Here is a 53,711-nt window from a genome sequence, read left to right as displayed (position 1 = left end):
GAGTAGAATAAACTGGCTTAGCATCGTTATCGGAGAAGCCAGTATTTGAATTTAGCATGTTTCCTAATTCTCTAATGACAAATTATGGTAATTCTATAATTTAGTACAGTAAAAATAATACATATAGCGCCTTTAAGTCGTAATATTTACAGTTATTTTAGGGTTTGTTGACATAACATCATCATGGCAACCAAGATGTAAAATTGGCTATATATTTTTACAGAAAAGTTTAGTAGGCCTATGCGGTTGTATCACACAAAAATCATGTTAACACGCATATTTTGTATTTCATGTGATGATATTTTTGAAACAGTGAGTATTTTAACGTTTACAGATCGGCCTCATTCACTTCCATTGTAGATGCCTTAGGGGGGTTCGGAGAGACAAAAGAGGGATGTCGAAATTCATTTTTGTGATTATCAATATGCCACAAATGCTGTGGATTGAGTTTAATTTGTATTGAACCCAGAATATTCCGTTAAAGGTGCTGTACATGGTTTTATTTGTATGGGTGTGTATGTTCCTTCTCCCTGAAAGACATTGGTTTATTTGTGTAGGGACAGTACAAAAACATATTTTCAGAACAAAAACTAAAAGAGATGCATTGTACATAGAGATTATAGCACATGCTAATTTGCATCTCGGGTCGCATATCGCTGGAATACAGTGTCTTGAGATATGTCTGTCCTGAGGTCTGTGACAGCACCAGACTGTGTTACCAGCAAACGAAAATGTGACTGCAGGCCTCAGACACATTCTTTGATCAGCCAATCAGAAGACTTTGATGTGCTTTCTTTCTGGCAATCATTTTGCACATTCTCATAGTGTAGTAGTTGAAGCAGTTGATTAATGATTTATGTCATATTCAGATTCATAACTGTTGTCAGCTGAGGGCTCTATTTTGCTACTGTTGTGTTTGACAACCATGAGAAGACCCACTTTCTACTATTCAGTGGCGGTCTTAATGCTAACTTTTGAAGTGTGGTGTTTTGGAAAAGAGGGGCGTGTCTTATTTAATTACTTGAAATAGTGGAAGTTTGAGAACGGCTAAAATCTCTTAATTTAAATAGTCATACTGAAATATGCTACAAAACACTAAACAGAATCATATATAGTTTAGGCATTCACACTTTCTCATTTAATATGGACAAAACCTTAGTGAAAAGTGACCTCCATTGCTGGAGAGCAAATATTTGAGCCAACGTGTTGTGCACAGCAGAAGTTGGATAGGAAAGAAAAGGACTCTGGGGTAAATAAAAGGGTTTGAAGGAATCTTTTGCTTATTTTGTTAGTTTGTAGAGAATATATGACATGTAGGCCATTAATGTAATGCCACATTAACCATATAGCATTTTTAGTTTTTACATTTTAGATTATTTTAGCTCTTAGCATGCATCTATGTTATCTATAGGATTGTTATCTATGATTTTGTAAAATTATTATAATTATACATAATAAATTAATCCATATTTCTGTACCATTAAAATTGTCATTATAATTGTTTTTGACTTTTTTGTAAAAACTTTTATTCTCAAATATACATTCATGCAAAATGAGATTATCAGAATCAGCACAAATACAAATACTGCTAAACCTTAATAATGTTTAAGATAATATATGAAGTAATAATATCTTTCAATCTTAAAAACATCCAAAAATGTTAAATGTATATACATAAATATATATATATATATATATATATATATATATATATATATATATATATATATATTATAAACCACTTCAATATGATGGAGATGTCTTCTCTGCACCCTCCAAGGTTGGATTTTATTTTTCAGATAAACTTCTGAAACAAATCTAACAATAAATCAGTCAGTCAGTGGATCCTTCAATTATTACATACCTGCATGTTTAAATATATACACATACATTTATGGAACTGCAGGGAAGTACAAACTGTGGTTTACATTCAGCTTCCAATGACAGCCCTGAAAATATGGAGGCTAAATGTATATATACACTGTGTACTCACAGACATATCAGATGACAACAGACTGTCTGAAAGCATGACAATCCTCATTTCAGCTGATTGGCTGACAATCACAAACAGCTTGTGTGGACACATCAACAGCTTGTTGTAGTAGAGACCATATTAAAATGTGTTAATGCAGCAAAGTTAAAAGCGGTGACTATTTTTAGCTGGTGTTGTTATCACACATCAGTGGGTCTGTATTAAACCCTCCGCCTTCACAGAACAACACGTTTACACTGTGCTTTGGATGGATCACACTTGCCTCTCACCAGCCCAGCTTTACTGAACATACTTAGAGGGATTGCTATGGCAACTGGTTGCTATGGGTGATGTGACACCACTACATGCTCATCTTGGTGAGGGAAAAGGGAGTTGGACCACAGAGGAGAGGAATGGATGCAGAGAGCAGCACATTTTATATTCAATTCCTGAACAAATCGACGAGCTGGGAAAAGTTGTGAGAAGCAGCCGTCTCTATGCGAACAATCGTGATGGAAGTCTCTCTCTCTCTGGTTATTATTCTCCATCACCCTCCCACTGATGAATCCTCTCCAGGAACAACAGGTGAGAAACTAATGCTTTCTTGGTATTTACAGCCCTGTGTATGTTCACAGACGTCACTGGTTAAACTCTCAGTGCTGTCAGAATGCAATTTAAGGATTTTAATTGGGGAATGATCTGATAAATACACACACACACACTGCTACAATGACATCTGATAAATACAATTTTTAATCAAGTCCATATAGGTACCGTATGCATGTGCTGTTGATTTTTTAGCAACACATTGCCAAAATGCATGTTTTGCATCCAACGTTTTATTTGAGAGAAATCTTCGCATCTGGTTCACACAAAATCCTTGTTACCAATACTGTTTTTGAGCCAGATTTCACAGGGAGTGTCTGGCAGATCGTGAAAGCTAGCATTAAATAAGTGAACCATTAAAGGGTCACCGACTACCACAGAAGCAGTTTCCAAGAATGAATCAGTGAGCATGAAAATGCCACATGTGATCAGAGTCGTGTTTTGATAATTGACATGGATTTAACCACATTTACCTACTGTATTGGCAGCTTAAGATGAGAAAGATAATTTACTCTAGATGAATCATATTAACTAATGTGCATCAGTAATGTGTGCTAGTGGATTCTGAGTGAATTTCTGCTTCACTGCTTGAAGATGGACACAGTGATAGTAATCTTATGTAACATGGATTAAACGTGAGGCCTGCGCTTGTTGTGAATCCTCAGTTGCCCCCTTAAATCATCGTCAATATCGTTTGCTGGGCTGTAACCACTATAGGCATTTAGAGGGACATGTATCCTCCCAATTTAGAAAATTGGTCGATCAATATGCACTTTTCAATGAGACATTGTTGTAATAGTAATGTTGTAATTATGACATTTTGTAATAATTACCTTTGATCCCCCAATACTATATTTAGTCACATTCTTGATTGTTAGGTAATCAAACTGAACGTGACATATGTGGAGACCTCCTTGTTAACATTTTGCTTTCTTTCCAAACATTTTTAAATGCATTAGTAAAGTATCTCATGTTTAAAAATGTATTTTCTTGTTGTTTTGTAGCGATCATTCTAATAATCTTGAGTGTTTTCAGAATGGCTCTTAACAGGAACCTGTTGATCGTGATTGTGACGAAAACGGCTATGTGCCCCTGACCTGAGCCGACAAACTGGAGAGGATAATGGCCGAGCATCTCCACAGTAGCACGCTGTCTGCATCTGGGGCCAACCAGCCCATCCCTTTCCTCACGCTGGAGCAGAAAGCTGCCTTCGTCTTTGTTCTCCTCCTCTTCATCTTTCTGGGGCTGCTGATCGTGCGCTGCTTTCGAATCCTCCTGGATCCCTACAGTAGCATGCCGAGTTCCACATGGACAGACTATATGGAAAAAGACACATTTGACTACCGCATTGCCTGAGCTGCAAGCCAGCAATGGTTACCTCACACACCCATACACGCACTACCACCACAACACACACCACCTCAGAGCTCACTGCATCCCTCAAGTCCTGTTGTTCCGTGACGGTGGTTTAGTGTCGTTGGTGGTCTGGTTTTTCCATTTTAAAACTGCACTTAAACATAATTGCATCTCTCATATGTTCTTACAGGGTTTTTTAATGGCAGATCATAAACTCACGGCTTGTCCACTGATGTCACATTCAGCACAGCTGAAAAGTCTTAGCGATGACTCATTTATGTTCAGAAACCATCCAAATACCTTTATAATGTATGGTTAATTCTTTTCTATGTCCAAGGAAGAATATTCGAAAAATTTGGTTAATCCATTTACGAATGAATCATTCCACACTTATCATAGAAGCACAGTGCATTGGTTCTTGGGTGATTAAATCCTCTAAGCTCTTTGGCTGGGGAATCTTTGAGGAGCTTTGCGCCTTATAAATTTGTGTGTTTACAGAACAGCCAGAGAAATGGGCCTTGATGTTATTCAGCTAAATGTCAATCAATGTACCGACCCACCAATCTCTGTGGGCAATCTGAACGTTTTTGGTTTGACAAGTCCTTCCTCTCCCACTTGTCTCTACTGTGGTGTTCTTAATAGGAAGAGTCTGTTTTTCTCTTTATTGTTCTCCAGTATTGTTGAAATGGACTGTTCTTTCAAATGTTTGCTGTTCTGCCTGGGTTATCGGCACAGTGTTTTTCTCAGAGTCTGGTTAACCTGTAATTTGCTTAACTTACATGTTCAAAAGAAACAAGGCTGAAACAAGCAGGTGCAATATATGTCTAGTGTTCAGAGGAGGTCAATATTGCAATTTCGTTGAAACTTAGTTATTGCTTTAAAGTCAGTAATTCTGATGCTGTGGTGTTTATCTGGGGGTTGTTTTTTCCCCAGGACACGGATCTTCTGTTCTCACAATGCACATTGTGTTTTAGCTGAGTGCTGTGTCCAATATTTTTGAGCCTTTAATTGCAGAGAGATCCTGATGACTTTATTCAAAGAGAAAACAAGTGGCTTTTGCATTTGAATGTGCTTTTATATTTGTTTCCAAATAAAAAAAAGACATGTTTACACCTCACCTTATTGAGTGTTGTAATTAATATAACTTTTTTTGAATTAGGATGATTATTAGTGAAACACAAAATCATTGTTGTTTATTAAAAAGGATTCTAGACAGGGTTATTAAAGTTTTATTGATCTATTTTTTTTTTTCAATTCATCCTTTAAGTTTATTCTAATTAAAATTTTCACTCTATGAATAGTTTCAGTTTAGTTTTGGTGTTTTCAGTGTTTGCTATTTTCAGTAACTAATTTATGTTTTAGTTGTAATAGTGTAGCTGCCAACATTAATGCATTACTTATATCATTTAAACATGTTTAATTATATTACATTTCTCAGGATCATCTAGTTTTATTGCTATCTAGTGGCATTTTAATGTTTATTGAAGGTGGGTTGTGAAGGTTTCAAAGTTATGGTACTTTCTATTTTTATTTAATTTTGGTTTTGGTTTTGTTTATGCTAATAACACTGATTCTGAAAGCCATGCGATTGTTTATTGATTCATGTAATTGTATTCTATTTTCCTTTAAATCTACTTCCTAAAACAACACAACCCGACAAGCCACAAATTAAACATAATTTAGAGACAATTAAAGCGCCTGATCAGATGGCAGGGGACACTCATCTCTTCACTCTGATTCTTTCTGGTCCAAAAACATCTCCTCCTGCTGAGAAAGACATCAGATTCTGCCTCCAGAGCAGCATGCAAACAGCTTTAACCCCTTCATTAGCATTACAGTACCAGCAGGCACGCATGCTGGCAGCAGCTTTCACAGGAGGGAGTGTGTGGCAAGAAAACATTTCAAAGTCATCTGTCTTCATCTTCTCATGCCACTGTATACAGATGTGCTTTCACTCAACCTCAGGACAGCACTGATGGCTCCATTTTATGGTGCCATGTCCCATGGAGGGGGTCTTTGAGCTCGCAACAGCACACTGTGGAGTAAAATGAATTAGGCCTGTTGTACAAGGAAAGGTAATGAGACATGTCATTTATAGAGGGGAATGCTACTTTTTTCAAACTACATGTTTTGCCATTTACAGTCAAGATTTAATTTGATATAATGCTATAGTAATATTGCATATTATTCAGCCTTTTTTGCAGTGTCATAATACATTTGTTTTCTTTGCAGATGCAGGATTATCAATGATACTAATGCCTTGCATGGAGAGTTGTGACATCCTGTAGATGGAGGCAAAAAAAAATAAACTTCAGATAGGCCTACTAAGACAACTGTATGAGGATTCCATCAGTAAAATCTGTATTATTTGCTTTGGGAAGAAATAATAGAAAATGTCATTAAAATGCATTACTTCACAGTCTCCATATCCTTCCAATATGAAGGATATTATTATATATATATATTATGGAAAATCAAAAAGCCTTACAATAAAATCTATCTATTACAAAAAACATCTAGAATTATAAGCAATTGCATATTTGAGAAATTGTTGCAATTGTACTGAACTTACCAAAAAAACTATTTACAAGTAGTGTAGTATGCTGCTATAGCATAAATATTACAATAACACCAAAACACATGCATGCCAAAACCTCTTGGCAGCCTATTTTTCACATTAAATTACCTATGATCTATATTTTATCTATTAAAATTGTATCTTTGAAATTAGTAAATCTTACTAATAACATTAGTAACATTCTCTGTGTACCCATTATGTTAGACTATCTTAACCTTCAGAAACCCAAGCATTGATATTGATTGCATTTTCCTCCCTAAAAGTGTTTTTGGAAGCCAATAATTACAAAAAAGTGTCACTTGTGTGACAAGCTGTGACATTCTAATTGTTTAGTTTTTGTGTTTTGTTTTTTCACCAAAAATAGTTTCTTAAACTATTCATTGTTGTAACAGCATGTTTGTCCTACATTACAAAAAAAAAAATGACTTGGCTTAGGTGGTTGGGAAAAATAAGAAATTATATTTTATTTTCACACAAATGAGTGAGGTACAAAATTATTGATCAAACTAGATACGTAAAGTTTGTCGAGACATTATAATGTTGGCAGGGTTGGGGAGTAACAGAATACATGTAACAGGATTACGTATTTAAAAGACAAAATATAAGTAACTGTATTCCATTGCAGTTACAATTTAAATAGTTGGTAATCAGAATACAGTTAAATTCTAAAAGTATTCTGATTACTGAATAGATTACTTTAAATATTAAATGTAACCAATAATAAGCTTTAGAGTTTTAAAAATGCTACATAAATAATTACTACATTCTAGTAAATAGAATGATAATGGCCCTGGGGGCACTTGCTAGTCATAATCAGCCACTACTGAGGGGTAGCGACCTTATGCATGGAAAGTGGCACAAGTGCAAAGGCGCCATGATGTCATGAGACCGAACTATTCACCAACCTCCCCTTTAAGAGTCTGTCCCTTTAACAAACTTCACCTGTCTTGGACACACCTGAAGTTCCACCACTGGAGTTTCACTTCAGAAAACTGGGAAAACAATCGTGAAAATTCAACACCCTGCGCTGATATCTGGGTAATAACATTGGAAAGTTTTACTTTTATACTTATCGTCTTAAACGTTCCATAATACGTGTCGTTCACACGTGTTTTGGTGTTTTTGACGTAACACATTATTTAGATAATTTCGGCCTGGTTAGGGAATCTCCATTAACTCTAAAGTAAGGACACAGTGAATATCAGATGTATCACGCAGAGCTGTAATAGAATAAAACTAAGTGTTGTATAGTAGCTATTATTCGCTTCTTTCTTTTTTTTTTTTTGCTGTCGGTCTGTTTATGTGATCTCGTGCTGATGTTGTTTTGCGGTCTCGCGGAGTCAATTCTGCGTCAACGCACGTATTTTTAAGTCCACCATTATGAAAATGTACCATAATTGTACTAAAGTAACAACTTTTATATGTTGTTGTTCCAGGCTTAATAACCAATTCCCTGATGGATTATTGGGGGAATCTGTTTTTATTACAGTCAGGGGGTTGTAGTTTGTTTAGTTTGTGTTGTTTTAAAAGTTTAGGCTTCTATTTTTCCAGGCAAATACAACTTTTGTTTTATAGAAACCAAAGTTAATTTAATCTGACCGTGTAAATGTTCTTTGATTTTACCTGTGGTGTCTATTGTGAACCACAGTGAGCACAGTTAAACTGTACTGAAATATAACTGCAGGTAAATATAAATTAGATTAAATTCTTGTTCTGTTTCCTTCCAACATAGTGAGACTGATGAAACATAAGAAAATATTAGAATACATAAAATGTGGGTTCGAGTGAGAAATTACCTTTCACAAAATGTAAACCTCTTAAAGCAATACTCAGACATACTGTTGCCAGCTTCTCCACTTCTTTCATTGCCAAAATGTCTGTCTCCAGGGACAATGGATAACACCCCTCTTGGACCATCAGCAGAGCCCCAAACCTCTAAATGGGTATCAGATGGAGCCATGGTAACAAAAGACATGAACAGCACTGAGCGGTTGGATGAGGACATGAGCAGGTCTGCATATATGGAATCCAGTACCCTACAGTGGCCTGAGAATAAACCTGAACCACAGATTCTGGCAGGCAATGATGGAGAGAGCACAAGCATAAGATCTGATTGCACCTCACTCCGATGTGGATTGAGCCGGACGGAGAGTGAGAGGGAGGAGTTTGGAATGAATGAGAAAAGAAAGATGGGTGAGGGATGGATGGATAAAAGGAAAGGGAGGCTTTCGGAGATTGAGTTGGAGGAGTTAAATGTTATGCCAGAGAAGGCTGCCAGAGTTTTTAGTCCCAGCATCACCATTCTGCGCTCCACCAGCCAGACAGAGTTTCCTCGGGAGATTGGAGACGACTGGAGAGATGGCGAAGAAGAGAAAAGCCCCTTTCTGGGGTCACACGAGACTCATGGAACCCCGCATGAAGACTATGACCATGACTGGCCCATTGAAAACAAATTTAGCTGCTGTGAGTAGAGAATGAGCACTAGCTCTTTTTGTTTTTTCTTTTTTTGTGATTAACTTTTTACATTCAAGCCAACTCATACAACTAAATCAGACGATATATTATTCAGAAATAAATAATACCAGTATAAGATATATACTGTACCTTAATTTATCCATCGTACCCTCACATATACCATTGAAGAAATCGTGTTTTTATCTTATTCAGGCAAAAAAAAAAAAAAATACAAATTTTATTTTATTTTAATAAAATTTATTAAAATGAACAATAACATATATCATTTGTTATACACACAAACTTGCCTGGTTGGTGCAAGGAAGGTGCATTGGCCTGAGGAAGGTTGTAAGACAGAAGATTTGTTGTTTAAATAATTGAGACATTTTACTATGACAGTATCAGCTTAATCCCATGGGTTATATTTCAAGTTTCCTAATCTCACTACCAATCAATCTCATTCCCTGATGTGAGATACCTTTTCTTAAGGCCCTTTAACTTCTTAAAGGGAGAGTTCACCCCCAAAAATAAAAATGATCTCATTGTTACCCTCATAAAAATGAAAGCATGCAGTGACCTGGGGCCCTCAACTGAGAATTTATGAAGTATGTTGCTTTCATTAGGCTACTTTTGAAAATTGCTAATACTTCATAATTACTAAATATTTCAATTAAATTAATAAACCAATACATATATAATCTACAACACTTATCAATGTATTGCGTCTTATGTGAGTGTAGTAATGTTCACCTTAACACGTTATCTTGTATAACCATATACAGCCTACATACAAATTAATTATTTTTTTGTTTTATGTGTGTACTATAATGTGATTTTCTGTGTATAGTTAAATTGTTTTCCTACTTAGAAATATAAATTGAAATGATTTGATATCATGAGAAAAATAAATTTACAGCACAAATTATGGTTACTTCAGGGATGCTTGTGCATCGGCATTAAACACTGGAAATGTCCTGTCCCTTACTGAAACTGAAAATGTGATTGGTTAGCAAATATCCAGTTGTGTCTAAATTGAATGTTCTGATTTGTCGATCAGATTTTTCGTTCTGTCTGTCTTGCCTGTGCCATCACTTAAGCTCCCGCCTCCCACTGCTCGTGCGCATTTCGAGACAATTACCATACACTTTTTAAAAAAATAATAAATGCATTTAAAAAAAACACATTTCACTTAACGGTGCTGCTGCAATGCGTTAGTAGAAGTTCTTGGTCAAAACCCTAGTTGTTCTGGTACCATACATATCATAACTTATTTTAGGTGGGAATATGCAAAATCCTAAGAAAGATAGGTGGCCATATGGCATAGGCCCTGGGCTACATTACTATTCTTAAGCTTCAAAAGGACAGAAAAACACTCAAATTACAATAAAAGTAATATACATTGTGCACTGTTCAAAGTACTCTGAAGCCATACAGTAGCCTTGTGTGAGGAACAGCATGAAATTTAAGTTATTGACTGAAAATCATCCTTTCTGCTGTAGCTCTCATATGTAATTCGTACATATTCAAACTTGCTGTGGGTGAATTGGCAGTATTTTAATTGTTGGGTTAACTATTCCTTTAAAAGTCATACTAGAAGGCAGATAATTTATTTTCTGGATCCTGCACCTAACAGCTTAAAATGACTACATTTATAAGAGTATAAAAGGTCTGACCTCTCTTTTTTTCTTCTTCCAGGTTGCTGTGGTGAAACTAATCGTGATGCCCTTAAATTAGGTGCATCCATGTTCACTTCTGCCTTGATCTTCCCCCTGTTGGTGTGGGGTGGATATGTCTTCCTGCCCTTTGATGCCCCTTTGCTTGATAGCACCCCCTTAAGGCTGGTCTACACATTGCGCTGCTCTGTTTTTGCAGTTATACCCATTGTGCTTGGTAAGGAGGAGGTTCCTAGTTGAATTGGTGGGGGGTTTGTTCTATATACTCTAAAAAGACAAGTGTCTTTGTGTTCATTCAATCCTGATCTTGAATACCACATTTAAAAGAATAAATTTTAGGACATCACAAATTTGTTTTTAAACTTTCATGCTGTTCTTTTTCTCTCTTTTAGGTATGTTGGTACTGGGTGTATCCCGCCTGAGGTATCGTTCACTGAGGCCACGATTTGAGGGGGAGAGGGAGGTTAAGCAGGTAGCCGTCCACCAACGCTATGTGGAGGATTCCATCTCTCTCTTTATCCTTTTCTTCCTTCAGCTGGCTGTGATGGCTGCTTACCTGAGTCAGGATTGGCTTAAACTAGTCCCTCTTCTCACCATCATTTTTGCCCTTGGCAGGTATGGAATCCCTGCATGAGGAATAACTTCGGCTGAGCTAAACTAATCAATCTGTTAATTGGCAAGGACCAATTCTTTCATTTTTCCTATTATAGGGATATTTCGCAAACAATTAAATTTCTGTCATTATTTACTCTATTGTCGTTCCAAACCCAAATTACTTTCTTTCATTCAAAAAAAATAAATAAAAATCTCCACATCTTTTCACCATATTATGAATGTGAATGGGGATCCATAAAGGACAAAAAAAAAAAAGAAATACCATAATTCCACAGTTTAATTAGCCGATGTGACTCATGCACTATTTCCCAATCCTTTTGAAGCTATACGGTCACTTTGTATGATTAACAGATCAAAATTTAAGTTATTCACTCAAATTAATTAATTTGATCATCTGCCATAAACATGGCAAATATGGTGATACATCACACCTTAGCAAGCACTAATGAGGTTTATATTTTAGATGCTGTCAAATTTAAAAGAACTATTAAAGCATTTGGTATGCATTGTTTCATTCATTGCTTTGCATGTAGCTTTTTTTAATGCAAGAACGTGTTCAGTCTCAATGGCCCCTAACACCTAAACAGATGCAATGCGATACAACTACAATCAGTAAAATAATCCCTCAAATCAATATTATCTTGAAAAATGTCTGGTTGAATGTGATTTTCACATTGTGTAGTTTGGATGTACAAATAACTTGTGTTGTGCCTGGTTAGGACACTGTGCTATTATATGTTTGTGTATTTGGCAGACAGGTACAGTATATTATTATTATTAAAACTGTGTTTTTGTATTGTGTTTCATAGACTGTTGTACTGGATCGCAGCAGCCTGTGACAGCAGTGTGAGAGGTGTTGGCTTTGGATTCTCATTTCTGCCAATGCTGGTTATGCTGGTGGCCAACATCTACTTCCTCTTCATCTCCGATTCTGCAGGTTCTATCTTTGCCCCGGACATCCCAGATTCAGAAATGCATGTTCCTTCAGTCAAGCAGAGGTTCTGGGGCTAGACAGGCCACATCTGATGACTCTTCAACTGCCAAATGTAGATCCGATTTTTTTAGGCTCTGAGCAATCTTAAATTTGCACTGGACTGTAAGACTTTTGTCCAATTAGGTTTAATCCAACTGTGATGTATTTTCCTTTCTGAGTATTTCTGTGTCATGACCAGAAGTTACAATTGCCAGAACTCCGGTCAAACTGCCGAAGAGATGAATCAAGAGATGGGGTTTAAATAAGGGCAGGGAGGGGAGACCTCTTTTTCAGAGCAAACTTGTGAACTAAAGTTGTGTAGTGAAACATTAAACATTGTAAATTAACTACATTAAATGTACCCTGTAGTGAGACAATCATGAACACACTAAGCAGATGCAGTAAAAGCTTCTAAATCACTCAAAAGAGAAATTTCAGCTATTTAAATATGTACTTAGAATGTCATCAACAAGAAAGCAAAATTCCAAGTATTTATATATTAATTTGATTATTAAGCATTGTTTACTAATTCAAGAATTCTATAGTATTGTGTGAATTGTAAAGATTGTGGCCTGTCTGAGCTTTTTCAAGGCCACTCCTTCATGGCTTGTACTTTAAGGCAATGTGCTGTTTACAGAGTGCAAAATGTAGACTTTAGAACTTTTAATAGATTTATAAAAGGTTTGCAAATGTAGAACTATATCTCCAAGAGGAGCTTGTAAACTAAAATATTTATATAAAATGCAAATCTAAGAGATGATACAAATCTGATTGGGCACTTGAATATATAAAGCTGGAAACAATTCCTGTTGTGTTAAATTGTCATAAACATATTTTTAATAGCTTAACTTGAAACTGTCTTTTGTTTTAAATCCTTATTTCCTTAAAATACATTTACAAACGCATCTTGTCACACGGGACAGACGGTGGTCTGTTCGCATATAAACCTGTTCAACGAGTTACCGAATAAATTTTTGTCGGAGGGCAAAAAGTATTTCCTGCTGTAATTTGACTGCAGAAATCCATGGAAAATCGACGGCAGATCTTAAAAGACTTTGATTATACTTTGAAAATATTAGTTACTTTATAAATCTGAGGCAGGATGACATCTCAAGGTAGAAGGAAACACAGAGCTTGTCTGTTTCGGTTGAGTGAGAACTGCCCTTTTCGAAAACTGAGAAGAAACATGTGCAATGGTAAGAAGCAGGACGATGTCATGTTTAACTGATGGTTTATAGACCTTATAACCATTTAATGGGTGCAAACAATTCCAAAACGCAAAGTTTCGCTTAAGTATCCATATCTTCCAAATAAATTAGATATGTAAAACGTGTTGCTCAGCATTCTTGAACAAAACGTGTTTAAAAAGGTTTTTTTTTTTTTTTGACATACACATCTTAATTCAATGCATTTTCACGAAGATACGATACGTTTGAGTGTTTAGTTGTTTTGTGCTGAAATGCCTACGTGTAGTTTAATCGGTTTACTATTGCCAGCCGGAAATGGTTATGTAATACTGCTTTTTATCAATCACATTGTTCAGACTCAAAGAGCTCACTTGTGCCCGCTGGAGGACAGTGGGAAACATCTCAAACTCAGCAGGTGGCAGGAGCTTCTGTGTCAAACCGCAACATTAACAGAGTTGTCAGCATCGAGACGTTCTCGAGACTCCTGCCGAGCCTTCATTCTGCTTCTCACGTACAGGAGGAATTTTCAGGTGAGCCTGAATGTCAAATAAAGCCCAAAACTGGCCATTTACTATTAAGCAAGCATTGTTTTTTTTAAATGCCGTTTTCAAATGTTTCATTTTTATACATTTAACAATGTAACCATTGTTGTGTTTTGACACAACCAACAGTTAAAATGTATTAACTTTGTGTTTTTATTTGATAACAAAAAATCAAACCAAATGGTTACATTTTCAATAAAGAAAAGAAAAACGACCTCACTTTGCGGGCCCCCTAGTTGCTCGGGCTAAGTATTACAGTAAAAAGATGCTGTTGTAAAATGAGTATTTTTATCAAAATCAAATGAAAGGCATTAAGACCATCAGTACTACTATGATCTGTAAACACTTTACAATTTAAAGCTAAAGTATGCGATTTCTGCGACTAGTGTCAACAAATGGAATTTCAAAAATAAACATTGTTTTCAAAACAACATTCTGAATTCGTCCTCTGCCTGCCATTGGTCAAACAGAGATAGTCCTGTCCCCAATTCAGACCATTTGTTGAGTAATGTTGTTGAGGCAGGTCTAAATGGATCTTTCTCATTGGGTAAGTTACTAAAAAAATGTAATCCACTACAAAATACTAACTACTACTCTGTCCCTACCTCCATCACTGGACACCGATCCTGGCAGTGCCCGGTTTCCCTGCAGTTCCAACAGACCGGCCCAGGCTTTCCTACCACGCCCGTGGGTGCGGTCTCATCAACCTAGGGGGGGTGGGAGTGGAGTGAGAAAGGGGAAGTGGGGAACACAGACAATGAGAAGGACCCCCTGAGCCGGGGGAGAGGTTTGGGCAGGGTTCCTCCCCACTTCTGTGGAGCTGGAATTATGTAGATATATTGAAGCAACATCTCAAGATATCAGCCAGGAAGTTATAGCTCAGTCACAAATGGGTTTTCCAAATGGACAGTGACCTCAAGTATACCTCAAGTTGTAGCAAAATGGCTTAAGGACAATCAAGTCAAGATATTGGAGAGGCCATCAATACGATAGCAAATTTGTGGGCAGAACTGAAAAAGCATGTGCAAGCAAAGAGGCCTACAAACCTGACTCAGTTACAGTCTGGAGGAATGGGCCAATATTCCAGCAATTTATGGTTGGAAGCATGTGGAAGGCTACCCAAAACTTTTGACCCAAGTTAAACATTTAAAGACAATGCTACCAAATACTAATAAAGTGCATGTAAACTTCTGACCCACTGGAAATGTGATGAAAGAAATAAAAGCTTCTCTCTACTTTTATTCTGACTTTTTACATTCTTCATTTTAAGTTGTTATCCTAACTGACCTAAGACAGAGAATGTTTTCAACAATTAAATGTCAGGAATTGTGAAAAACTGAGCTTATTTAGCTAAGGTGCATGTAAACTTCCAACTTCAACTAATATATATATATATATATATATATATATATATATATATATATATAATGATTATATACCTGCAGCCTTTGTGGGTCCTAACACCCCAGTATAGTGATGGGGACACTATGCTGTAAAGAGGCACCATCCTTCAGATGAATTGTTAAACCGAGGTCCTGACTCTACATGGTCGTTAAAAATCCCAGGGATTACTTCTCGTAAAGAATAGGGTTGTAACCTAGTGTCCTGGCCAAATTCCCCCATGGCATCCTAATAATCCCCATCCCTGAATTGGCTGCATCACTCTACTCTCTGCTCTGCACCAACTGACCTGTTTCATGTGACGTCACTGTATGACCGCGCCGCCATGTTTGTGACCAAAATTCCATTTACCTTCATTGTGATGCGCTGAGATGCGAAAATTCGGTGAAAGTTTTGTTTTTGTTTATACATTTCGAAAAAGGTGATACTGCTGTTTAATTCCAGAGCCAAAATGTAATTTTTTTTTCAATAAAGTTTTATTTATTAAGTGACATTTCACTTAATTGGGTCTTGTAAATTTTGTTCAGACATTTCAGTTATCTGTTAATCGATTTGGATTCATCGATTTGGATAGAATGAAACTGGAAATGCACAATGGATGATGTTATTCATAACACCCAGACTGTATAAAGGTATTGGATAACTAACACGTTGTAATGAATAAAAAAGCATTATAATGTGAATATATATAGGATATTTTAATGTGTATATGCTAATGTTAGTCAATAATCAACACATAAGAATATGAAGCACAGACTTTATTCACACCACAATGTAAACCTATTAGTCTTATTCACTAAAATGCCTTGGTTGCTTTCTGTGTAAAGTTAAAAACAGCCCAGACGTTTTGTAATATTTTGACCAAATCAGGTCAGAAAACAACACAAAAATGAATGACTTCTAAATATGAGAGCTGAATCATAGATAAAATATATTTAAATGTCTCCGAAAGTCAAATTTGGCAATATTTGTGCAGTCCTCAGACCCGAATACATCTTTTCTGGGACTTCTGGATCAAAAGTGTTTTTTTTTATTTATTTTTTTTATGTTTTTCTTTACACTCATTTTACAGGTGTTTTTCGATTCACCGCCATTGTTTCCTCCCACTGTTGGTTACAAATATTGCTGCTGCTGGGGAAAAGTGGCATCACTGAAACAGGTCAATAGATGGTGTGGCTCTATGACTGCTGTTGCATCATCCAGGTGGATGCTGCACACTGGTGGTTGTTGAGGAGAGTCCTATGTTGTCTATGTATAGCGCTTTTGAGTGTAGTGTCTTAAAAGCGCTATATAAATGTTACATTCATTCATTAATATATAGCTTGTGCAAACTGTATTATTAAACTGTTAAACCTATTTTCCCTTCTATCTGAACAGCCATGGACACATATATGGATCCTTCAACAACTGTGCAGAGTTACATGGTGTCTGGTGCTTCAGGACCAGCCAACTTTAGCCTCATTAACCAGCAACGCCGCCTCTCCTCCTGTGACACCAGCATGGGTAAGAGGAGATGCTCAGGGGCCAAGGCTGTGGCTGTAGACAATACTCCTTAATATACATCTTTAAAGTAAACGTGTATGTGTATAAGCAGCAGGGGTAGAAAGAGTACTGCAAAATCATACTCAAGTAAAAGTAGGGTTACTTCACAAAAAATTTAGTAGAATAAAATTACCTGTCCTAAAATCTACTCAAGTATAAGTAAAAGAGTAGATCATTTAAAAGTACTCATGAGTAGTGAGTATTGGGTTGCAAATGCGATGACTTATAATAAACAATGCATGCTGCAGTTTCAAAATGTTGCATACATACCGTAATTTACATTCCCTTTTATGGCTGTTTGCCAGGAAGAATGAAAATATAGATATTTTATAGGTGTTTGTGACTGTCACCTTTTAATTTATATCAGTTATCTATGACTACATAAACACTACATGAATCTAATTCCAAAAAAATTAAAGTGAGACATGATAACTGAGATGAAAAGGTTATTTTCAATACACCGATCACTATTTTAAATCGTAATGTGTAGCATTGTATAAAAAAAACAACATTAAAATTAGTTTGTGTAGGGTCTAAATTTTCCTTAATGTTGACAGAGCGCTTTATTGTTGCGCATAAAACAATGTTCAAAACAATGCAAAAGCAAAAAAAAAAAAAACCCTGCAGTTGACATATCACATCCTGCACAATAGAAGGTATATAGTAAGGGTGGACAAATGTTTTTGGTACAAGGACCAAATCGGGCTTTAAGTAGTAAATGGGTATCCACATTATATTCCTTTTGAGATACAGTGTTCCACTTTGATTTAGTTCTTGAATCTTTTAAGCGCAGAAATAGTTGTGTTCTTATTCTAATGCATGATGCACAATTTTCTGGAATAGTTTGCCCATAAGTATTGCTCTACAAAGGTAGGTACTTTTCTATCAGGCATTAGAAGGCTGAGCTTAAGTTATATTATAATCTCTACTTTCCTGGTCATTTGTTATTCAAAAGAACACATTTTATATCAAGGGTTGGTTTTATTATAAAAAAAACAAAATTAACAATAGGCTATTATTTATAAAAATGTCACTTATATCACAAATACTTTTAAAGCTGCTAAAATTATTCAGCGAAAAAGCAGTGAGTGGTTTTGTTGTTTGATTAATAGCCTTTTAATGACACACTAGTGTATTGATAGTGATCCAAAGTGTATACATTACCGGTTTAATACCTCACCAAGACAGGCATTTTGGCAGAAGTGTGGAACATACCTGCATTTGCGCACTCGGAACACACGCGCACTGCCTGTCAGTCAAACAGCGAGGCAACAGAAGCGACTAAATAAAAAGTAAATCTTTTAGATTTTATCGAGATCAACCAGTGGTTGTCTTGCTATCACGATCATTATAATGAGCACCCCTGGTCTAGATGTATAACATAGACTATAGAAAATTACCCCAAAATTTATCATCAAGTCAGCGGCAATACTCAGAAGTATCCAGTTTTTAAATTACTTGAAAAAGACCAAACTACTTACAGTAACGAGAGTTTTTGTAGTTCGTTACTTTACACCCCTGATAAACCGGGTCAGGCATGATAGAGAATTTAAAGGCATGATTGCTGAGTGTTGAACACAAAATTTTAACCATGTCAGAATCTGTAATTAAAGAGGGTCAGATGCCAGTCCATTTAAATTCCTTGCCTTGATTTAGTTTTGATGGTTTCTTTTCTATTATTCTTTTAGATCTTGACACTGGAGTGGACCCAGAGACAGGAGAGAGAGCTCAGGTGTGACATAATCCATGTGTGTAGTAAAGTAAATCTGTAATGTCAATAGTTGTGAATGCTGCAACGCACTTTGCCATGACAAATAATTTGGGTAAATTTGAATGTTTGTGGTTTTGCCTCAGGCAAGCACTACAGACAGAGTTAAGACTTCTTACATGTTGGAAGTGACTGGAACCAATTTTCTGAACAGCTGCCAGCACAGTCAATGTAGCCAAGACAGAGTGGTGCATAAATCCAAATATTATATAATTTTAGCATAAGAAATTAAACATTTATCATAAATGGATGTAACGAAATGCAGATATTCAAATTATATTACATGCATCTATAAATGGTCTTCTCTTCAAGGTGATCTAAAGTTTAGTGAATCTGCAGATTCTTTATCAGAGCAACACGAGTACCAAACCCTCAAAATAAAATCTGCAGCAGGTGGTGATTTACAGAAACTCCAATGTTGTTTCAATGCATTTAAGTCCAATGTTTGACAACCACTTTTGTATATATTGTAAATAATGTGTTTGAAATCAGGGTAATGTGTCAATGTCTTGTGCTTCAACATTTGTTGGCAAAATATTTGTATTAAATATTTAAAACTATTTCTGGTGGAAAATGACTGTTCAATTTAGATTTTTCATAATGATTGTAATAAATGTTTAAAAATTCAAATTACTTTTCAGTGTGACTACTTAGGTAGTGATTGAGTAATGGTTAAGAATCTAGAAAACATAAGGCTTCAATCCCAATGCACGGTGATCCAGAAACCAGTTACTGCTCCATCAATAATGTGCTAATGATCACATTAGCATTGCACATTAGATAATGTGCAATGAATGACTTAAAAGGGATAGTTCAGCCAAAAATAAAATAGATCTATCATCATTAACTTACCCTCATGCCATATAAGATGTGTATGACTTTTGTTTTTGCTGAACACAAAGATTTTTAGAAGAACATCTCAGCTCTGTATGTCCAAACAATGCAAGCGAATGGTGATCAGGCCTTTGAAGCTTAAAAATAGTCAGCATAAAATAATCCATGTCTTCTTAAGTCATTCAGCTGTTTTTGTGTGCACACAGACAAAATATAACTCCTTTTTCACTGTACATTATGCCATAGTAGCCTCTAGGCACAATCATGATTTCAAGCTTGATTACACTTCCTAGTGCTTGTCGCATGTGAAGAGCCAGAACCCTACAAGTTTAGCATAAAATAGCATTAAGCAGCAGTCTCATAGACATTCTCTGGTCGGTACAATGAGAGTAGATAAGATACCATTGTTTTTAATAGATGTCTATGGAGTTTACCCATGAAAAAATTGCTATTTTTAAAAAAGACAACATGAACAATTTTGCAACGGGTAGGTTTGTATGTTATCAGTATACTGTGACTCACTGTTGTAGCACGCTAGTTGACAGCGCAGAGGTTGTGATCTCAGTAAATATTAGAATCTCTGGCAGAGCACTAGATAGCGCTATAGGAAAAGTAATCAAGCTTGAAATCATGATCGCCAAGGAGAATGCTGTAAGATCGTACAGTGAAAAAGGAGAATTTTGGTCTGATCTCACCCAAAACCAACAGGATTGCTTCAAAAGACATTGATTAAACCATTGGAGTCTGATGGATTGTTTATGCTGACTTTATCTCCTTTTTGGGGCTACGAAGGCCTGATCACTATTCACTTGCATTGTATGGACCTACAGAGCAGAGATATCTTTTCTAAAAATCTTCATTTGTGTTCTGCTGAAGAAAATCATACACATCTGAGATGGCATGAGGATTTTCATTTTTAGGTAAAAAAAAAAACCCTTTAATCCCATCCTGTCTTTTTAAATAAATTTACTAAAAAAAAAGAGAGAGAAAAAAAAACAAGACGCAAAATTCAACAACAATTAGATATTGAAATTTATCACCAGTGAGAAATAAAAAGGTAATGATACCAGTAAAGTGAACCACAGAGATACTAGCACAAACACATTAATCCATTCCAGGGTTGTTTCATTTGCCAGAGGAAAAAAATAAATGAGGGGAGAAGAGCTTTTAGCCTAACGATACAACACAAAGCAATGGTGCAATTGGCTTTTTTGATAACGCATTCTGTTTGAGAACAGTGTTTTGCACACATAAATGCTTGTGTTTATATATATATATATATGGTCTTCATTAGATGCATTCCATTCACTATTTGCAATCAGATTTGGTGGTCTCTCAACTGTCCATTCTGTACTCTTCGTCCTTCATCCTTTGTTTTGCCTGTATCTCTTGTTCCTTTATTCCTTGTCCTCCATAGGTGCGCCACCACCCCTCTGGTCATCTCCCTTCTTCTTGTGACCAGAAACAATGTCATCAATGCGCAGTAACAGTACAGCAGTCTAAAAAAAAATAATAAAAAAAAGAGAAAAGGCAACAAAAACCAATAAACAGTTATGTCAGAATATTTGCAAAATAATTTATTTAGAAGTGCATTTTTCCATCAATGCAAAATTAAAGCTGTAGTAAAATACTCTTAATTTTTTATTTTTTTTTACTGCACTTCAACGCTAATGAAGTAATTTCGCATCAGACTTTTGAGGCTGGTAAATGCTATATGAATTGCATTTCTGATATCCAAATATTTCTTCCTTAAAAATACTAAAAGATCATTAAATGGAATTAAGGAACCAGAATATTTTTTACAATCTCTACATGCATTTTTACCTCCACTGCAGTCTTGTATGTCTGGGCTTTAACTGCCAGAGGTTCACAGATCCCCAGCTGCTCCATTTCAGCCAAGGTTCCAGTCTCTCCATTGACTCCCCACGAAGCATTGCCCTCCTGGGTGTGCTTGGCCTGGAAAAGGGGTGAAGAGACTTTAACACAAACTGAATGTCCTTCACTTTCTTCTGAGTAAATAGCAGACACACAACCAGATTAACTGCAATCATTCACCTTGTTGATAAAAATCTTACCCTGAGAGCCGTGAGCACGCGTATTGCAGAGGCTCCACAGTTCTGGATCAGTGTACGCGGAATGACCTCCAAGGCCTGAGCCACAGCCCGGTATGGCCACTGTTCAACACCGGTCAGCGCTCGTGAACGCTCTGTCAGCCGGTGAGACACTGCCATCTCAACTGCACCACCACCAGGCAACAGATATGGTTCCAACAGGACGTTGCGACATACCTGCATGGCATCCTGAAGGTTTCGCTCCACTTCCTAATAGAGCAGAGACAGATTTATCAGTCAAACTGTTGAGTTAATCTGGGCAAAATACACTCATATATATCAATTCAAAGCCACAGCAAACTCTGGCTGAACTGAACAAACAATTAACAAGGGTTCTGTTGAATTCTCCTAATTTTTTTTAAATTACTTTAAACACACTCACTAATCTCAAACTAAGAAAAACAAATGCATCAAATGTCTTGTCCCTTTCCGACACCCACTCCTGTCTTCTCTCACCGCCAAGATCTCTTTGCTGGCTCCTCTCAGCAGTATGGTACAGGCTTTGGGGTCTTTACACTCTGTGACAAAGGTGAAATACTCATCACCGATCTTCTTCACTTCAAACAGGCCAGCTCCTGTACCAACATCCTCTTCACGGAGTTCATCTGTTCTGCTGGCAATGCGTGCCCCACATGCTCTGTGATACAAGCAGAAATTAGCAAAACACACTTTGGGCATGCTTTTTAAACTCTGGTAAAGTACATGTAAATGTTGTGTAGTTAGATACACCCATAAAAAAAAAATTATACATAGTAAGGATGTGCAAAACTACCAATTCTCACAATCGACAAGTCGTCGGTTGTTTGAATGACTAGTCTGAGTTAAGGATAATAATGTATAATTGGGCTCTGTTATGATCATATGACCCCAGACAATCAGACACGTTTCAGAGGGAAATACAGACACTAAGCACAGCAATTCAACATGTTAACTAAAGGATATTCAACAAGATCTTACTGCACAAAATTATCAAAGTAAGAAATAAGAGAATCTCCAATAAAGAACAGTACAAAACTCAGGGTTCCCACACTTTTTCACGGCACAATTTTCCAGGATATTTCCAGAACATTTTTATGTACACATTGTGTCTAATATTCAAGCAAATAAACACAGAACATCATGATGTACATTGCCGTTCTAAAGTTTGGGGTCACTTGACGGAAATGTTTCTCATGATCTTAAAAACCTCTTGATCTGAAGACATATGCTTAATTGTTTGAAATTAGTTTTGTAGACAAAAATATAATTGTGCCAACATATTAATTTAATTCATTACAAAAATGTATCAAATATTTTATTTATATATATATATATATATATATATATATATATATATATATATATATATATATATATATATATATACACACACACACACACACATACATACATACATATATATATAAAAAAAACACTTTTAAATGGATGACTTGGAACAAATAATAAAGGAAAGCTGCCAATAAGCGCAGAGCAAAGATGGGAACTCCAATACTGTTTAAAAAGCATCACAGGGTGATACCTCAAGAAGTTGGTGGAGAAAATGCAGAGTATATTTCTGCAAATTCTAGGCAAAGGGTTGCTACTTTGGAAATTATGTTGTCTAAAGAAAATCCAAAATAAGTCACAAATATTTAGTATTATTACATAGTTTTGATTACTTTATTCTAAAATGTGAAAAAAAAGAATAAGTAACCCTAAACTTTTGACCGGTAGTGTATTTTGTTATTGGATGGGTTTTTTCTTCTGAATTCTGTATTCAACATTTTAAGAGAGCAAAACTGTCGCACTGTACAGCCCTGCATCAACTATAAACACACACACAGCACCAAGATGCTCATGACTCTTGTGTTTGTTGTCAGTGTATGAGCAGCCAGCTTCACACATACATTTTGAAGCATGTATCACATGCAGATTATATATTTGATTATATCTCCACTTTTTGCGGTTTAATAAACTAGGACATATTGTGGTTTTAATTTAATTATGCATTAAAAAATTATTGTACAATTTGTCAAACTCCGTGACAAAGTGTTTTATAGCTAACGCCATTTTTATGACTGGATTCAGACTCAAAACATTGTGACCACAGTTTAAGTGGATCGTGGAATTATTGAAAATTAATTCACAAGTGTAAAGGCTGCATCAACATGCTACCACATCAGGGTGTGAATTCATAATATAAAAATCTGCATTTTGACTATCGTCATAGTCTAAAATTTAGCAAAAAAAATTTTAAATTTAAAACATTTCAACTCGAATGTTTTAGTTAACAACTGGAATGTTGGAATGAAAAAAAAAACATTTAGCATTTTATCAATATTTAAACTTTTTTATCAGAGCAATGCAGAGATTACAGCAGATAAGCAGAGAAGGTTCATGACTGGGCTTCGTACGAGTCAACTGACAATTGTTTCACAACACACAGCCACCACATCAGCAGTGGCATAGTGATACGAATGTGTATTTTACACCTATCCTGAGTCCCAATTGTTAACATGTAACAAAAACCTTGTTGGCGACACAGTCAATCAGTTTTATTATACCAAAATATTTTCCAGGACAAATCATAATTTTTCAAGACATTTACAAATGTATTTAATTTCCCATGACTTTTCAATGACTGGAAAACCGCATTGTAAAATTCCAGGTTTTGGAAATTTGGAAACTGCTTGTGTATCCGTAATGACGCTTCAATGTAAACTGAGAGCTTGGGATTCTCACGGTGATCCTCGCAGCACATAAAAAAGTGCAAAACTGCAAGATAATATTGCATGTACACATCTACTTCATGACATTGAGCAGTTTAACCTTTCTAACTGCAACTATTTCTTTAAGCGGTGTCAGACAGGATCAGCAAAAGACATTAATCTCTCCAAAGCACCTAAAAATATGGGAACATTACTCACAGAAGAAGATTTAATGTCTGAGTGCTCGTCTTGTAATGTGTCGTTGATGCAGCGCTTTGATTGCTGGAACCGCAGCAGTGCATAATTGGACTAAACTTCTTGCAGAGGGTTTAACTGTGCTGAATATTACTCACTTTTAAGCAAGCTACAATCACACAAAAACACTGTCAGAGAAGTTGCGTCTATTAATTTCAGAATTGTGTCTCCCATTAAGCCACCATCACTAAAAATATTAAATGTTAGTAGTCGACCCCACTAATCGACTAGTCAGTTGTTAGATGACTAGTCAACCACCATAGACCATCCCTAATAAATAAAAGTATACACTACCATTTAAAAGTTTGGACACACAAGTGAATTTCTTTTCTGATAATAATTTTTTGTTTCTCTTAAAGGCATTTGCTTGAAAGTGGTTTTGTAGACTAGTAGAAATTGTATTTACAAAACTAAAATAAGATGTACTGGACAGTGAAGGAAAAGCAGACAACAAGTCCAAAGCGTATAGGGGAACTACTTCAATAATGATTCAATACAGCAACCCTGACTGGATACATCAAAGTTTCTTACAAGAATATGCCATGTGCAGAGCTGTAGGGAAAGGGTGTCCATTTCAAATAATCTAAAATATAAAGTAGTTTTGATTAAACATTTTTGGCCAAATAATTACTCCCCTTTGTGTCATTTCATTGTTTTGATGACTACTTTTCTAAAATCTGGAAAATAGTTAGTGTGTCCCCAAATTTTTGCCTGGAACAGTATATTGACAAATGCAGATATTTGCACACCTTGCAATGCGGTTGTTGTCCGTCTTTCTGACGCGACGGATTGCAGTGATGTTTGCTTTCATCAAATAGTGCTGAGCCAGATCTAAACAGAGGGGACAAACCATTTACAAATATGAAACTTGGATTCTGATCTTACCATTATCCATCCTAATAAGCATATAATTGCATTAAGAACACATTTGTACCTGAAATTCCCTTTTCAGTAAAGATCAGGTCGGGTTTGAGGCGGATAACGTCCTCGCAGATCTGCTGAATGTACTCTTCCTCCATCTGCAGGATGCGGGAAAAGTCTTCCTCACGAGTGATCTCAATATCCGTCTGAGAGGAAAGAGGCAGGCAAAGGTCAGAATTTTTAAAGGTCTATAAAACAAGCATTCACAGATTTTAGATTCAGATAGCACCTCACCTGGCTCTCACCCTTCTTGTACTCCAGAGAGCAATCAAGCAAAACTATTCTGGGGTTCTTGATGAGTCTTCTCATACGGGGGTGAGTTACATCCTTATTTACCATAACACCCCTTAGCACACATGAGTCCTCAATGAAGCCACCAGGCACCTACAAAACACAGTAATTATTTGAGTTAATTAGACAAATTCCATCAAATGTAATTTTTTGAATGGAGACAATTATTAAAACATGGGAAGTGCAGTTAGGTACATTTAGACCTTATTCACACTAATGCCATCTTTGATTTTTAATGGGAATGGCAATGAGGCTGTGAGGGATAGACTTCCTGTCTCTTCAATGGCACAAACGGAATAAAGCTGTATAAAGCTCCTAGATCCCATCTGATTTTCCACAACTCATGTTGTCTGGAGTTTATCAATGACAAATATTTTATCAATGTTTTGTCCGCGGAAAGATCGAAATTTTAAACTGCAGTACAACCCATTGAAGAGATGGTAAGTCTATCCCTCACAGTCTCGTTGTCATTCCCACTAAAAATCAAAGATGGCACTAACGTGAACAATGTCAATACACATACCAAAAAAAAAAAAAAGTTTAAAGAAACCGGTTTACCCCAAAATTTTGATTCTCTAATAATTTACTAACCCTCATGCAGTCTCAAACACGTTTGACTTTCTTCTGCGAAAAAAATATAACAAATTGTAATGCATATATGACACCTGTTTCTCCATACAATGCAAGTAAACAGGGTCCAAATCTTTCAAGCTCCAAAAAGGACATAAAGGCAGCTTTGCACATGGGTCAAGAGCAAGTAAGTGTAATTGAGCTTGTTTCATGATCAGGCCAAGGAGTCCTGTATATTTATAGCGAAAAAGTAGTTACATTTTGGTCTGTTAAATAAAGCACTCGAGTGGTTTGGATTACCTTTATGCTGCCTTTAGGTCCTTTTTGAAGGACCCTATTGACTTGCATTGTATGGAGAAACATAATATATCCATCAAATTTTTTTGTTTGTGGTCCGCAGAAGAATGTTATATGAGTTTGAGATGGCTTAAAGGTGAGAAAATGAGAATTATAATTTTTCACCTAACTACAGTATTCCTTAATCAGAATAGAAGTAGTTCATAAGGAAAATCCCTCCAGTTCTCTCCTACCTTTTCAACTTTGGCATATTTCTTAATGTCAATTTCCTTGCGTCCATTCTCCTCCAGCTCAACAGTACGGACAGCATCAAGAGCGATGTTACAGGCCAGGGTGGACCAGCGGCTAAGAGCTTTGGTGTTGATTGCTGAGTTTATTATCTTCAGCATCATATCCCGATTACTTACATCAACTGGGGTGCTATAGAGGGCAGTAGAGACTATCAGACTAAAGAGCATGAGCACAGCAGTGTGTAGTTATTTGATTCTTAGCACCTACATTAAGGGCTTTGACATTGCCCATCCACTGATAATAAACCTAAGCTGGATAACCTTTTAAGCTCTGAAGGTGTTTTTAAAGATTTCTTGTTTCAGTGGCAAACCCAACATTAAAGTATTACTACGAGACCAAAAAAAAGAGGGGGGGGGGTCAAGACTTTGGTATCATTATAAAGAAAACTTTTCAGATTTTTTAATTATATAGATTATGATGAATACAAAAACTCTCAGCCTAAGAAACTGCTGAAAAACTTTATATATAATGTATATAATATATAATGTGATTTCACATTATATATTATATCTCTATGTGTAAATAAGGTGGCTCCAAAAAACTGCTTGTTTTGTTCCCAAATGTCACCTGTAACTGAAAAACAATGTGTATATAAAACAAAGCAATCAAAATGTATAGCATTACAAATATACATTTATCCCAGTGTACAAAAATGTCACCAAGTGTCCATAAGCCTTTTCCAAACAAATAAAACGTAATAAGTGTACATAAAAACGAATTACACATGCACACACAACAATGACTTAAGGTATGCATAACAAATGATTTAATGATAATAAGATTTAGCAGAATGAGTGTCATTTGACTTAATCACAGTAATTGAGTCTGTGTCAAGTACTTTGTGCCATCTCCTGGTGGTCATATGAAAAAGTCAACAATCACATCTTGCTGCCCAAATATGGATGATTTTTGCACCGATCTGAGCCCAATCCAATTGGTTTAGCATTCCATGATGCTACATAATTTGATGTCATCTAATCCAGGAAAGCTAACATGTTTTCAGACCAATTGCAAGATGCCAGATGTTGCATATTGAGCTTGGTGTCAATAATCTAATCCAATTACCTTGTGTATGGGCTTGTTTGAAAGATAGTCGCCTCCTCTAAGTAATGCTATGTGATATTTTATATTCTGTTTATTTTTTGTGAAGTTTTAAGCAAATAAGCAACACCTGTTCGCATGAAATGTAAATATCAAAAGACATAAATATACTAGTTGTATTCTACCTCTGAGAGCTTTCCAACAACAGATGACACATGGCTATTTGATGATTTTGAGGTTTCAACCGATTATAATATGTACAGTGCGACATTTTTTAATAAATTATCAAAAAGGAACATTTCTGATTTGTCTACAAATTTCATAGCACTTCTTCAGTTTTGGTCATGATACATACTTCATTTGTTAAGTAGAGCTTCTAAACTAACAAATTATACCTATTTTGTGTTGGTCAAGAATGTAGTCATGATAAAGATTTTCTCAAAGGCCCATCCAAGCTAAAAGCTGTACTATGTAAGACTATTTGGTTAAAAATTAACAAATTGCCATTATTAATTGAGCATTAGAATTAGGTGCGTAATCGCTGGCTTTTGTCGTTCATCCTTACGTCATGTCCGTAAACACAGAAAAGTAATGGAGAAACTACTTTCAGTTCAGTCAGTCACACAGTTCAAGACAGCATGGTGGCAGTCTGAATGGATTTTTATCTCTTATCCGTTTGGCAAAGTTGTTTACCTGCTATAATGCTTGGATATATTTTCTGGGGTAAAACATCTAGGGTTGTTGTATTACTTGTCATGCTTTTATGAATCGAACATTACTCATGTGTTAACCGATTGCGATGTATCCAAGTTGTCCAGTTAAGTGAATGAGACATTTATGTATGACTTCTGAAATTGACTTCTTGTCATTGTTATATTGCATATTTAAGCATATTATTTTCATGCTTAAAGTGTATATTATCCCCATCATAACTGAATCCTCATTTAATTTTTTTGGTTATTGTGTGCTTTGCATGCACAGACATGCTATTGTAGTATTACAGGTTACTAGCATTATCAGCTGAGGCTGTACAATATAATAAATCTTGAATATCACAAGTTTCACCTCTAAAATGAATGTGTAGTACAATACAAACATTAATAGTAGATAAAACACTAGAATAATCCTATTAAAATATACTGGTAACTGTTGGTGGTTGAGTCCAATGTTCTCTATATAAAAGCGCTTTGAGTGTAGTTTAAAAACACTTTGAGTGTTTTAAATGTTTAATTATATATAGGGATGCACCGATCCGATACCTTGATCGGTATCAGCTCTGATACTGAATTTTTTAGACGGATCGGGTGTCGGTCCGACGAGCCCGATCCAAATCCGATACATGTGTTAGTCATGTTCATTACTGTCAAGGCTGGGCGATAAAACTATATAAATATTTATCATGATAAAAAAAAACTTCATAATATCGACGATAAGCTTTTGAGTAATTTGAGATATTTAACCAGTGTTCTACATCTAGACATGCGTGTTGCTAAAAACACTAGCAGTTTGGCTTTCTTGTCATATGTTTCCACTGGCACGTGCTGAGCGAATGAGAGCGAGCGCTTTCAATTCCTTCCAATGGAAGCTCAGGGTCAAGCTCACAAGGTAGAATGTAAAATTGATAACAGTGCGGGGCAAGCGGATCCCTAGCGTTGGGAGTGGCTTGTGCGGATTTCTTCCGCGTCAGTGGAAACGCAGGCTCAAACTGTATGAAGTTGCTATTGCCACCGCTACGCAGGTCACCACGTTCCTGATCCCAGATTGATTCCATCTTGACTGCAAGACATCATGACGACGGTTACGCCCTCTCATCGTCTCTAGTGAGCAGCACTATTTCTGTGTGTGATTACCTGATGTCTTGGAGTATGTTCAACATGTCGTCAAGAGCCTGTCTGTATGCACTGATCACCACGGTAGGATGCATCTGCTGTTCCAGAAACTGCTCAGCCACTGCAAGCATCTCACCAGCTGTAAAGACAAACAATAAATAAGCTGTCTCTAGTAGTAACTGGGCATTTTAAGTTACACTCTTTGCTCTTTTCAACTTTTTCCAACAAATTACAAATAGTAGTTATAAGTGATAAGGTGATCCTTTCAGATCAAACAAAGTAGTTGTAATAAAATAGAGTTTAAGAACAAAAATTCACAATTTCTGTATTCTTTTTGTACAGTAAAGATAAAAAAGACCTTCACCTAGAATAATAACAGAGGTGGTTCCATCTCCAACCTCCTCATCCTGTGTACGACTGATCTCAATCATGGACTTGGCAGCAGGGTGCTGGACTTGGATCTGAATGTGGCAGAGAGCATATAAGAGACTGTTAGGCCTGTTCACAACAACCCCATTTTTTCGGCACGACTGTTTGTTTCGAACATGCTTTTGAATGGTAACAATGGATTTGGAAAGCAATATTCACAGCAGGTCTGATAAATCTTCTGCCGAAAATCAAATTTTTTTTGCTTTTTTTACAGAGAGTATTCCGATATTTTTTCTTCAGACTGTGTTGAAAACTGTGACCAATGAGAAAAAAGATATTTGTCAAACATGGGCATAGGACAGTGCAGCTGATAAACACCCAGAAAATTATATACTTATAAATAGTTGCAGTTCATGAACCCTTTGAACTGCAAACATAAACCAGGTCTGTTTTTGAAAATAAAATAAAAATAAATGTTTGTCTTAAATGCACATTATTTAATATGTATATATGTCCCTGTATATAAAAACATTTATATTTGCAGAACCACACTGTTATTTTTATTGCAAGGACAAAATAACAAAGTATTGCAATAATTGAAATAAAGGAAATAAAGTGAGCAGTGTTTTCTTTTATATTATTATTATTAATATATGCATCATATTTTTAAACTATAATGTTATTCTCAGTGTACATTTTTCCATGCATTTATATCACTGTACATTGTATTATATTATCCAGGTATTATAAAAAGAGAAGTAGAGTATGGGAGGCTTAATATAGACTTATTTTACTAATTGTAGCAAAATACACATGCAAATAAATATGAAACAGTGCTCTTTACACGTCGCACTCTCATAAAAAACAGATTATATACTCCTCAAAATGCATCAACATCATGGAAAGAACATAATGAAACAGATATGCTGAATTGGTAAAATAAATGCTTGAACTACTTTATTATATTAACCTCTAACAGTTGAAGGGTGCAGACAGGAGACTGAAATAACAATAGCACCGCAACAGCCGGCTAGTGTACAGGAATACAGGTTTGTCTCGCAAAATCGTCACGGATTTGGGGTGAACAGGCCTTTATTTTAAACATTCAATTAAGCACAAACAAATCCAATATAAAGCTCCATAACTATTGGGAGGAATAATGGCAGTCTAGATTACCTCTCTCAGAATTGCATTGCCATCGTTGGTCATGACAATACCACCCATGGGATCCAGAAGCATCTGCACATAGACAACAAATCATGCCATCAAACCTCATTCTAGACCAACACCCTCTCTCAAAGCAAAGCAAACTGCCTTTTCCAGGTGAGGGGATACATGTAATGCATGCATCATAGCTATTATCAATATTTAATCTAGTAAACAATGCACCAAAATATATTCGTAGGGTAAAAAAAGAACCATACCTTCATCATAGCTCTTGGTCCCAGACATGTCCTGATGACATCTGCAATTGTCTGAAGAAAAAAAAAAAAAATAGGAAAAAAACTGGCTAGTGATTTTGTGCCATTTGACACAATCTGACCATTTGTCAGTTATCTCTCAGGAAAACCTAACGGACCCACCTTAGCCGCAGTGATGTTTCCAATCTGGACTTTTCGTCCAGACTCTCTCTTGATGTTCTGACCTTTTATGGGCAGAAACAGAACCATTGTAAATCAACTTCCTACTATAATAAACACTATTTTTCATTCATTAGGACAAGTTAATTTACATAAAACACGAGGCTTTAAAATCTAGCACAAATCAATAATTATATACGTGCTTAGTTGGTAAATATGAACATTATTATCTTTCAACCCAAACTTATGAACAAGGTGCAGCACTGGTCAGCACACCCTCTATCTCTGCGCAGTTAGCCTGCTGCTAGCTTATTTGAATAGGCTAACTCAACAGAACCGACTGCCCCAAAAATCCATCAGATTACTGAAAATTAAACAGCGTTAATTTCATTACCGAATGTGTAATTTTTGATTATTTGTTACCGGTAATTTTACAAGTAAAAAGCAGTGTTAGCTTTGAAGCTAACAAAATGACTAATCTGAGCACTGTCATAAGCATGTCAGCCACGCGAGGCCACCGTGCCACCCCAGTTAGCTTAGCATTCGAGCACGACAGCTTGAATAAAACTCTTATTTTAACAGTTTCCGAGTCCGGAAGAATCCCGTATGAAATTTACTAATATTGCATATTAATAGATGGACTAATGAAGGCAACACTCACTAAGCACAAGAACTGGTCGGCCCATCATGTTTGCAGTGTGGTTTAGCTCACCGGTACCGTACAACAAGCACAACTGCAAGAGGAGAGGATGCACGAGGTGTGACTGGGTACTCAGCTACAGACCAATCAACAATCGATATGCATTTGACGTACGCAAACCTCGACTAATCAAAATGAGCTCAGTTCAACCTTAAGAGGCGGGTCTTGAGTGGAGCACAGCTGAAAAGTTCTCGAAAGAAGCTTCCTAGTATGGAGGACAAAACCTGCAAAAATTATAAATAAATAAATACATAAATATATGTAGTAATAAGAAAATAAATAAAGGAATAAATGTCTTGATAAAACAAATATAATTCGTTTTTAATTAAAGTTATTCCTGAATTTATTTTTGTAGACTTTTTTCCTTCATTTATTATTTTCTCTTTTTATTTTTATTCTTTAAAACTCTTTTTATTCTTTCATTTTTTTTATTATTATTATTATTTATGCATTCTTTTATTTTTATATTTATTTATTCACACCTGTATTTATTTCCATATTTAAATATTCCCACATGTATTTACTTTTATATATATTCTTACATTTCTGTCTCTTGTATGATAATTATGTGGGCTGGTCCTGCTTACCATTGGCTTATTGAAGCATGTGTTCGATTACTCTTGACTTGTTTTGATGCGAGGTTAGGTCATAGCCATATTGTGTAAACTAAAGCTATTTGTGGGGCTAAAAACATGATCTTAAGTCAATCCAAGATTTATTGGTAATACAACAATCACAAAATAAATGGGGCGCTGTTTCTTCAACAAATTCACAAAATGAGCAAGTTTCATAAATGATATGATTTAACCTTACGCTTTTCTTTTTTTCTGCGTATATGACTTCATATTTTGATGTCCGCAAATCCATAATATTGTTTCATTGTTTCACAACCATGCTTCATTTCCCTGATCGTTTATGAATGTATATAAGTTCTGCAATAAACATAATTTTTTTTTTAAAATCTATAGATGCCACTTCACATATATCTAGAGGTGTGCAACTTAGCAAATTAAGTCGATAACCACTCTTAGAGTAGAGGTGCTTATTGATGGTTTAGGAGAGCTGTAGGCCGGTATGAATGTCGAAGCACATCCTGGATTGCTAGACTCTCTGCAAAAGGTTTCTCTGCATATTCTAAATCTGTGCGAGTCAGAGGGTGCTAAGGTGGGACGTCCATCTTATTTTCTTTCGATAAGTACTATTGAGCTCTCAACCAATGATGCACTGTAACTACGCAAGGAGCTCTCATTTCCTCCCTCATTTCCATGTTGCACACAGAAAAGTAAAAATAAATACATGTATAAATAAATAAATAAATAAATATGGGAATAAATAAATATCGAAATAAATATATGTGAGAATAAATATAAAAAATAAATGAACACATAAATAAAAAACAATGCAAAATAAATGAATAAATAAAAAAAAGTTACAAATATAGAAAATAATAAACGAATAAAGTCATACAATAATACATTCAGGAATATGTTTAATTAAAAACTAATTATATTTATTTTATCATTCCTTTAGTTATTTTTTTATTATTACATTTATTTATTTATTATTTTTGCATGTTTGGGCCTCCATACAGAAGTCTGCAGATATATATTGAACTTGAAATACAAATGATTACACATGCAACTACAGATATAAAAACTATAAATAATGATAAATATTGTATATCATATAAAACTATATATTTTACATTCAAGGCCTGACTGTAAGGCTGTCATATGATAAAACAATACAAAACATGCTTGAAAAAATATGCTCTACACGGAGTCTGTCCATTCCTTTATTATTTCTGCAAATATCAAACTTGCCTGTGAGCAGTTGTTAATTTCTCATGTCCTCACATATATGGACGGAGGAACTGATCCAAAATAAGCTCTTACAGACATTTGATTTGGCAAGACAGACACAAGGAAGTAAATACATCCCATTTAAAACTTACAGAATCTCTATAACATATCCTATTAATTTGAAATTTGCAGGTTTTATGGTAACATCTGGACAGGCCATAAACAGACTTTGCAATATTGAAATTATAATGTATCAATACCAAAACGAAATATGAGCAAGAAATTTGTAATGAGGTCAAACATTTTCTTAATTTAACCAGGTGCATTCATTCAAAATAACAAATGTATGTCTATGATCTCAGCACATGTCAACTATTTGACCTGTACAGTATTCTTATTGTTAGTGTTACAAATGTAATATACTTCATTACCTAAATAAAAATACAAACAACATTAGCATCAGTAACTCTAAAGGTTGCAACATTAAGGTTCATGTATGCAATAAGTGACCTATTAACACAACCTCCTTCTCACTAGCAGTGCATTTTGTAAATTGAGAATGAAAGAAAATTGTGCCAAATTACGAAATGCGGCAGATTGTTGAACAATAATTGATAAAAAAATATTTCAACAAACATTTTAAACTCCTTTCCTTAGCATGTGTCCATTTATAGTCCATAGGTATTTATATTTAACAAGTGAATATTTGGTATAGCAGTGGGGCTAATTTGCTGTGATGATCCCATTTAATGTCATACAGAATAGTTGCTTTTAAGCTGTGACTGAATTGTTTGGCTGAATATCAGTTGATCACTTCAGTGGCATTCTGTGCATTTCTCCACCTGTTAATTCAGTGTCTTTATGCTTTTTTACAGTTCATCCCTTGAGTCATTTAAAATGAGCGGATTTGTGGCCTCTTTCTTCAGGTAGCTGATGAAGTCACTAATATCACGACCACCCTGGAGGAGAAAACAAAAAGTGGCATCGTATTAGTCAATGTCTTTAAACAATCTGTGTGCATGATGAATGATGAGATTCACCTCATATCGGCGTGGCTGGTCTTTTTGTCCAGAGGGTACAAAGTAAATGGTTGGAAATCTAGTTCAGAGAAAACAGGTGACGAATAAACAAAGCAAATGGAAGAATGTCACTGAAGGTCTGTTGCATTGAACCAGAAGTAGACCACAGACAATGACAGACAATATGTTACCCTTGGACATCATAATTTGGAGGGACATCATTCGCAGTGGCATCCATTTTGCCAATAATAATGTTCGGGTCCCCAGAGAGCTGATACACAAAAGACATTTTGAGCTTTTTTTATTTATTTACATATGCCAGATATAAAAATTGGGGAATTGTATTAATTTCCTTTTAATTTCATTTGTTAATGCAAAAAGATGTGATGCATATTTCACAAGGCAATAGAACAACGGATCAGACTGAAAAACCTTTTCTCCAAGCTCTTTGTATTTGGGCTCCAGGTTCTTGCAATGGCCGCACCAGGGAGCATAAAATTCAACCAATACATCCTTCTCTGGATCATTCACAATCTCCTCAAACGTGTCAGCCACTACGACCTGTGCAACCACATGAGTGAGGTATGGCAGAAAATAAAATAATCTTAAAATGTCAAATACATTGTGTTTGTGAGAGCATGTACCTTGACTGGGCCATCGTTAGACACTGGAACCGGCTCAGATTTTACATATCTTTTCAACTTGTTGGCAAAGTAATCCTCCAAGAACCTCTCTAAAGACTTGCCATCTCTCCTACAATACAGACAGAGGAACATATCAAACACTGGCTGAAGTTGTGAAAACTTAGACTTTTTCAAATATAGTTTATTTCTTCGTAGATTTCTCAAACAGCATGAAAAGTGCAAACAATAGTGCGCAGTGTGATTGTCATAATGTCAATATTAAAATACTGTATACACTCACTGAGAATTTTATTGGAACAACTGTACACCACTTATTCATGTGATTATCTAATCAGCCAATTGTGTGGCAGCAGTGCAATGCATAAAATCATGCAGATACGGGTCAGGAGCTTCAGTTAATGTTCACATCAACCATTAGAATGAGGGAAAACTGTGATCCCTGTGCTTTCGACCGTGACATGATTTGTTTGAATATTTCTGTAACTGCTGATCTCCTAGAATTTTCACGCACAATAGTCGATAGAGTTTACTCAGAATGGTGCAAAAACAAAAAACTTCCAGTGAGCGGCAGTTCTGTGGACAGAAACACCTTGTTGAAGAGAGAGATCAACAGAGAATGGTCAGAATGGTTCGAACTGATAAAGTCTACGGTAAATCACATAACCACTGATGATCACATCAGGCAATTTATTAGGACCAGAGTGTTCCAAATAAAGTGCTCAGTTAGTGTATATTGAATAAAACCAAGACATTATTCATTTAAAAAAAAAAAAATAATACAAAAAAACATGCTCCATCATGACAACATCGAAGTTTAAAGCTGTACTGATTCTGCATTTCATTTATACATAATCAGAGCAGCATCAGAGCCACCTCTTATACTAGGAGTGGACGTGGGTCAGAGCTGGTCATAGAGAAAGATTTTGTTGCACTGGCATTTTACACAGAATTTTAAGCAGGCATAGAGCCTAAAGAAATAAAGACACCTTATGAGTTACCAGAGAGATTTTTGCAAGACTCACGTGAATTCTTCCTGCATGGAGTACTTGTGTCCTGCTCTGGTCCGTATGGTGACAATGGGAATCTCTCCTCCCTCAGACAGACCCAAACCAAACTCCTCCTCAAGCTCATCCTGGAACTCCTGCCGATCTGCCACAGCAAAACTCAGACCACGATCCTGGAACTGAGTCGCCACCTTCATTATTCTGAAGGAGAGAAATAGAAGGAATATAGAGAAAGAACACTAAACTTCCCTGCCGCACTATGTTTATCTAATGTTTCACCGAGTGGGCCCTCACCTGTTCCTCCAGTAGTTGGTGCCTTTTACATTTCGTATGTAATCAACATTGTAATATGCAGTAAGCAGGTCACTTCCTTTCAGGTGCACCCTATTGTCAGTGGTTAGATGTGGACAGAGACCAAATCTAAGTAGAGAGCAAGAAAACAACATCAAAAGTGAGAACGTATGTGGAAACAAACAATAAAATACTATTTAGTGCCTTTTGCAAACATACACATTGTCTCGGATGAATGTACGGAAGGAGGGAATCAAAACAGATTCTGTGTATTTCACCATACTGTCCTCAAACTTGCTGTTTAAGTGTGGGGGACGGAACAACAGAACACATCTGAATAGAAAACAGAGAAAGTATAACAATATTAGAATAACAGCATGTGGAAAAGGGACATTAAGGACATACACAAACATGGAATACTTATTAGGTTTGGGAATTGAAACAGATTTAGAGATTCAATGTGATTCCAATTCACAAGCTCTCGATTAGGTTCGAATTTTGATTCATAAGGGTAAATTTCTTCAATTTGGTTTACATATAAAGTAAAAAAATCTATCGCCTAATGCTGTAAATTATAAAAAGGACCATCTAACAAGTGCCCAATATTATTGGCCGATATTAGCCTTTCACAGATATATTGGAATCAGCGTATATGTTTTCCGATATGTGCAGATATTAAAACTTATTTTCAGAAAATAGAATGCAGAAAACAATGCTTGGGTGATTTAGAATTGGTGTTATAGCTAACCACGTAGCTACTTTCATACCTTGTCAGCGGACTGGAAGCTAGTGTAAACATGTATTCACCAAACTGTTTTATTCAGGATTTGCAGTTTGGTACCCCATTCAACCAAACAATTCCAGTTGTTGCATTTATAAAATGTAATATTTAAAAGTCTGGTTTTCCAGTGGAATATGTGTAACACCACTGCCGCAGTCTCTTGACTCAGCTGCAGCGAACCATGAGTTATAGTTTGTGACTATTTTGTTAAAAATTAACAGCGAAATATTGCTGATGATGTTTTGATAAGCAAGAAAACTGTAATTTATTACAATTTAGATGTACATGTACTTTACTTGAGTATTACCATGGCATCTTCCACTACATTTCAGAGGGAATTTCCAATGTTGACAATGTATAATTATGTCAATATTCTTTAATAAAAAGAAAGCAGCCTTCTGAGGCCTTCCCACCTTTTTATATTCATATCGTTGCAAAATCCACATAGAAAAGGTCTGTTTTTCATTCCAGCTCAAATGTTAACTAAATCGCAACCATATCAGTAATCTGTGAATTTCCCCCCTCGGTATCGGTCTCATAATGGTCAAGCTCTACTTCTAACCTTCTAGGTTGTTACGTTCCCCACGTGTATATGTTTTTGTTTTCATTATTCCCTCCCTCTTTGGTACGCTCTCTATCTGCTCTTAGGTGGCCGTGATTGGCTGTGTCAGATGTTCATCATAATTAAGGCGGTTCTTCAACGTCCATTCAGATGGCGCCCAGCTGTTTTAAAAGACAGCGTGTTTCATTCAAGCGAGAGCGCGTGTCTGTTTGGTGTCTTGAGAGGTGTCCGTTGTATGCAGTTTTCGTATGTGTAATCTAGCATTAATTGCTTAGCCCTTTTTTGTGTGTTGTGATACTGTTCAGAGTCTAATGGCTTTTTACGCTAATGGGAAAGGAGTACAGGTTAGTATATCGCGATATACACTGTGCCCGTAGTATGTGTAAGTGTTAGACACACTAGGGAAGAAGTGTGCGCCACTCTCTGTATTTTTTTTCTTTTCTTAGTTAGGGTTATCTGGGCGTCGGATGCGCTGAAGAACTCGGTTTATTTTCTACATTTTACTTTGGCAGATTAGGAGTAGATTTAGGGGATTGTTTTGGTTATATTTGTTTTGTTCCTTTGGCGCCACTTAAGTTCTTTTCCCATCTATTTACTTATTTATTTATTTATTTATTTATTGTATTGTTTTCTCATGAGTATTGTCAATATTGCACATAGCGCATTTACTGGATCTAGTGGCTTCTGCTTTTTTTTGTAATAAATTATCCAGTTGATTACACTTCTAATAGTTTTGTCATGTGTCCTTGTGCTGCGGCCTATTTACCAGTGGTGATATATCTAAATGTTGCGGTACATCCCTTAGACCTTTATTTATCGTAACATAGGTACTAGAAATCTTAATTTTACTAATCGTATTTTCACTAGGTTTTACCATATTGATCACATTTAAGCTTTTGAATTCAGTGTATTCTATCAATAAATGTCTTGAAATTTGCATTTATTATATTGCATATACACTGGCAGCCAAAAGTTTGGAATAATGTACATATTTTGCTGTTTCAGAAGGAAATTGGTACTTTAATTCAACAATGTGGCATTCAACTGATCACAAAGTATTGTCAGGACATTACAGATGTAAAAAATAGCACCATCACTATTTGAAAAAAGTCATTTTTGATCAAGTTTAGATTGGCTGCATGGAAATGGGGCCTATCATTGAGTAATCAGCAAAAATTAGCTAATTTGGTACTAGAAAATCACTTGCCATTAAATCAAACAAAGCTGAAAGATATTTGGTTTGTTATATGAAGCTTAACATTGTCTTTGTGTTTGTTTTTGAGTTGCCACAGTATGCAATAGTGGCATGTCTTAAGGTCAATAATAGGACATTAAATGGCAAAAAAAAGAAACGGCTTTCTCTAGAAACTCATCAGTCAAGAGAGCTACACAATGCTTGAAATGAAAAGAAAACTGAATATTTCATTCAAAGGTGTACCCTACAGTCTTCAACAAAAGAACAACTGGCTCTAACAAGGACAGAAAGAGATGTGGAAGGCCCAGACACACAACTAAACAAGAGGATAAGTATATCAGAGTCTCTAATTTGAGAAATAGATGACTCGCATGTCCTCCGCTGACACTTTCATTGAATTCTACCAGCTCAACACCAGTTTCATGTACAAAAGTAAAGGAAAGACTCAGGTGTGCAGGCCTTATGGGAAGAATTGCAAAGAAAGAAACTTTTGAAACAGAAAAACAAAAAGAAAAGGTTAGAGTGGACAAAAAAATCTGAAAATTGGAAAAGATTGTTATGGATCTTAACCCCATTGAGCTAGACTGTAAGGTGTGTGAGAAGTGCCCGGCAAGACAGCCACATCTATGGCAAGTGCTACAGGAACCGTGGGGTGAAATGTCACCTGAGTATCTGGACAAACTAAGTACATTATTTCAAACTTTTGGCCACTAGTGTATATTTTTTGTTAAATGTTTATTTAACATGCATAATTTGTACTATTTACAACCACTTACATTGATATGTAGATCATGTGCTAAATATGTACAGTCTCTTTAAGACTACTGGCATTCAGCCAGTGAGGCAATATTAATGAGAGAGGATATGTTTCTTTTTTGTTGTTGCTTTTTAAAATTTTTATTTTTTTTTTACAACTGACTGTAAAGACCAGAAAGGGTATTAAGAGACAGCTGTTGAACTTCACCACTATACTAAAAAAAACTGGCAAGTTCAAATCTAAAAGTTTACGAACCAGTGGCTAATCTCACACATTTTTACTCATGAGGCACAAAATTTGGTGATTTACTCACTTTGTAGCAGGTCGCATTAGCAGGGGAGTAAAAGATCAATCTTGGGATTTATAGGGTTCATGACATGTCTTTTTGTAAAATTTAATATTTTCCATGAGGTTCACTTATAATATTAGTAAAGTTTTTGCACACAAAACAGTAATATATTTGTAAAACATTACCATTTTCTACTTATTTTGACCCTCTGTAAGATATGTTGTTTTGGTGCTGCTTCTCCTTTAAGACTTGACAGTAAACACCCACTGTTATGATTGGCTCTCCTCTACTGACTTGCTCTCTCCTTGCCATCTCACTGCTCACCTCAACTAGGCAGGCTACAGAACTGATAAGGAAAAGTAGGTGTTGGTGTGCTGTTATGGAGGCACTCAGATGTAAATGTCATCCACAATGTGACATCACTGTAGACAGAGTTGTTTTGGGCAGCTTGGTTTCAACAAATGCTCTTTTTGCACTGAAGGGGAAGTTTTGAGTTCTGAAACTTACAGTATGTTTTTTAGAGTAAAATGACATTTTCTATGTCAAAAGATCAAGGAAAATTGTAATACTCACTTCATGACACCTTGTGTCAATTTATATATATATATAAATTATATATATATAGATATTTTTAAGCAGATGCTCAGTATCTTAAATTGTCATTTCCTTCATGGCTTCTGTTATACATACTCTCCATCTACCCCATGTTTCAGGCCTGTTCCCAGATCAGTGGAATGAGCAAATCGATAGCTGTCCCTCAGGGCACTGGAGATGTTCAGAAACTCTGCAAGCTGTGCACTGTCATCCCCAGAGAAAAAGCCTGAAATGCACAAAGAGAGGGGAACAGAATAAAATTTGATTAATATAGGATATATTTTCCAAACCAAACCCTCCATCCCAAAGAGACAAAGATGAATGCATACAGCAGAAAACTCTGATTTGTTTTGAATCTTCTGCTTTAGGAAAGATCTGAAGATTAAATCAGAATTGGAATTTTGTGACTCTTAGATCATTGTGACTATTTGCTAGTAGGGCTGCAACAAAGATTACTTTGATAATAGACTAATCTAACGATTATTAGAACGATTATTTGACTTCTGTTGATTATTGCAACAACTAATCATTCGTTTTTAACTGACTATTCAGCTTGTGACTTAAAAGGTTATATTAAACGTGCTTAATAACAATAAAGAGGACAAAATCATCTTTTAAAAATATCTCTAAATGACATTCACTGAATTCCAAGTTTTTTTGTGTGTTTTTTTTTTTTAAGTTTAATCCAGTAAAAATTAACTGCAAAAAAGACAATTGTAATCAAGAGTGTTTTCCACATATTCTCTAAAAGCAAGTCTAAATATCTTATATGTTGCTTCTCAGGTAAATGTATCTTGATTTAAGTAGGCTGTTTTTAGATATTTTAAAATATTTAAATATTAAATATTGTATTCAACATTCTCCAATTATTTTTTTCATCTGCAGTATAGCTACTTATGTAAATGTACATTGTTTTAAAGTTTTAGGTATTATTTTTGGAAAACAAGCCAAAAGAGACTTATCAAAAACTTTGTTGCAGTGTATAATGGGCGAAGACTACACTCTCACCTTTATTTTCACTTCAATCCATCTTTTACTCACAAAAACAAACTCTATCTTCTTAATAGAGCTGCATATCGCTGATTTACTTCACGTGTTTGCTTTTTAGATGCTCTGACATGCAGGTTTTGCTTGTGCTTCCAACACACTACAAACTTTCGATCGTGCGACAGGGGTGAAAGCATTACAAAACCTACTATTTTTTATTGTCGAATCCCCGACGACTCTGCCTGGACTCCAAATTACGTTTCACAACAGAGTACACGTGAGAAGTGATACAAAAACAAATGATTGATCATATGTAATGCGTTTCAGAATTTGATTTGTATGTTTTTAATTGCCTAAAGGCAAAATATATTTTATTGGTTACAATAAAATACAATTGGTACCTCCTACTGAAAAATCTACCTATTTGCTTAACTGACTGTCCAAGAGAATTTGAGTTCTCTTACGAGAGGTTCTCTCGTATTGCGTAAGCTAGCTTACGCTACGGGAAAGATTCATCTTTTCTGAGATATTGAAGCCAAAAAATTATCCTTAATTTTTGTATCCATTGTCAACGCAGTGCGGCAGCTGCAGACCTTGAGCGGGCTAGCTAGCGAGCTCATAGGTTGCTCTGCGGCAACTGCTGCAGCCTATAGACGAGCTTGGGCGAACTCGCATCCAATGAGAGGCATCCGCGCGCTCACTGCATCAAAGCCCGCCAAAATGGGCGTGACTAGAGTGCATATAAGCGTAGCTCGTAGGCTGGAACCCTGATTTTCATCTCTTCAGCGAAGCTCTTCGCATCTCTGAATTGGAAGCCGCGTCGCCGTTCGAGGGGCTTCAAGCAAGCGTGGACAGCGCTCGAAGAAGCCGGCCGTCTTCGCCACCTTCAGCCGTCCTGCGAGCTACGCCATCCGGCGACGTATCCTTTTTAAAACAAGCTAGTTCTTACGAACTTCACAAAAGAGTACGAGCGTCTTTTTAAAGATGCCTCGCTCCACTTGCGCCTCATGCCGCGCCCCTCTCAGCACCGGAGACCGCCACGTCATCTGCGCTCTCTGCCTGGGACTGGGGCATGCAGAGCTCGCCCTCGCTGAAGGCGGATGCGATCTCTGCGAGGAGCTTCCGATGTCGACCCTGCGGGCTCGACTCTAAGCGCTCAGGACCGAAGCCACCGCGCCACCTTCCATTCAGCCGCGCAGAAAAAAAAAAAAAGCGCCGCTCTCAAAGGCTGCCGGAACCAGTGGTAGAAGCGACTGCCTCGCCGGAGCCCCTTCCTCGAGCATCGCTTTCACCCTCCTCGCCCACCTGGGACGCGCAGTTGCCGCCGAGCGGCTGTTCTGCTGCCATCTCGGACGAAGAAGCGGAGGATAAGGGCTGTTCCATCATGGCTTCGGACAGCGAGGAGTGGTCAGGCTCACACACCTCCTCCTCGGCCCAGGAATCCAGCAGGACCCGCGCCGGAGTCGAAGGGGAACTAACGCGCCTCCTCACACAGGCTGTCGACCGCCTCGGGCTCGAGTGGTCACCGCCCCCTGAGCAGGCTCCCAACAGACTCCACGCCACACCTTTGCCCGCCCTCCGCGAGAAGGCGGTCTAAGCTGGTGCTCCCGACTAAGGCCTGCAGAACTACTTTCGCCTGTGTTGGCCGCGCCTATACCGCCGCCGGCCAAGCCGCATCTGCTCTGCATTCCATGGCCGTCTTACAGACAGAGGCTGTTTCAGATCTGACTAGCCGACATGAGAGAAGCTGAACGCACTACGCGCCGCTCTCTCTGTCCGGTCTCTTCGGTTCCGCGGTGAGTGGCATTGTTGACCGTTCTCGAGCCCAAGCCATGAATCTCTTTCTGCCTCGTCGCGCTAGCTCCTCTGCAGGCCGCCCACGTGACCAGCCTCCTGCACGAGCCTCTTCACAGCGCCCAGCTCAACAAGCCAGACTTCTCAGCGTCGACAGGGCGGCCGCCTCAATCAGGCTCAGACAGCCGCCGCAGACCGCCGCCTCCTGTGGGCCTCGGCCTAAGATTGTACTGAAACCTGAGCAACCGAAGTCATCCTAGCGTTGTTGAGAAAACGACGGCTCAGTCCCGCCACGGCTGGACCACCATCAAAGCTTCGCCCCCTGTCAGTCCCCTTCTCTCAGGCTACTGCATTGGTGGATTCAGCAGCCAACAAGCCGGTGATACTACCCGTTTGCCTGCACTCAAACGCCGTTTTCACGGCGACCCAAAGAAATCTTGTAAAGAGTAAACATGCCTTATGTGTAGAAAATGTGCCCACAATCCAGTGCTCACCCCTACACACAAGCATTACACATCCCGTGTCCCTATCAGAGCACAGTCACATAAGCGGTTACGACCCGCTCGAGTGTTAGAGTTAATAAACGCGCGCCCATTCTCTGGCCGCTCTGTCACACGACCAGCCTTATGTGTAGAAAATGTGCCCACAATCCAGTGTTCACCTCTACACACAAGCATTACACGTTCCGTGTCCCCATCAGAGCACACTCAAAAGCGTTACTGAACCACTCGAGTGTTAGAGTCAATAAATGCGCTCACGAATACGCGCGGCGCCCATTCTCTGCCCGCTCTGTCACACGGCCAGCAAACACTTCTCTGTATGTAAGTCCCGTGCTCGTGGCTATGCTTGCGCACCACTTAACAGACGTGACTCTTTCCCCATTCACCTCAATCGGAAGTCACTCACAGATCAGCGTGTCCATGCTGTCTCGCGAGCAGTCCAGCATAAGCACAGTAAGCGCTCACACATTCTGTTCAGCGGCTGTGTGCGGCAATCAGAGCGATTTGGCCATTCACCCTCTAACATTACGCTTCAAAGCGTGGGAAGATATTCCAGGGATATCCGAATGGGTGTTAAGCACAATAAAACAGGGCTATTTGCTACAGTTCGATCGCCGTCCTCCTTGCTTCAGAGTGCGGCTCGAAACTACTGTGAACACGGAAGCAGCGTGCATGCTTCGTTCAGAAATAGCAAACCTTCTGTGCAAAAGGGCCATAGAGAGAGTGCCGCCTCCCTGAGCGAAGTCGGGGTTTTACAGCCGTTATTTTCTTGTCCCCAAGAAAGACGGCGGCCTCAGACCAATATTAGATCTCAGGGTTTTGAACAAAGCGCTTGCAAAAGACCGCTCAAAATGCTTACAACCAGCAAACTCCTCGCGCATGTGCGCCAGGGGACTGGTTTATTTCTCTCAATCTGAAAAATGCATACTTTCAGATTCAGATAAATCCCGTCACAGGCCATTCTTGAGATTCGCCGACGGCCAGGTTTATCAATACACCGTCCTTCCGTTCGGCCTGTCCTTAGCACCCGTACTTTCACGAAGTGCATGGACGTGGCGCTCGCACCCCTGCGGAGTTAGGGTTTGCGAATTCTGAACTATTTGGACGATTGGCTGATTTTGGCACAATCACATACGGAGCTTCTGTCTCACAGGACAGTTCTCCTCAGTCATCTGAACAGTTTGGGCCTTGCAGTCAATTGGACCAAGAGCTCACTACAGCCCAGTCAGGCAATTTCCTTCCTTGGAATAGAACTAGACTCAGTGGCAATGACGGCTCGCTTATCTACACAGCCAGCGCCGTGTGCAGCGACTAGCAGCGTCATTTCAGATGAACAGCCTCACACCTCTGAAGAAATTTCAGAGAGTGCTAGGCTACATGGCCTCAGCCGCAGCAGTACTTCAGCTGGGTTTACTGCACATGCGCCCGCTTCAGCATTGACTAAACACCCGCGTGTCTCGCCGGGCTTGGGCCACAGGCCGCCAGCCCATCAAGGTGACTCAGACCTGTATTTCAGCTCTGCAGCCCTGGACAGTGGCCGAATGGTATCAGCGGGGAGTGACAATGGGAGCTGTATCTCGCCGAAAAGTCATCTCGACAGACGCGTCCAACACGGGTTGGGGCGCGGTCTGCGAGGGCTCTCCGGTTTTCGGCTATGAATTTATGAGCTCCTTCACATAAATTGTCTGGAAATGATAGCGGTCGAGTACGCGCTCGTGCGCTTTCTCCCGGTCATTCAGGGTCACCACGTCCTGGTCCGTTCGGACAACAGATCTGTGGTATCCTACCTAAACCGTCAGGGCGGTGTCAGATCCAGGAACCTCTTCCATCTGACGAAACGCATACTGAGTTGGTCCCAGTGCCACCGGGCGCCGCTGAGGGCGACGCACGTGCCAGGCCACCTGAACGACGGCCCGGACAGACTGTCCAGAGACAATATTCCCCCAGGGAATGGTCCCTGCACGCTCAAACAGTCCAGACGTTATGGCACCTATTCGGCAGAGCAGAGATAGACCTCTTTGCGTCCAAAGAGAACTCTCACTGCCCAATATTTTTCTCGAAAAGCGAGGACGCGCTGGCCCAGGACTGGCCCAGACGCCCGTTTTACGCCTTTCCTCCCGTCTCGCTATTGCCACAGGTAATGCACAGGATCAGGGAAACGCGTCACTCGGTGCTCCTCATAGCCCCGCGTTGGGAGAATAAGACATGGTTCCCGGAGCTTACGCAGCTGTCACTGACAGCGCCGTGGCCCATCCCAGTGAGAGCAGATCTCCTCTCTCAAGCTCAGCGGCACAATCTGGCATCTCCACCCAGACGCTGGGCTGCATGCGTGGGTGATCAACGACTACCCGTCGCTCTGCCAGAAGGAGTAATAAACACCATCATACACGCTAGAGCCCCTTCCACGAGAAGACTCTATGCGTCAAAATGGTCTGTGTTCTCAAAATGGTGCACCGACAGAGACCTGGACCCGCGGACATGTGGGGTGTCGTCGCTGCTCAGTATTTCTACAAGAGCTGCTGGATAAGGGCAGATCCCCATCCACGCTCAAAGTGTATGTGGCGGCCGTTGCGGCGTTCGCTGAACCCCTGCACGGCCAGTCATGGGGTAAAAACGAGCTGGTCATCCGCTTCCTCAGGGAGCTAGAATGATGAACCCCCGCGCTCCCATCGGTTCCTATCTGGGATCTTTCTATAGTTCTCGAAACCATGAAAGCCCCCCCTTTCGAACCACTTCAATCCGTGGATTTGAAATACCTTTCACTCAAAACCGTTTTTCTGACTGCCCTGTCATCAGTCAAACGTGTGGGAGACCTTCACGCGCTGTCTGTCAGCGCTGCGTGTCTTGAGTTTGGACCAAGTGACTCCAAGGTCATTTTAAAGCCTAAACATGGCTATGTTCCCAAGGTGATTTCCCTATCGGCGCTGCCAGCACCCGATAGCGAACGCGACGCCAATCTCCTTTGCCCGGTCAGAGCACTGAGATTGTATACTGCGCGCTCCGCCGCTTTCAGACGCTCTGAGCAGCTTTTCGTTTCGTTCAGAGGGCGCACCAAAGGTCTCGCCGCCTCGAAACAGACACTATCTAGATGGATAGTGGACGCTATTGCTGCTGCATACGCGTCAAAAGACCTGCCATGCCTGTAGGGCATTAGGGCTCACTCCACTAGAGGCATGGCATCCTCGTGGGCATGGTCCAGCGGGATTTCCATTCACGACATATGTGTGGCAGCGGGATGGACTTCCCCTCCACCTTTGTCAGATTTTACAATATGGAAGTGCCCGCTCTGCAGGCAAAACTACTAGCGGTTTAATACGCTACAGCTCCCTGGTGAGCTGCACTGATGGGACACATTCCACACAGACCGGCACTGCCGCTCTGTCGCTCCCTTCCCACTATGTGCTTATGTATTACACAATCAATGACCCGCATTCTTGCCGGCCAAATATTATTTCCCCACTCATAAGGGCTCCCCGGGTCCCCCTTAATTCCCTGGGGCTCATACAGTGGATGCTTGGCGCGACGGCGTTGACAATGGGTTCCCTTAGCGTAAGCTAGCTTACGCATATCGAGAGAACCTCTCGTGAAGAGAACGTATCGGTTACCTAACGTAACCTCGGTTCTCTCTAGATGAGGGAACGAGTATTGCGTAGTCGGCCGTGCTTCAGCGCCACTGGCTGACTTTTCGCTTCAGTCAATGAAAACCAGGGTTCCAGCCTACTGAACTACGCTTATATGCACTCTAGTCACGCCCATTTTAGCGGGCTTTGATGCAGTGAGCGCGCGGACGCCTCTCATTGGATGCGAGTTCGCCCAAGCTCGTCTATAGGCTGCAGCAGTTGCCGCAGAGCAACCTATGAGCTTGCTAGCTAGCCCGCTCAAGGTCTGCAGCTGCCGCACTGCGTTGACAATGGATACAAAAATTAAGGATAATTTTTTGGCTTCAATATCTCAGAAAAGATGAATCTTTCCCGTAGCGTAAGCTAGCTTACGCAATACTCGTTCCCTCATCTAGAGAGAACCGAGGTTACGTTAGGTAACCGATACGATTTCTCTCTAATTCTTCTCTTTCTCCACCCGGTTGTACTACAGTTCAGATGAAACATAAAATCGGTACATGTGCTCCTGCCACTGTTCCACTAATTGTTCCTCCATTTCTTCGGTTCAATGAGACTTTCTTGATACCGCAGCCAGTTATTTTCAGATTTTCAGTTGCAGGTACATCAGGACTCCTTCCACTGAATCTTCCTGTGCCCCGTTTATTGCTCTCTCATTGTCTGTAGGTCAATGCTGCAGTTGTATTCAGTCAAAACATATTTCACATTGCACGATTTGGAATCGCAGACATGTCCAGATATTTAACATCCTAGATATCTCGCTGACATTGACGATGCATTGGCGATTCTCTCAAATTGCATCTTTGATAATTTATACATTGCAATTGTCGTTCACAGGAGCGAGCTCTGATTTGCCTACGATTTAGGGCTTTTGTCGGCGATCTCCACAAAACTGTCAGAGAGCGAAAATCGGGCTTAAAATCATGTCGTGTAAACTCTTTATTAAGTGGAATGCCAGATCCGGCACTGCTTTATTTCACGATGACAGTGCTTCTGTATTTCCTTGTTTTGCATTTTTACATTAGAATTCAGTTATATTTTGTTATCTACAGCACCTGAAGCTGTTTGGAAAGTTTAGAGTGCATCTGGACTGTGATCGGTGTAATTCTTCCTCTCTCAGGTGCGAGCTGCTGTGCTCCTCTCTCGCATCATCATTAGAGTTTCATATGATCTCACGTTAAGTGAGATCAAAGACTACTCGACTTTTGGTCGACAATTTTTTATTGTCAACTTTGTCGATAACATAGACTAATCGTTTCAGCCCTATTTGCTAGTGTACTCCAAACACTTTTAGCAGATTCACACATTTCAAATTTACAGTCATTTTCTTCTGGGGTAAACAACAAAAACACTGATGATTCAAACATTACACTCACAAATTTTCACTCCCCTCAACCACACCAGTACTTCTGACTAGCAATGGTAAGTAACTGAACATTTTCATGGCAGTGATATAAACTAAACACCCCAATGCACTGTAATGGGAAATATGTCATCACAGGTAAGGAGCTGAACTTATCAAGTGATTTCATGGGATCTTTAAGCAAAGATGTTCTGGCAGGCATTGCAAACTCAACTCACCCACAACACTGGCCTCATAGTTGTCAACAAAAGAATCCAAATCTGCCCCACTGAGAAGAGCCACAGAACTTGGCCCTGCCTGCTTTTTCATATAGCTCACAATTCCATCTGTTTCAGATCAAGATACAGATTAGTCTGTGAATTATGAAAATATTTACATGCCAAAAAAACAAACAAATAAAACCTACGGAGACAAAGCATCTACCTGCTGTTCTGGGGCCATCATAGGATTCAGCTTCCTCTCCATTGCGGAAGATTTTAAGGGTGGGGTATCCATTCACTCCAAAACGCTCACAAGTCTCAGAGTTCACTGTGCAGTCAACCTGAACAAATTGAAAGAGACATGTTCACTATTTACATATCACATTATACAGACCTATCAGTAATGTACATTTTGTCAGCAGTCAACTATATTGTACTTGATCTACTTCAGCAACCATCAGTTAAAAGTATTCTAACACAAGAGAAAGGCACTAACACAGTAGACTTCTGGGATTAGGAATATCTCACTCATGTACTCTAAAGAAGACTGCAGATCTTGAGCTGAGTAACAGGAACTGATGGGTCCATCACCTGTCACATCTCACCTTTGCAAGAGGTACTTTCCCTTTCAGCTTTGTGGCAGCAGTCTCATATTCTGGAGCCAGCCTCTGGCAATGTCCACACCTGTGGTAACATCATACATGACTGATGTTAATGATGCATTACAGCATCTACCATGTAACTGCCTAAACTGCACAAACGCAGACAGAGATTCAGGTTAAAGTGAGGTATTCGTTTTAAACCATCGCATACTATTATATATCTATATAATTTAGACTCATATACCTTAACACAACCATGCATTCTTACGTAAATCAATGCATCTTATGGTAATTTACCACAATTTACATCCACACATCTCAACAGAATCATGCAACATAAACCAGGTTCACCCTCAACCGACGGTCAGATACAATTAAAACACCTGCATTGACGACAGCAAAACTTCAACACGCCTGACGGTAAAAAAACACTGTAATACATTTTATAATACTGATACGTAGTAACTGGGACATACCAAGGAGCGAAGAACTCCACCAGCATAGTCTCGTGCCCGGCTGTCCCCTGATCAAAGTCAGAATCTCCAAGCTCGAACACATCGCTGCCCTCCGAACAGCAGGCAGTAAAAAATAGAAAAATGAAAGACCAGGGTAAGCGCATTTTTACTTTTGTGGGTGACCGGTATGAGCTCAATAAAGTGAGACTTGAACCGATGTTGCAGCGCAGCACGAGGGACTACCTAGCTGAGGGAGATGGATGTATGGGCAGCCAGAAGGTCCAGAAAATGCGCCGTTGTTCGCGTTTGATAATAAATGGGGAGATAGACTGAGGGAACAAAACAACATCTCCGCTTGCTGCTAAAACACATAGAATGGGATCAGGTTTTTTGTGCAGATTTTCAACTCTCTCCGTCTACTGGTTTGGAATTTGTTCACAAAACCTCGATTCTGTTCACAAAATCAACAGAGATGGAGGAATGCTGTGATTCATTTAAGCACTAGAGGTCACTATTATATACGTTTACATATTACATTTAAAGGGATGGTTCACCCAAAAATATATATATTCTCTCATAATTTACTCGCATCCATGCCATCCCTGATGTGTTTGACTTTCTTTCTTCTGCAGAACACAAACAAATATATTTAGAAGAATGTCTCACCTCTGTTGGTCCTTTCAATGCAAGTTAATGGTGGCCTGAAATGAAGGTCAAAAAAGCAGATAAAAGCAGCATAAAAGAAATCCTGTGTCCAGTGGTTAAATCCATATCGTAAAAAGACATATGATATGTGTGGGTAAGAAACAGATCAATATTCAATTCCTTTGTTGCTATAAATCTCCCCTTTCACTTTCAGATGTGAAAGTGAAACTAAACAGACGCCACATGTGTCTTTCTGATGTGAAAGTGAAAATGGAGATTTAGAGTAAAAAAGGACTTTATAATTTTCATTTTTGGGTGAACTATTCCTTTAAGATTATATTCAGAGGAGGTTGTATTTGCCAGTTAAGATTGCCCTTTGTCTTTTGGAATTTGACTCAGCAATAACATTAAACATAAAATAAGAAAGAAGTGGACAGCAATTCTCAGATGCTGCTTATGTACAAGTAAATATAAATAGATCTACACAAATAAGCAAGAAATCAGGGTATGACATATGTACAGTTAAAGACTTGTGTGGTATATGATATATGTAGAGATATATAATATAATATAATATAATAATATAATATAATATAAAACTCCAAGATAAACAAGTCTATGTTAACATTACCACATTCTAGATAAAATGTCATGTGGTATTCTTTGAAGTCTCATGACTATCACAGTAAAATGCAGAAGCAAGTCAAAAATACAATGTGGAAAAAAGAAATGTCCCAAATAACCCAAAGGTCTACTTGTTAGTAAACGAGAAGCCATTTGGTGCCCTTTTAGTCATTTGAGAAGTGCAATAGGCTTGGCACATAAGAAAGATTTATTTTTATTTAAAAGATTTTCTCAAAATAAGAAGTTATACAAGGAAACATATACTGTATCAACAGGGCAATTTCAAGACCTGCAATGTGCAAGTGAAGCTTCTGTATTCAAATGATAAGCTGATGCCAAAACTGACTCAGCCCATCTGTTGCTGAGTGTCTGAGTGAAACGGAAACTCTGTTTTCCTTCATTCTTTATTATTTCCTATGTTATAGTGGGTTATCTGATAATATGATTCGTGAAGGGGGGGCCTGGGTAGCTCAGCGAGTACTGATGCTGACAACCACCCCTGGAGTCATGAGTTCGAATCCAGGGCATACAGAGTGACTAAATTGGCCTAGTTGCTAAGGAGGGTAGAATCACATGGGGTAAACTTCTTGTGGTCACTATTAGTGGATCTCGCTCTCAATAAGGTGCATGGTAAGTGGTACTACAGATATAATTATTACAGTATTTCCTATCAATACAAGTTAAGTTCAATTGACAGCATTTGTGGCATAAAGTTAATTACCACCAACACTGATTGTCACTTGTTATTGTGGGCCATTTACAATGGAAGCGAATGGGGCCAAAGTAAAAATGTGAATATTGAAATTTTTTTGAAAGCACTTACAACTTTAAAGTTGTTTAAACATTCATTATTTGGGTAATTTCATGGTTTTAGGGTTGACGGCATGAAGAACTCATGGCAACAACATTGTTATATTAGATGTTGCTTCACACACACACACACACACACATGCATGCACGCACACACACACACAGTTAGTTATTTTCTCACACTAAAATCATATTATTTACATATATATGGGTATTAATTTGAAACAGTGAGTTTTTAGTGTTTGGCAATTGGCCCCCCTTTCACTTCCATGTGGCTCACTGTGACCCAGATTTCATGCATTTTTAAAGGAAAAGAGTGCCAAGTCAAAATAATGTTTTATGGTAATCAACAATATGCCACAAATGCTGTTGATTAAGCTTAACGTGTATTCAAAATTCCTTTAACATCTTGTCATGATTTCAGTCTGTGTTCTCCCCTGTTTTGTGACACTTGCTATGTTTTATTTACCCTGATTTCATCATTTCACTTGCTGATTGGACATTCACTACAAATTCATGTAGTTAATTGGCATACCCTCTCTATGTACACCTGAGTAATATGAAGTGTCAAAGGTTACCCCTGGGGGTGGAGACAGATGGGTTGCTCTCCTCACACAGAACATGCATGGCTGCATGGATGGATAGGGAGGGCCAAGAACAGAACCATACACCCAACAGATTTCTTCAGGTGTCAGTAAAGTTATACACTTGATGGAAGTGGTCCTAACTGAAA

General features: G+C 38.1%; 3 protein-coding genes across 4 annotated transcripts; 1 reads left to right on the top strand and 2 right to left on the bottom strand.

Moving 5' to 3' along the window:
* Positions 1–7,436: 7,436 nt before the first annotated feature.
* On the top strand, positions 7,437–20,797 carry LOC127656009 (transmembrane protein 79-like). 2 transcript variants are annotated; one of them, XM_052144128.1, is made up of 8 exons: positions 7,437–7,550; positions 8,400–8,975; positions 10,662–10,856; positions 11,032–11,254; positions 12,064–13,423; positions 13,771–13,944; positions 16,735–16,860; positions 18,588–20,797. In XM_052144128.1, the coding sequence occupies exons 2-5, from the start codon at positions 8,405–8,407 to the stop codon at positions 12,263–12,265; spliced, it is 1,191 nt and encodes a 396-aa protein (XP_052000088.1). In that variant the 5' UTR covers positions 7,437–7,550; positions 8,400–8,404; the 3' UTR covers positions 12,266–13,423; positions 13,771–13,944; positions 16,735–16,860; positions 18,588–20,797. The 2 variants fall into 2 exon arrangements, with proteins under 2 accessions (XP_052000088.1, XP_052000089.1); XM_052144129.1 differs by lacking the exon at positions 13,771–13,944.
* Positions 20,538–32,487, bottom strand: LOC127656008 (T-complex protein 1 subunit gamma-like). The gene is made up of 14 exons (XM_052144127.1): positions 32,405–32,487; positions 31,747–31,808; positions 31,588–31,638; positions 31,340–31,402; positions 30,159–30,255; positions 29,816–29,933; positions 26,867–27,053; positions 25,710–25,859; positions 25,489–25,621; positions 25,304–25,385; positions 22,069–22,249; positions 21,577–21,822; positions 21,326–21,457; positions 20,538–21,000 (listed from the first exon to the last, which is right to left on the bottom strand). Exons 1-14 carry the CDS (start codon positions 32,430–32,432, stop codon positions 20,899–20,901), a joined length of 1,632 nt encoding a protein of 543 aa, XP_052000087.1. The 5' UTR covers positions 32,433–32,487; the 3' UTR covers positions 20,538–20,898.
* Positions 32,488–34,052: 1,565 nt separating this feature from the next.
* Positions 34,053–51,325, bottom strand: pdia7 (protein disulfide isomerase family A, member 7). Its single transcript, XM_052144078.1, has 13 exons — positions 50,921–51,325; positions 50,448–50,526; positions 50,066–50,183; positions 49,861–49,968; positions 41,478–41,607; positions 37,423–37,536; positions 37,207–37,332; positions 36,931–37,113; positions 35,909–36,017; positions 35,697–35,825; positions 35,456–35,535; positions 35,286–35,343; positions 34,053–35,204 (listed from the first exon to the last, which is right to left on the bottom strand). Exons 1-13 carry the CDS (start codon positions 51,061–51,063, stop codon positions 35,115–35,117), a joined length of 1,467 nt encoding a protein of 488 aa, XP_052000038.1. The 5' UTR covers positions 51,064–51,325; the 3' UTR covers positions 34,053–35,114.
* Positions 51,326–53,711: the final 2,386 nt, after the last annotated feature.

Source organism: Xyrauchen texanus, chromosome 15 (genome assembly GCF_025860055.1).
Source record: "Xyrauchen texanus isolate HMW12.3.18 chromosome 15, RBS_HiC_50CHRs, whole genome shotgun sequence".
In the NCBI taxonomy this organism is placed as follows: domain Eukaryota; kingdom Metazoa; phylum Chordata; class Actinopteri; order Cypriniformes; family Catostomidae; genus Xyrauchen; species Xyrauchen texanus.
The sequence above is the reverse complement of the archived record's forward strand: the minus strand, read 5'-3'. Positions and strand labels throughout refer to the sequence as shown.

Coding starts and splice junctions, on each gene's coding strand:
- LOC127656008 (XM_052144127.1), bottom strand. CDS start 32,432: ATGATGGGCCGACCAGTTCTTGTGCTTA. Junction 25,622..25,709: donor ACAAGAAGGGTGAGAGCCAG/GTGAGGTGCTAT, acceptor CTTTCCTCTCAG/ACGGATATTGAGATCACTCG. Junction 21,001..21,325: donor CATACAAGACTGCAGTGGAG/GTAAAAATGCAT, acceptor ATTTTTTTTTAG/ACTGCTGTACTGTTACTGCG.
- LOC127656009 (XM_052144129.1), top strand. CDS start 8,405: ATGGATAACACCCCTCTTGGACCATCAGCAGAGCCCCAAACCTCTAAA. Junction 10,857..11,031: donor AGTTATACCCATTGTGCTTG/GTAAGGAGGAGG, acceptor TCTCTCTTTTAG/GTATGTTGGTACTGGGTGTA. Junction 11,255..12,063: donor ATCATTTTTGCCCTTGGCAG/GTATGGAATCCC, acceptor TGTGTTTCATAG/ACTGTTGTACTGGATCGCAG.
- pdia7 (XM_052144078.1), bottom strand. CDS start 51,063: ATGCGCTTACCCTGGTCTTTCATTTTTCTATTTTTTACTGCCTGCTGT. Junction 41,608..49,860: donor CTATGAGGCCAGTGTTGTGG/GTGAGTTGAGTT, acceptor TGTGCATTTCAG/GCTTTTTCTCTGGGGATGAC. Junction 37,537..41,477: donor AAACATGGGGTAGATGGAGA/GTATGTATAACA, acceptor TTTTCTATTCAG/ATGTGTTCTGTTGTTCCGTC.